This window comes from Ambystoma mexicanum, chromosome 2p (assembly GCF_040938575.1).
Source record: "Ambystoma mexicanum isolate Mex_15411 chromosome 2p, UKY_AmexF1_1, whole genome shotgun sequence".
In the NCBI taxonomy this organism is placed as follows: Eukaryota; Metazoa; Chordata; class Amphibia; order Caudata; family Ambystomatidae; genus Ambystoma; species Ambystoma mexicanum.
The window spans coordinates 972,047,328-972,119,416 of NC_090923.1; the positions used below are offsets into that span (position 1 = coordinate 972,047,328).

Genomic DNA, 72,089 nt, shown 5'->3' on the forward strand with positions numbered 1-72,089 from the left:
CTGAGAAAAACCCTCAGAAGATGTTGCGGCTGCGAGAGAAAACTGCAGACTGAAGAGGCACTGTGATGAAAGAATATTCTTCAACAAAATGACTCCGGTGAAGGAAAACTTGTGCCATGTAAGTCTTATCTGTGGTCTATAGATATTCTGTGATCTATTTGAAGAATTATTTTTTCTTTTCTTTTTTCAGGTTCTGTGAGCAGAAGCGCTGGTAGCGTTACACTGCTGTCAGCGGAGCAAATGCAAAGCGCTCGTTCCAGCAGAGGCGGAACTTAAGTAGCTCTCTGTGACAAATGACTTGTTCAATGCTGCTGCTTGTCTATTGACCCTTTAGGCGGCCATCTTATGAGTATTGAACCGCTATTATAACCCATGGAAGCCTATAGGATGTGAATGGTGTAAATGCCATATGTGCCAAGCTAACACCCACCTTTGACCCGCTGATCTATGTAATGTATCCCGCCTGGCCTGAATGCCTGAATCAAGACTATGTACCCTGGCTGTGATCATGACAGCTAGTGATATCTAAAACACTTCGTCCCTTGGAATATCAGGGTGTGCTATCAACGTTGCATTATTGGATGTGAAGGGGGCAGAACATTTTCCAAGGATACTTGGTTTGCTTTTCGATAGATAATATTCCCAGTTCCGTTACAATGCCATCTGTCTGTTGTTCCTTTTCTGCGTCAGTTTCTCCATACCTTTGGGAGCTATTCCGACTTCACAGCGCTAACCTTTCATGCACATCGTAGTCTGAAATAGTCCCCCACGTTGTCTGTGTGTGTTCATTGTGTGTGGTTTGTGTTCGTTATTTGGTTTCATCCGTTGCAGAATTAGAGGATGAATTTGAATAAAGAACGGATACTAAAATATATTTTTATTCTGTTATCTACACAGATATATTGTACCGTTCTGCGAATGCCATAGTTTTCAGCTGCCGTGAGATGGCTTCTAAATGTCTCGATCTGCGTTACCCTCATGTGGGACATTAGACTGGGTCCGATATGCCCTTTGGCAGTACCAGCGACAAGGAGCAACCTGTCGTTGTTTACGGTGTAGCAAGAAGCTGATGCATCGAATACACATCTTCTGCCGAAAGGAACACCATGTGTGTCGAGCCGAAGGACACACAACTATTGTTGGTTCATCGCAATCACTGGATCATTATAATGTGGTTTTTGGCGCGCTCTTTTCTAAATAAAAGCACTTGCAAAATTGCAGATTACTGATATTTTCTTTAAAATAATTGTTTTCAAATCCGATTTGGGACGCGCTGTGAAAGGATGTGTGTGTTGATCTTCCGGGTTATACGTTAACTGACTTTAAGATATGGGTGATGTCTGGGCGCGTTTGGCTACACTGCCCACTAAAGTCATGAAAATAGGTGGAGCATATAGTTTGGATTAGTGATGTCAGCTTCAGGGGCGGGTGATATGATTTACTGCTGTGAGGGCACTCGAATTTAGGGTGATGCAGTAAGATTAGCACAAGGTGGCCGCGCCCAACCCGTTGTTTTCACATGTGTAAAAGTGAGGAAAACTAAGGTAAGATGCATAGGACATTTTTTTACGATCGATCACAGTATGCAGAAAAACACATGCCCGAACAATCGGGCCAATAAAAAGTTTGAGCGCACTTTCCCTTTAAGCAGGAGGTGCCGAGAGTAGTTGGTCCCACTACTCTAAAGGGTCGAATCGCTCTGGCAGGCCTTCTGTGATCGATGATAAACAGGGGTTCCGACATGACGACAGCGGTTCAGGGTGCCAAACCTTCCAGCGGGTCACCAGCAGTTCCACGGATCTGTTCCTTCGGTTCAGGATACTTCGCTCCTTTACTAAGTTTGGTGAGAACTCAGAAGATCAACCTGGAATGGGTGTATCTTCTCTTATCCAAAGTTTGCTTCACGCCAAAACGAAGGGTATCCAATGGGATATCTGCTCACATTCAACCATCCAGACATGGACCAATCACGGACCACAGTGGTCCCAGTCATTTCAGCACACCAGACATCCTGGCACCGAGGATGTGTATTGGAACTAGACAGTCCAGCCCACATCCTGGGCACACACACACAAGGCATGCAGAAGCTTGCGAAAGCTAGGGTTTGCGCGGGACTCTGCATGACCAAATAAGGAATTGCCTGGGTCTGCTTGACCTGGGGAAGGCAAAGGGACAGAATGGTAAAAGAACAGAACAAAGGACTTCGTGGCAGTGTCATTTTAGGCACTGGCCACTGTCCTGGGCTAAACACAGTAAACGCGGTTTGGACCATTGAAAAGAGTCAAAAATGCTTTAAAAGTAACAGCTGTCACCAGCTCAGTTCTGGACACACTTGTACATTCACCATAATTCCTATGAGGGTGTCTAGGGCCTTAAAAATAAAAAAGAGACCCCAATGCACTGTACTGGAAGGTAAATGGTGCACTGATAAAAGCTTACCAAGAAATGGTAACAAAGTGAAGGACTAAGGGAAACAAAGTCTCACAGTACTGACAGTATGAAGGGCATGTTAGTTTCCCCTTAACAAAATTAGCAGAACTCAGTTGAGTACAGCAGAAGGCTGGGCTCCACTGGTAAAAGTCAGGCTAGGGTGGTCAGACAAAAACAAAAAGTTGGGGGGTTCACAACTGGAGGGAAAATTACACATACATGGAAATCTTTCCTAACACTCGCCCTTCCCAGACCAAGGACATGGGGGAATAATCCACCTCTGGATAGGCCTCTTGTTCAGGTTGACTAAACATTCTGGACAACCCATCAGCATTGCTATGATGGACACCTGGCCTATGCTCAATGGTGAAGTCAAACCCTTGCAGGCTTATGGACCACCGGAGCAACTTTGGATTTTCTCCCTTCATGTTCATGAGCCACTTTAAGGGCTTATGGCCAGTTTGCGTAGTAAAGAGGGTCCCATAGAGGTGGGGCCTCAGCTTCCTTAGGGCCCACACAACAGAGAAACATTCTTTCTCTACTGTGGACCACCTGAGTTCTCTGTCCTTAAGCTGGTGACTGATGAATACAATTGGGTGTTCCTTGCCTTTCTCATCTATCTGTGATAGTACATAACCTATCCCAGTTTCAGAGGCACCTGTCTGCACAAAAATAGGTCTTTTATAGTCAGGGGCCTAGCACAATGAGTCTTTTAAGCCATTGAAGGCCTTCTGACAATCCTCAGACCAAGAGACTTTCTTGGGTTTCTTTAGAGTTGTGAGAGCAGTCAGAGGGGCAGCTATGGTGCCATAGTCTGCCATAACGTTTCTGTAAAACCCAGTGAGGCCTAAAAAGGCTCTCACTTGAGCTTGAGTAGTCGGGGTAGGCCAGTTTTGTACAGCATGTACCTTACTGGGTAGAGGCTGAATCCTCCCTCCACCAACTTCATGCCCACGGTAGACCACTGATCCTTGACCAATCTGGCACTTGCTGGCCTTCATGGTCAAGTGGTTTTCTGAAGAGCTTGCAACACAGTTCTGAGGTGCTTCACATGATCCTCCCAAGTGGCACTGAAAATTGCTATATCATCCAGACAAGCAAGGCAGTATTCATTCAACAGAATGTATTCTCCCGTCCCTTCCCAGTCCCTCTGCACGGCCCTGGCCTCTCATTTTATCTTTAAAACCCAGGACATCCTGTCCACCCTCTCGCCCTCTCCTCCTCTTACCTCTTCTCTCTCCTCTACCTACTGCCCCCCTGCAGCCGCCTCTCCTCCCTCATTCTCTTCCTTTCCTCTGTTCTCCCCTGACGATATTTCCAGACAAGTCCAATCTATGAAAGTCTTGTCAAAACAGGTTCTTCCCTGTTCATCCAAAACCATCAAGGACCATATTGACACCCTTGCTCCGGCCCTGGCCGACTTCTGCAACCACTCCATCGCCTGTGGAGCTTTCCCCTCCCCTCTGAAGCACTCTCTTGTGTACCCCCTTCTCATGAAACCCATAGCCGACCCCTCCTGCCCGGCTAACTATCGCCCAATCTCTATCACTCCTTTCCTGGGCAAGCTCCTGGAAAAGCTTGCCATCTCCCATCTTAAGCTTCACACTGATTCTGCTGGTTTTCTCCATGACCATCAGCCTGGCCTCAGAGCAGCCACAAGCACAGAAGCTGCTCTCCTGAACATCCATGAAGACCTGCTCTCCAACCTTGATTCTAATCTCCCCTCTGTCCTCATCCTACTCGATCGTTCTTCTGCCTTTGACACAGTCAACCATGCCATCCTGTCAACCGCCTCCATGATAACCTGGGTATCACTTATCAGACCCTGGCCTGGCTGATCTCCTTCCTCTCCAACCAACCCTCCCAGGTCCAACTTGGGTCCTTCCTTTCCATCTCACTCTCCACTTATGGTGTTCCCCAGGGGTCTAACCTCCCTCCCTGGCTTTTCAACCAATACCCGACACCCCTCGTCCACCGCATTGTTGCTCTCTGCTCCAATTTTCAGCTCGTTTTTAGGCTCCCCTCTGCCACCTCTTCTTCCTCTTTCATCTCTGACTGTCTATCTGCAATCCAGGAGTGGTGTGCCGCCAACGTCCTCTGCCTTTATGCCAGTAAGACAGAGATCCTGCTCATCGGCACTCCTGCACCTTCTTTTCCTGTTATTCTCTGGCAAGCCTCCCTTGGCCCTCTCCCTGCTTCCACCTGTGAGGCTAAGAACCTCAGGGTCATCTTCGACTCCACGCTTTCCTTTTCTCCACACATCTCTGACGTCTCTAAGAAGTCAAACTACCAACTGCACCTCTTCAGAGGTATTCCTCCTTTCCCCTCCTTCCCCCAGAAGCTCACTGTCTCTAGAGCTCTGGTTCTCTCTAGTCTGGACTACTGCAACAGCCTCTTTATAAATCTGCCTGCTACTACTCTCCGCCCTCTGCAACTCATCCAGAAAAGGACTGCAAGATTTGTCCTTGGCCTCAAGCAAAGGGATCATATCTCTCCAGCCCTGAAATCTCTTCATTGGTTCTCAGTGGCTGCAAGGATTAAGTTCAAGACCTTTTGCATTGTCCACAGGGCCTTCTGGGGCCTGGATCTTCAACACCTTCAACTTTGCCCTTGGAAATACCTTCCTAATCGAGCTCTTTGCTCCTCCACCTCCAACTCCCTCAAGGTCAGTCGCTTCTCCAAGCAACGAGTTGGGCAAGATCTATTTCTTCGGTGGGGGCCTCCCTCCAGAACAGCCTCCCTGCCTCTCTGAAACTTGAGAAGAACCATTTTCAGTTCCGGAAGCACCTCAGGATCTTCCTCTTTGCTTCTGCCTTCTCTCTTCCTCTCCACTGCTGATCTATGTCTGTTTCGGCACTGGGAACCTGGCTACCCTCTGATTTTGGGGCCAGATCCCTGTCCACCCGGCTGCATAATCGCACTGCCTCCGGACAACCCTTGCACTTGGGTCTGTATCTGTGTTACGCTCACCTGGTATCCACAGGGACGCCACCCAGCTGTGGGGACTCTGGTGCCCTTCTCAGCTGCTCCCAGGTATAATCAGCGGAGACGTTCTGCCTGGAAAACAGGTGGGCAATGTTCAAGACTGGCCAACTGGGGTAAGAGCCTCCCAACACCCCGTATGCCCGCAGCCCCTACCCGGACCTTTCCTCACCTTGTTATGGGTTTTGGCATGCTCTCCGTCCTGCCTTCTTGGCAGGGGCGCGTTGTCCTTTGTGGACGAGTGCGATCTAGTTACTTCACTGATGCAGGCCCTTTACAGTCTTTCAGGTAGGTCTTATTACTGTTATATTGTATGCCTTTCTTGGATTTAAATAATGTCTTTTCATTCTCCTTAGGTGCGCGGAGGTTCGCTGTGGAACGTTGGCTGAATTGGGACTTGCCGGCAGGGGATGGTGCTTCGAGAGCACCTTGATGCGGTAAGTAGGCGCTATGCACAGCGCTATGATGCCTTGCCTTTGCTAACCTGTTGTCTTTTGTTCCCGTAGGTTGCCGTGCTCACCCAGAGCAAGAAGTCCCAAGGCGATGCTGGTCGATGGGCGACTTGTGAGGTAAGCTGCCGGCACAATTGTAAAATGTCTAATGTCCTTTTTCTCTCCTTTTTGCAGATCTGACGGTCCGGGAGGCTCGGTGTTCCTTGGATGCTGGTTGTATGAGCGGAGGGCAGCTTGCGGTTGGAGTCACACGTAAGCTGCTGCTATTAACGATGTCCTTTTGTTTTTCAGATGCTGTTCTTCCGAGGTTTGCAGATGCAGCTGAACATGATGAGCGTCACGTTGCAGGATTGCAAAGTAACGCAAAGCGTGTTATCCAAGTCGGGTGTGGTTTAAATAGCATCAAGAAAGTAGTCCAGGTAAAATAGTCCCTAGGCTACCACACCCAAAACACTATACCGCATAGCTTGGTTCCAAGGAGCCAAGCTAAGTGGATACCTCCATGTTGACTGGCACTGAAAAAAAATAGTCCCCAAGCACAAGTCTTCATTAAGTATGAGCCTGGCACCATGGGCGCCAGGACTGGCCCCAAGAGGGCCTAGACAAAGGATGCCTAAGCTTGTTGGGGGCCCGAGCCGAGACCCCTCCTGGCCCATGAACCTGCCAGGGGGGATTTTAGGAAGTGGATCGTGACAGCACTCCCCCCCAAGGCACCTCTCAAGGTGTTCCTTTTGTCCGGCCCTGGTTTAGTTGGAAAGTTGTGATGATATGTCCTGATCAGACGTGGTGCATGAATGTTTTCACAGGGTTCCCAGGATCTGTCTTGGGGTCCAAATCCTTTCCAATCAACTAGGTAGTATAGCCTTCCCCTCGAATACTTGGAATCCAAGATGCTTCTGACTTCGAATTCTGGTTCTCCGTCAATAAGTATGGGTTTTGGTGGTATCCCAATCCGTGTACCGGGCTGCATTGGTTTTAATAGGGACACATGAAATACTGGGTGAATCTGTAGGTTAGGTGGTAAATCTAGTTTGACGGCCACTGGATTGATAATTGCCTTGATGGTGTAAGATCCTAAGTACCTGGGTTGAAAAGTCCGGGTTCCCTTGATGGGTACAAACTTGGCAGCCAGCCAAACCTTGTCTCCTACTTGATAGTCTGGGGCCTTTTTCTGGTGTTGGTCGGCAAATTGCTTTTGTTTTTATTTGGTGAAAATAAGATGTTCTTTGGCCTTTTTGAAAGCCTGAATGATGTTGGTGTGAAGATTTTTTACTGCTGGCATTTCCAAACTTGTTGGAATATCTAGTTCTGAGGGACGTGGGTGTTTACCATAAAGGGTATAAAAGGGTGTTTGTCCGGTACTGGAGTGCAAGGAGTTGTTATATGCGTACTCGGCTATCCATAACAAATCTGTCCAGTCTCTTAGTTCATAGTGTAACATGCACCGTAGGTATTGTTCGAGGGTCTGGTTGGTCCTCTCGGTCTGACCGTCCGTTTGGGGGTGATGGCTACTGGATAGCCGGATGTCAATTTGTGCCATGGCACAACATTTTTTCCAGAAGTTGGAGATGAACTGGCTTCCTCAATCGGAGATCAGGACTGATGGGAAGCCATGTAGTTTTACAATACCATCCAGGAACACTTTGGCTAGAGTGAGTGGGTCAGGGAGGCCTTTGAGTGGAATAAAGTGCGCCATCTTTGAGAATAAGTCCACGACTACCAGGATGGTGTTAAACCCTTAACTGGGAGGTAGGTCACTGATGAAGTTGAGGGAAAGAGTGTGCTAGGGAGCGGAAGGAATGTCCAAAGGTTGCAGAAGACCGGATTGTTTTTGTTTTTGAGACTTGTTTTGTGCACAGACTCCGCAGGACTGAACATATTGGATGACATCCTTACGCCAGGCAGGCCACCAGAAATTCTGTTTTACCTTGGCTAGGGTCTTGGTGATTCCAGGGTGCCCTTCGATCAGGGAATCATGATAACCTGAAATAATTTGTTGTTGTAAGTCTTTGGTGGGTAGATACAACCAATCCTTAAAAAAGGGTAAGTGATCTTTGATGGAATATTGTTCTCCTTGCGCTTGCCATGCGAGGAAGGCATCTGGGTTCATGGTTCGTTGAATCTTATCGCTCAGTTCAACTTGGGTTAAGGCTGTAGTGAGGCCCAAGAGCTTGTCTTCCGGTATGATGGGGACTGGATCTGGGGGCGTATATACCAAGTCATCAGTGCATGTACGAAAGAGTGCGTCAGCTTTACCATTCTTGACCCCTGGTCGAAAAGTGATGACACAGTCGTATTCGGTGAAGAAAAGGGCCCACCGCAATTGGCGTGAAGACTGGGCCTTAGCTGTTTTAAGGTATTGCAGGTTTTCTGTGGTCCGTGATAACTGTAATGGTGTGTCTAGCCCCCAGAAGGTAGTGCCGCCAGGCCTTAAAGGCGGATTTGATCACCAAGAGTTCTTTGTCCGTGATGGCATAATTCATCTCCGGGGGAGAGAATTTCTTCGACCAAAAGGCCACTGGATGTAGTTGGCCTGTTAATGGGTCTCTTTGTGAGAGGACAGCTCCCATCGCTATGCTGGAAGCGTCTCTTGCCACGATATAAGGAAGATCTGGGCGAGGATGTCGCAGGATTGGCGCGGAGGTGAACCTTTTCTTGAGTTCCTGAAAAGCTTTCTCTGCTTCTTCAGTCCAGGCAAATTTTTTGTTATTTTTTCTTAGCAATATGGTGATCGGGTGTACGACCTGTGAGAAATCTGGTATGAACCGGCGATAAAAGTTCGCAAAGCCCAACATGCTCTGTACCCCTTTTACTGATGTTGGTGATGGCCATTTCAAAACGGCGTCCACTTTATGCAGGTCCATTCTGATGCCTCCTGAAGTAAGAATAAAACCCAGAAACTCAACTTTGGTGACGTGAAAAAAGCACTTCTCCAGCTTTGCATATAGCAAGAAGTCCCAAGGCGATGCTGGTCGATGGCGACTCGTGAGGTAAGCTGCCGGCACAATTGTAAAATGTCTAATGTCCTTTTTCTCTCCTTTTTGCAGATCCGACGGTCCGGGAGGCTCGGTGTTCCTTGGATGCTGGTTGCAGGAGCGGAGGGCAGCTTGCGGTGGAATCGCAGGTAAGCTGCTGCTATTAACAATGTCCTTTTGTTTTTCAGATGCTGTTCTGCCGAGGTTCGCAGATGCAGCTGTCGGGTGTGGTTTAAATAGCATCAAGAAAGTAGTCCAGGTAAAATAGTCCCTAGGCTACCACACCCAAAACACTATACCGCATAGCTTGGTTCCAAAGGATGCCTAAGCTTGTTGGGTGCCCAAGCCGAGACCCCTCCTGGCCCATGGACCTGCCGGGGGGGGGGGGTTTAGGAAGTGGATAGTGACAATCTGCAACCCTACAGTCCCCTTCCTGCACTTATTAGAGAACCGTTGTCTGCGCCTTATTCTTGCACTTGCCACCTGATGGCTGCAGTACCTGTTGTTTTTTATCACGTTGTCAGCACTTTCCACTCCTTCCTTGCCCCTTGCACTTTCCCCTTTCCCTCTCCCCTGCACTTGCATGTTCTCAATGTCACTGTGCCTAGTAAGATTGTTGTTTTGTCCTCCCTTGTACCCCTCTCTTGCCTCGTCGCACCCTGAAACACTTGTGTATGGGCGTGATATAAATAAAATATCATATCATACCCATTAAGGACATTGTTCACAAGCCTCTGAAAAGTAGCAGGTGCATTCTTCAATCCAAATGGCATTAACCTGAACTGGTAAAGGCCTTCTGGAGTTGAGAATGCTGTCTTCTCCTTGGCATGTTCTGCTAGGGCTAGTTGCCAATATCCTGCAGTGAGGTCAAATGTACTGAGGTACTTGGAGGCACCTGAGGTGTCCACCAGATCATCAGTTCTAGGCAAGGGGATAGCATCTTTCTTGGTGACAGCATTCAGGGCCCTGTAGTCCACACAGAACCTCAGCTCAGAGGTACCTGCCTTTGGTACCAGAACCACAGGACTAGACCAAGGACTACTGGAGGGCTCAATCACCCCAAGATCCAGCATCTTGTTGACCTCTGTCTTGATGTAGTATCTAACCTTATCTGATATTCTGTACCCCCTACTTTTGGTAGGTACACTATCTCCTGTTAGAAAATAACAGCCTTTTAAACAGTGATAGCGCCCTCCAATGAAACTTTAAAAAAGGTTTTTGTTGTGTGGAGAGACAGAAAATGCTGCAACCTTGGCTTGCTCGGAGGCTGGCCTGGGCTTTAACAACATGCAGAAAAAATAATCCTCTTGTTGCGCTTTTTCTTTAGTAAGTACAATACAATTCTTAAAGAATTCAATGTTTGAATTAAGTGTATTTTCTTAGACAATATAGTTTAGATTCATTAATTGTCAAAGGTTCTGTTTCATCGTTGCAAATCAAATCAGATCTCAAGAAAAAAAGAATGATTTTTTTTTTAAGTATGAAGTTCAATTGGTTTCTTAGGTGGCTGAAAGAATAATTCCACTTCAGTCCTAAACTGAAAGAATAATACCACTCTGGACCTCAACACGTGTTTCCCCGCTCTGTGTGATGAGCGGCTCTTCAGGAGGTGTATTGGTCAGTAGAATTCCTCATAAGATTTGTGATTACCTACCTATTGGTAGTAGTTTCAATCCTTTCCAAGATTTCCCTATGTTTGTGCCTTATTGATAGGCTAAATGGTTTTCAATCCTCAATCTCAATAATTTTCAAATCCTTCACCATTCAAAAATACATTTTTTCAATGTTCATTCATTATTTACAACGGCTCCTTCTGAGTCACAAATGTGCCTTTTTGAAAAGGTTTAATGGTCCTCAAATGATTTATGTGCTTTGAAAACAGTGGTTAGGGAGTTTTAATTCAAAGTTCCAATTGTTTTCTTCTTGAACAGATAAGTTTTGGAGGCTCAAAATATCCTAGTAAAGAAGGAACGGTCCGCCCGAAATGTTGTTCGATGGTACAATTGCCACCTGGCACAACCGGAGAACTATTTTTTCTGCACACTATCTCCTGTGTGAATGTCATGTTTGCTGCAAGGTGTCAAACCAGGAGCTAGGGAAAACAAGGGGGAGAGCTGCCTCAGCAAATTTCTCACCACATCTTGTTGAACAGAAGTCATTTGAGGGGCCACTCTGACACCCTCAATGGAGCTGTCTGAAGGACTGCCTTGGAACAGGTCAGGAAGAGGTTCTGATTCCTCCTCTTCTATATCTGATGCTAAGAGCGGTGCAGCAATTTCAACCGTAGGGATGAAAGGCGTCACTCCATTCACATGGAACACATTTGGAGCCTGTCCAGCTCTACCAAGGTCCACCAATTAGTTTACCTCACCCAGTGGCTCCACTATTGAGTAAGGGCCTGGCCATTTATCCTGTAAAGCTCTAGGCCTTATAGGCTTCATTATCAGGATGTGTCGGCCTGGGGTAAAGTTGATAAGTGAAGCTTTCTGGTCATACCAATGTTTTACCAGAGCTTGTCCAGCCTTCAACTTATCACTGGCGTGAGCCAGCTGGAGGACCATTCTCTTCCTTAGTCCTAGCACATAGTACACTACATTGGTAGTGATAGGGGGAGTGGGCATCTGCCAGCCCTCTGAGACTATAGCCAGGGGTCCCCTAACAGAGTGACCAAAAAGAAGCTGAAAGGGGCTGAAGCCAACCCCTTCTTGAGGTACCTCTCTGTAGGCAAAAAGTAAGCATGGCAGAAGGAGATCCCATTTTCTCCTATGGGGTTCTTCCAGATCCCCAATCATGCTTTTGAGGGTTCTATTTAACCTCTCAACTAAGCCATTGGTTTGTGGATGATAAGCTGAGGAAAAAGTATAAGTGACCCCACACTCCTTCCACATGGCTTGCATGTACTTGGACATAAAGTTGCTGCCCCTATCAGACACAACTTCTTTAGGGTAGGCAACCCTAGTGAATATGCCAAGCAAAGCCAAGATAAACCTATAGCCTGAGGATGTCTGAGGGTCAAGGGGACCAACAATGTCAATCCATACCCTCTCAAATGGTACCCCCACGTGCTAGGAGTGGTACCAATGGAGTCTGGATTGTTGTGCCACTCTTCCCAGATAACTGGCATGTGACACAACTCCTTCAGTGGCTTTCTACCTGGACCCCCATCTTGGGCCAGTAGAAGTGCATGGCTAACCTTTGCTTGGTTCTCTTGATGCCAAGGGGACCAGCAAGGGGGACTTCATTCACAAGCTGCAAGAGGAAGGTTCTTACATAAAGGGGAACCACCAACCTCCTATGGTCTCCTTCTGTAGACTCTGTGGGCTCACTGTACAGGAGCCCACCTTCCCAATAGATCCTATGCTTCCCAGGAGGTTCACCCTAATGCTGGGAGCAGGCCTGTCTCCTTATGCCTTCCAAAGATGGGCAGTCATGTTGGCCCTTACTAAACTCAGCCATGTCAGGACCACCTTCAACAAACTAACTTTGGCACTCAGGATGGTCATGTGGGTTGAGAATGTCCGGCAACACCTCTTCCTCGTCAGGTTCAGGTGTTTGGCCAACTACCTCCACGTCAGTGGTAGGCGAGTTAGAGGGAATGTTTTCTTTCCCCCTCTTGTCTTTCTTAACTCCTTTAGCCTTGGGGTTCCCCTTTAGCTTGGGCCATGCCTTGGTCTTGGCTAAGCCAGCCCTGGTTTGTGACCTTGTGCATGGTCTCTTTGCTGTGTCACCCACAAGACCTAAGTCTCTGAGATCATTCCCCAGCAGTACCTTTCCTGGGACTTGCCTCTGTATGCTCACAGGAATCATGACCATTGTATCATTGATTGTTAGATTTACAGGCATTACTGAGAACTTGAGAGGGGGGCCATCAGCTAGCTTGGTGGGCCTCAGGGGAGTTCTGGCAAGCTCCTCCTGGTTTACCAAAGTGGAATCGACCACAGTTTTGCTGGCCCTACTATCCATATGGGCAGGAGTATCTACTCCATTGATTAGCATGCTGTCCTTAAAGTAGTGCTTGGTGTTATCTGGAATGCTAGCATAAGCCTCTGAGACTTTAGGCTCCCAGGAACCCAGGGAAACTAGGACTACCTCAGATTCTATCCCACGGGGAAAGAGTCTGAGGAAAAGGATGCTCCTGTGATCTCTTCCTCCTCATAGGAGGGGAAGGCCAGACTCACAGAGTGGACCCCCAAGGTTTTGACCTTATGTCTGGAGTCCCCCTTCACATGGTCACTAACTCCACAAGCCACACAAAATGCACTGGGTCTTGGGACATAGGGAGGCTTACTGTAACGTGAATTCTGTCTGGGAGGATGACTCCCACTACCCTGAACATTCTCTTGGGATTTACCCTTGTTATTCTTTTTGTGGCTCTTTAGGGAGAAGGTTTTATCAGGACCCCCACCCTCTTTATCTTTGTGCTTTTTCCCCTCCTTCTGCTTACCAAGAGTAGTCTTGTCCTTATGGGACACTCTGTGTGACACCCACACATTTGCTGCACTTGATAGCTTCTTAGGATCTATCTCCTTAGAATCAGCCAAGTGCTGCTTAAGCTCAGGGGAACAAGATGCAAAAATATGTTCAAGCATGACCAAACATATCATACCCTCAAAGGTGGTGACCTTATAGCCTTCAACCCAGCGAGTCAAGCTTTTCAAAGAATCAGTAACATAGGACACCCAAGTGTGGCCTTCTTTCTTTTTGCACTCTCTAAATCATTTCAAGTATTGAGCAGGAGTCTCCCCAAACTTTAAGATAAGAGTTTGTTTCAATCTTACAAAGTCTTTTCTGTCAGCCTTTGACATTTCCATAATGGCACTGAAGCCAGAATGGGGGAGTCGACTGAACAACCATGCAATCTTGTCAGCAGCCACAACTTCTTGTACTTCACATGCATACTCAAATGCAGTTAACCAGTCCATGATGTCATTCTTTTCATCATAAAAAAAAAATGGACTGTTAGGTCGAGGGTGGCAAGAAAATGATAATTGTTTTTACAAAGCAATTTAAATTTATTCCAGACATAAAACAATCATTTTGGGATACATACATTTCAAAAACTCACGTCAATCACATAATAAATTACAGCTCCTATACAATAAATTTGACTTCATGAAAAATGCACACCCGATGTTCGCTACCATCTACTTCTTACCTAAGATACACAAAAAATATGCAATGTTACCACCCAGAAGACCAATAATAAATGGTATTGGATATATAACTGTCACGACCCTCAGCCCTGATCCCCACTGGCAAGCCCATTGGCCAGGTGGAATCAGGACTCGGATCGCTTATAAGGCCTGGCATCCACTTCTCAGGCCCTCTTGGGGCCAGTCCTGGTGCCTTTGGCACCAGGCTCATACACAAAGATAGACATCTGCTTGTGGAACTACTTTTTAGAGCTTTCAGCCAACATGGAGGCATCCACATAGCTTGATTCCTAGAACCAAGCTATGCGGTCTAGTGTTTTGGGTATGGTGGCCTAGGGACTACTTTACCTGGACTACTTTGCAGTGGCTATTTAAACCACACCCGAACAAGACAACACGCTTTGCGTTACTTTGCTACTAGCAACGTGACGCTCACCGTGTCCTGCTTTCTCACGAGCCTGACGAATTCCGGACCTGCAGAAAACAAAGACATCGTTAGCAGCAGAATCTTACCTGTAATCTCCATCCTTCACTGCTCGCAGCTCCTGGGCAGCTCTGTTTGAAGAGTTTACCGCCCGGATCGAAGGACCTGATAAAAGGGAGAAAGACATTATTAAAGGAGGTAAAAGAGACATTACAACCACAAAGCGCTTAGAGACTTACCTGGCTGGCTGATTTTTGACCGGCATAGCTCTGGAACTCCATCTGCGCTGGGAGCACACCGCGACCTACGAAAAAGAGAAAAGCACAGGTCAGTGAGGACAAGACATTGTTGCGCTGCGCAAAGCCCCTCCTTACCGCATCATATCGCTATTGTGCGCCATCATCTACCAGTGAGAACCAGCCTACCCAGTTCTCCATGCTGATACTCCGCGCACCTAAGGGAGATAAAAAGAGACATTTTAGAACAGAGAAAAGGCATGCAAGAATAACAACACCATCAATCGCAATAAGACCTACCTGAAAGACACTACAAGGGCCGCAGTGAAGTAACTGGACCGTCCGCGCCCACAAGAGACCACGCGCCCCTGCCTAGAGAGCAGGATGGAGAGCTCACCAATTCTGACAGCCAGGCGAGAATAGAACCCGGAGGGGCTGAAAACACAAAGGAGGTGGGGGAAAACTTACCTTGGTCGTCCAGTCCTAATATAGTCTTCATCTCCAGGCGGAATCCCATTGACATCGAGGACCACACCAGGGAGTCGTAGAGAAGGGCACCAACGACCAACTGGCTGGGTGGCGTCCCCGTGGATACCAGGTGAGCGTAACAATAACTGAACCAATATCAGCATATATTGATCAATATTTGCAACCATTGGCAGCAGGTCTAGCTTCCTTTATACAGGATACCAAGCGTGTCACACAGCAGCTGGAACTTATTGATTGGGAACAGGACTATAGACTGGTAGCTTTTGACGTAACATCGCTTTATACGCGTATATTGCAGACAAAAGGAATAGAAACAGTCAATTATTTCTTGAAAACGAGATCTATCTCATTTTTGGATCAAAACAACATGATCCTAGAAATGCTAAATTTTATCTTGACAAACAATGTTTTTCTATTTAACAACTAAATATATAGGCAAAAGCAAGGAACCGTGATGGGTGCTAAATATGCCCCGTCTATGCAAACCTCTAAATGGGGAACTTTAAATTAGAACATGCCTGGCAGCACCCTGCATTTACAAAGGAAAATAATATCATCTATTGGGGAAGATTCTTGTCTTCTGGAAAGAAAGCAAAGAATCATTACAAGAATACCACACATATCTAAATATCAATGATTATAACTTGAGACTAACCATGGAAAATTCATTTTTTTGATTTGGAATTATATATTGAAAATAACCAAATCCAATCAACACTCTACATTAAACCGACAACTGGGAACAGTATTGTGCACGCTAAGAGTAATCATCCTCAACAAATTACCAAAAACATACCATATGGAGAATTTCCCAGAATAAAGCGAAACTGCACACAAGAAAAAGAATTGGAAAAGCATGTCAACACAGCAACAGCTAAATTCATAAAAAGAGGATACAAAAACAAACAACTAATTGCAGCCTACAGTAAAAGTAAACATCGCACAAGAACAGAGCTACTACAAAACAAATCACAGGTACAGCGCAATACCTCAAAACGTAAACTAAGATTCATTACAACTTACAGTTCAGACAATATGAACCTACGGAAAATACTCAACAAACATTGGCCTTTGTTACTATTAGATCCAGAACTAGCAGCACATTTGGAAGAAACACCGTGCATTACATTTCGAAGAGCCAAAAACCTCAAACAAATACTGTGCCCCTCCCATTTCATGGCAAGTAAGAAAAATAAAGGTAAAAGGAAATTATGGCTATCAAACAACCTAACAGGAAACTGTAACGCTCACCTGTATCCACGGGGACGCCACTCACCCGGTCCGGACTTCCGACCACTTCGAACCCTTCCCTGGACTTGCTCAACCAAGCACTGGGCCTGAAACACAGTATTATCAGAGGTCAATTCCCTATTGGTCTTGCTTGTCTGGCCCCCCCTTTTCTTCCCTGGGTCCCAACCTTCCCCCGGACCTCTCCTCACCTTGTTTTTTGATGTGGGGCGCTCTCTGTCCTGCCTTCGATGCAGGGGTGCATTGGGTGATGCGAGCTGGAGGGTGCCTAGTTGCTTCACTAGTACGGGCCCGCCGGATGGGGCTTGCTGCGGCTTTAGCCCGACCGGTAATTGGAATGAGTCTTACAAAAGTTCTGATGGCTCTAGTCCCTTTAATACTGTGTCTTTCTTTCCTTAGGTGATGAAGGTCTTGAGGATGGTGATGCGCTGGTGAAGTAAGTAGGATTGCGGAGCGTGATGCTTATTGGCTTCCTTAGCACTAACCAATGTTCGTCTTTTCCATGTCCTTTTAGGAGCCGCAGTAACCCAGCATGGAAGCGAGCTGAGGAGATGAGCTGCGGTGAGAAAGCGCGATGTGCGGCACCTCTTAAATGTTTTGCGCTAACCTGATGTGTCTTTTCCCCTTTTTCAGATCGGCGGGATGCTCCGGAGCAGAAGTTGTCCGATCGACGGGAGTTCAGGTAAGGATTAAACTCCATTTGCAAATTCGAGAGAGCTAAGTATTGCAGAATGCTTACTAACGTTGTTTCCTCTATTCTTCACCCCTTTGGTAGGGCGCAGCGTGCCGAGATGGAGATGACTCTGCCGTAGGAATCCGCAAGACTGGGAAGAGCTGGACAGAAGTTGGATGCTCTTCGAGTTGGCAACGAAGTTCTTATTCTTGCAGGTGCGCTGGCGCTGAAGAAAGAAGTGGGCCTCTTCAGGAGATCCGAGCACGGTGAGTGTCACACTGCAGGTGCCGATAAACGCAAAGCATGTTTCTCAGGCCGGGTGTAGTTTAAATAGTCTGTAGGTATCCCGGGTATCCCTGGGCTGAGCCACACCCGAAAGACTAGACCGCTCATCCAGTTGAAGGAACTGAATTACATGGGGGTTTCCATTGCCCCATAATACATTGCAAGTCCAATACTAGGTGGATCTCAGGACTGTGTGTGAGCTTGGTGCCAAAGGCGCCAAGTCTGAGTCCAAGTACGTGTCTGGGGAGATGGAGAGGCCCTTAGGGGCCGACTAGGTGGCCGTGACCTGGCTCCAGCCTGATATGCTGGGGGGCTGAGGGAAGGAATTGTGACAGCACTCCCCCCCAAGGCCCCTCTCAAGGTGGCTTTCCCCTCAGGTCCCGGCTTGTTTGGGTGGTTTTGGTGGAACCTCCTAAGCAGACGAGGTGCGTGGATGTATTCACAGGGTTCCCATATTCTGTCCTGGGGACCGTACCCTTTCCAGTCCACTAGATAGTATAGTTTGGATCTGACATACTTGGAATCCAAGATGTCCTTGACCTCGAATTCTGGCTCTCCTGCGATCTCTATTGGCTTCGGTGCTGGTGTCACACGGGTCCCAGGTTGAACAGGCTTTAAGAGAGACACATGGAACACAGGATGAATTAGCATATTAGCTGCTAAGGCTAGTTTGACAGCTACTGGATTTATCACGCAAGTGATAGTATATGGGCCTAGGTATCTTGGACGGAAGGTTCGGGTCCCTTTAATGGGTACATGCTTGGATGCCAGCCATACTTTGTCTCCCACTTGGTAGTTAGGGGCTTTGATTCGGTGTTGGTCTGCAAATTTCTTCTGACGATCCTTAGCTCGGAGTAGGTGTTCTGCTGCTCTTTTGAAGGTTTGTGAAATGGTTGTATGTAAGGTTTTAATTGCTGGCATTTCTAAGGTCGTAGGAGTGTCCAACTCAGAAGTGCGTGGGTGTCGACCATATATGGTATAGAAGGGTGTTTGCCCAGTACTGGTGTGTAGGGAGTTGTTATAGGCATATTCAGCAATCCATAATATATCTGACCAGCTCTCCTCAGCTTGATGGAGCATACAGCGTAGATACTGTTCGAGGGTCTGATTCGTTCGCTCAGTTTGACCATCCGTTTGGGGATGGTGACTGGTGGATAGTCGGATGTCAATGTCAGCCAAAGAGCAGCACTTCCTCCAGAAATTGGACACGAACTGAGTCCCACGATCCGAAACCAGTACCGAGGGGAAACCATGGAGCCGTACGATGCATTCCAGAAATACTTTTGCTAGAGTGGAAGCGTTTGGGAGCCCCTTTAGAGGGATGAAGTGTGCCATTTTTGAAAACAGGTCCACAAATACTCGAATGGTGTTGAATCCCTGACTGGATGGTAGGTCAGTAATAAAGTCGAGGGATAACGTGTGCCAGGGTACTGGTGGGATATCCAACGGTTGCAAGAGTCCTGCCGGTTTCTGTTTGGATGATTTGATTTGAGCGCATACTCCACAAGATCGGATAAATTGAACAATGTCTTTACGCCACGTGGGCCACCAATAATTCCGTTTTACTTTGGCTAAAGTTTTTGCGATCCCCTGGTGGCCTTCGATTAAGGAATCATGATAGCTGGACATGACTTGTTCTCGTAGTTCCTGATTTGGTAGGAACAAGTGGTTTCTGAAGTAGGGCAACTGGTCCCTTATCGTGTATTGTTCCCCTTGTGTGCAGTTTATCACATGGGATAATATTTATCGGGTCCGGTGGTGTGTAGTCCTGTTCTTCAATACCCATACGGGAAAGGGCATCAGCCTTCCCGTTTTTTACTCCAGGTCGACATGTAATCACATAGTCATATTCAGCGAAGAATACGGCCCAACATAACTGTCGTGAAGATTGCGCTTTAGCAATTTTTAGATACTGGAGATTTCGGTGATCTGTTATGACAGTGATGGTGTGTCTTGCACCCAGAAGGTAATGGCGCCAGGCCTTAAAGGCAGACTTGATGGCTAGGAGCTCTTTATCTGTGATGGCGTAATTGAGCTTGGGGGGTGTAAATTTACGTGACCAGAAGGCAACCGGGTGTAACTGACCCATTTCAGGATCCTTTTGTGAGAGGACGGCTCCCATGGACATGTTTGATGCGTCCATTTCCACCACATATGGGAGTTCTGGGCGAGGATGGTGTAGAATTGGGGCCGAAGTGAATCGAGCCTTAAGTTCCTGGAAAGCTCTTTCTGCTTTCTCTGTACATTGAAATTTTGTATTGCTCTTTTTTACTAACGATGTGATGGGATGGACTATCTGTGAGAATTCCGGGATGAACCGGCGGTAGATGTTTGCGAAACCTAACATGCTCTGTACTCCCTTGAAAGAGTTTGGTGATGACCAGTTTAGGATCGCATCTACCTTGTGTACATCCATACGGATACCCTTCGGACTAAGAATGAAACTCCACCTCGGAAACATGGAATGAACACTTTTCAAGCTTGGCATAGAGCTGATGCTGGCAGAGTTTTGCCAGTACGGATCGAACATGTTTGACGTGGTCTTGTTTTGATGCGGAGTACACTAGGATGTCGTCAATGTATACTAAAGCACAGACATCAATGAATTCCCTTAAAACATTGTTCATGAAATATTGAAATGCAGCTGGTGCGTTGCAAAGACCAAAGGGCATTACTTGATATTCGTACAGGCCATACTTGGTACGAAAGGCGGTTTTATCATTCATCGCGTTCTTTAACTCGGACAAGGTGATATGCTCCTCTTAGATCTAGTTTTGTGTAGATTTGGGCATCTTTGACTTGGTCAAGCAGTTCAGGAATCAATGGCAGGGGGTAACGGTTTTTGACGGTAATCTGGTTCAATGCGTGATAGTCGATGCACGTTCTTAGGTCCCCTCCCTTTTTCGGTACGAAGAACAGAGGACTGGCCGCCGGGGACTTCGATGGGACAGATGAATCCGTTTGCCAGTTATTGGTCGAGATAGGACTTCAGGTGCTGGTTTTCTGGTTCTGTGAGTGCGTAGATTCGTCCACAAGGGATCTGGGCACCGGGTATCAGGTCAATCTGGCAATCGTATGGTCTATGTGGAGGTAGGGTATTAGCTTGTTCCTTCTGAAACAATTCTTGAAAATCCTGGTACTCTCTTCTTAGGGTCCCGGCCGCCACTGTTCCCAGTGTAGAGGTTCTGGCGTCGATTGATTGTTTCTCTTGTCGATAACACGTTTGAGCACAGGTCTCGGAGCTCCTTTGCTCGCCAATCTATTCGAGGATTATGAGCTACCAACCAGGGCATCCCTAAGATCAGTCGAAACTGAGGTGCCTTGATGAGATCGAAAGCGATAGATTCTTCATGCCCATCCTGGCACAGAAGGGTTAATGTTGCAGTGCATTGGGATACTGGACCGGAGGCTATTTCCGTGCCATTGACTGTGGTTACAGTGTCTGTGGTTAACTTTGGACATAAAGGAAGTCCCATCTTTGCTGCGAGATCTTGGTCTATGTAATTCCCAACAGCTCCACTGTCTATGTACGCTCTTGCTACGTGCATCCGCGATGGTTGTTGGTGATCGATCAGGATAACAGGTAGTGCAAAATGGGAGGTCTGTAGTTCACTTTCTTCGCTCGACAAGTGGACCCCTACACTTGCCAGGCTGGCCAGTTTTCCAACTCTTTGGTGGGGTTTTCCTTGTCCGTAGCTCCTACTATCCTTCTCGGTGTCTTCACCTGGCACTCCTTTAGAAAGTGACCCGATTTTCCACAGTACAAACATAATTGCTGTTGCCTCCTCCTATCTCTTTCCGCCTTAGTCAAAGGTGACCTGACGCCTCCAATCTGCATTGGTTCCCCTGAGCCTTCTGTTGACCGAGAAACATTGCCCCTTGAACGCACATAAATAGGGCGAGAGTCGGGTCTGATCCAATCTGCTCTTCGGTCTTGCAATCTTTGATCTAGCTGAACCACCAGGTTAATAAATTCTGCACAGTCTTGAGGGGGGCCCACTACTTGTGCGAGGACATCCTTTAGCTCTCCCCGCAGACCCCTATGAAATAACTTGGTTCTCTTCTCTGCAGGCCATTCAGCTTCAACCACAAGTCTATTGAACGTGGCGATATATGTCAATAGGTCTTGGTTCTCTTGATGAAGGGATAGAAGTTTGTTGTCTAGAGCCTGTCCATGAGTACGACGGGCGAAATGTTTTTCCATTTCCTGTTGAAAACCCCTGAAATCGCGTAACAGAGGATCGTCTTAAGTCACAAATGGTACTGACCAGTCTGCAGCACTTCCGCTCAAATAAGATAACACAAATGCGACCCGTGATTGGTCATTTGGAAAGGCCCTGGGCCTGCAAAGGAAGTGCAGACGGCACTGGTTCATAAAAGTGGCATATTTCTTAGGATCCCCAGTGAATCGCTCCGCTGGCGCCAAGGGAACTGCCCCAGGAAGGGTTATCTGAACAGGGCTGGCTGATGGTACTGGCATTGTAGGCACGTTTCGCGGCAATGGAGCATGTCCCGCTTGCGACTGGAGAAGTTGTCAGCTTAGGTCATCTGTTCGTTCCTTAGCAACTATCAACTCCCTCCTCAGGGTGTTGGTCTCCTGCCGGGCTGCGTGTACTTCGGAGGGTAACTGTCGTAACATTTGGGCTAACTGGTCGGTTTCTGATGTTTCCATGATGCCCAGGTGGATTTTTGGTGCGAGGTTTTGCGTTCTGTAATACTCACCTGATATCCACGTGGACGCCTCTCGGCCGTCTGGACTTCCGACCACTTCGACACTTCCCTGGACTTGCTCAACCAAGCACAGGGCCTGAAACACAGTATTATCAGAGGTCAATTCCCAAGTGGTCTTGCTTGTCTGGCCCCCCTTTTCTTCCCTGGGTCCCAACCTTCCCCCGGACCTCTCCTCACCTTGTTTTTTGATGTGGGGCGCTCTCCGTCCTGCCTTCGATGCAGGGGTGCGTTGAGTGTTGCGGGCTGGAGGGTGCCTAGTTGCTTCACTGGCACGGGCCCGGCGGACGGGGCTTGCTGCGGCTTTAGCCCGACCGGTAATTGGAATGAGTCTTACAAAAGTTCTGATGGCTCTAGTCCCTTTAATACTGTGTCTTTCTTTCCTTAGATGATGAAGGTCTTGAGGATGGTGATGCGATGGTGAAGTAAGTAGGAATGCGGAGCGTGATGCTTATTGGCTTCCTTAGCACTAACCAATGTTCGTCTTTTCCGTGTCCTTTTAGGTGCCGCAGTAACCCAGCATGGAAGCGAGCTGAGGAGATGAGCTGCGGTGAGAAAGCGCGATGTGCGGTGCCTCTTAAATGTTTTGCGCTAACCTGATGTGTCTTTTCCCCTTTTTCAGATCAGCGGGATGCTCCGGAGCAGAAGTTGTCCGATCGACGGGAGTTCAGGTAAGGATTAAACTCTATTTGCAAATTCGAGAGAGATAAGTATTGCAGAATGCTTACTAACGTCTTTTCTGCTGTTCTTCACGCCTTTGGTAGGGCGCGGCATGCCGAGATGAAAATGACTCTGCCTTAGGAATCCGCAAGATTGGGAAGAGCTGGACAGAAGTTGGATGCCCTTCGAGTTGGCAACTAAGTTCTTATTCTTGCAGGTGCGCTGGCGCTGAACAAAGAAGTGGACCTCTTCAGGAGATCCGAGCACGATGAGTGTCACGCTGCAGGTGCAGAGAAACGCAAAGCATGTTTCTCAGGCCGGGTGTGGTTTAAATAGGCTGTAGGTATCCCAGGTATCCCTGGGCTGAGCCACACCCGAAAGACTAGACCGCTCATCCAGTTCAAGTTACATGGGGGCATCCATTGCCCCATAATACATTGTAAGTCCAATACTAAGTGGATCTCAGGACTGTGTGTGAGCTTGGTGCCAAAGGTGCCAAGTCTGAGTCCAAGTAGGTGTCTGGGGAGATGGAGAGGCCCTTAGGGGCCAACTAGGTGGCCATGACATGGCTCCAGCCTAATATGCCAGGGGCCTGGGGGCAGGAATCATGACAGAAACTTCTAATGCAGCAAATGTACTTTCTGTACATATTCTGATAATGGCATAACAGAAATTATGTTACCGAATGGATCAAAACATCAAATCAAAGATTTCATGAATTGCAATACGAATTTCGCTGTCTATGCAATAAAATGTCTATGTTTGAAACTTTACATAGGAAGTACAACGTAACCGTTGAAGGTGAGGTTCTCAGAGCATTTAAGGACAATCAAAAATAGGGATTAAAGATAACCATTGGGACAGCATTTTGCATCAGAATACCCACAGGATAAAGCCGACGAATACAATTCTTCGGACTGGAACATGTTAATATGCCAGCAAGAGGTGGCAATAGAGAAAGTCTTCTACGAAAACGTGAAGCCAGTTGGATTTGTAATTTGGATGTTTGTATAACTGGTTTAAATTTTGACTCAGAGATGGGGCATTTCTTATGAGTAATATTAAGTACAAATATTGGAGACAAAACAATGTCATAACATATTTTTCTTGAGATATATGCATGTTAAATTCAGCCGCAGCAATTGAGGTTTATATAAAAATTATTATTTTTTTCTTTTCTGCAACATCGTTATACATCATAGAACCCGGAAAGGTTGAGTCCAATAATTATCTCCAAAGGCCCTTCATGTTGAATTGTCAAAAAAACATACAGCGATTCCAGCACAACAGATATAGTCTATAAGGATAGTATTCAAAAGATTAGCAATACTGAAACTTAACGTGAGTGTTTTAGTTTATAACAAATTATCCCTTTAAAATCCTTTTTCTTGCCCATCAGCACAAATTTATTCATCATTATGAAGCATCGACAATTCATCCCATCTAATATGAGTTTTCGACATAAACACTAGTGATAAAAGAATGGATAATTCCTATTCGAGATGACGTCTGGAACGTAATGACGTCATTACGCACGTAAAGCGCAAGCGTCAGCACGTCGAAAAATAAAAGCGGCCATCTTTAGACCAGTCATTGGATTATCATGTCAATTTGACCCGCGGAACCAGCGAGGAGGTTAGGAAAACTTCCAGAGGTAAGAAGACATAGCGGCAAAATACTTAATTTTCATTGAATAATGAGTATCTCAAACAGAATCAAATGAGAATCATTTTGTATTTGTAGATATAAGAAGAGTGAAACTGATACATTACAAATTGGAGGCACATCTGAAAACCCCAATTACAAATCATAGAACATTAAGCATTGAAAAAAACCGGTTGTGACACAGGAATAAGGATGTAAGTGTCTACCTTAATTATCTTACATAAATTGTATACCGCAATGCTGCATCAAGATTATGTATGCCAATGATACATGCAAGTATAACCTTTTCGATCACATAATCCACAACACATTTTCTCTTCTTCCCACACATACCTTTTAGAAATCATCAACAGATAACTAACGGATATTTATAAAATATCATTGAAAATCAAATACTGAAAAAGAGCGACTCTAACATAGGAATAAGGATAAATCCACAACAGACAATTTTCCCTCCTGGGGAACCCTTTTACATGATGGGGAAACATGTGTAGAGGGATTGAAATGAATTGAGCACAAACGAGGGATTGAAACAAACAAATAATTGATAAAAAAACGATTGGTGACAACAAAGTAATTTTGTTTTCAGGAAACAGTCAATCGTATTGTGAAAACTTTGCAATTGTACATTTAAGGAACAGTGTATGGCACTGTGAAAACTTTTGAGTAAATTGCATCATAGACAAAATCACCAATTAGGATTTGTGAAAATAATAAACACAAAAAAATCTCTTTGGAACGCACAACCAAGAGTACTTGTATTCTTTCTTTAATAAGAGGTCGCCTAGGCTTGGAGACGAGATGAGGGGCTGAGCACGGGAGGTGGCTAAGTGGTGTTGTCCAGGCGGCACAGGAAGATTTTTTCATCTCCCATCTTGCAGACACAGTGTATGTGGGAGTTCCAGGCCATGTGGTGCAGTGTGGCCCAGTCTCTTTGCCGGGGACCAGGCGGCACTGGTAGGAGGAGGAGGCTACAGTCGGAGAATGGTGGCCCAGTGGAGAGGTCTCTGTGCCGGTGGCCGGGTGGCACTGGTAGGAGGCTGCAGATGGAGAATGGTGGCGAGTTGCTCCTGTTGGTGGCGCCTCAGAGCTCTGCTCACTGCTGCAGACAGCAGACTAATGGTGATGTTGCTCAACGAGTGCGTGGACGCGTCACCAGGCAACTCACGCAGCTGCGGGTCACAGCGACGGAGTGTGGCCAGGAGACCAAGGTTGTATCCGCGCCATGCAATTAGGAGCGCGCCAAGAGTTCAGGGGCAATATGGTTACCGTGAGTTGTTCGGGAACTTGCGCAGTGGCTAATGGGTGTCCTGGTGTCAGGTCCCTGAGTAAATAGACAGGGAATAAACATTGGGAATAAACATCATTAATCATTTTTAGTCCCATAATTGTATTTAATTTAATTGAGGTGTCATATTTAATTATTTGTTATTCTTATTCCTAAATTGGTTTGGGCCTTAACTTCTGTTCTCAGAAAGCAGGCGGGAACACAAGCCAAGATGGAGGGCAGAAACTGGAGTCTTGATTGGTTTTCAGGAAAACAATGATCTGCTACCAACATTCTAAACTGCCTTTCATTTTAGAAATCTTCTGAGCAAGTCATGTTTTTGTTTCTCTCTAAAATATTTGGCCTAGTTTCTCTTTTAAAGACTTTTAAAACTAGAGGAATTTCACCTTCATCTATATTCATCCTTCCTGATGAAAACTTCAGAAAATATATGAAGATTGATTCAAGTCAAGTTTCATGAGCTAAGTAACATTTTGGAATTTAGTAAAGTCCTTGTGCTGCACAGTTATAAATGAACAATCAGCTTCGATACAAACAGTTTTTTCCCTTTTTACTTTCTTTGCGTAGTTAGGGGTTAACTTTTCAGGATCTCGTTTTGTTTATAGTTTTACAAGAGAGTTTGCGCATGTCCGTTCTTGTGTTTTGAATGGACAGGAAGAGCCAGTGTGAACCTGAGAGTCAGTTTAATTTAATTAATCTTGTTTACCTCATAGAGTTTATCGCGTCGTGTGCTAATAGTATCTGATGGCTGTGTGGAGGGGCGTTCGGCACGTTTTTCCTTTTTAAGAAGAAATCCAGTCTTCAGGGAACCGCGGGCGCGATTCGGAGCAGAAGGTGAGATCAGATACTTCCTTGTTTTCGGATGAGGCCTGAAATGAGGTAAGCTCGCGCACGTCTGTTTTTTCATTGCGGCGCGCTGAATCTTCTGTGTTTAAGGCACGGAATTTAAATGAACATTGTTTGTTTGCCAGTTACATTTTATGCGAGAGTTGCAGTGACAGAAGGTAGAAATAGTACAAGTTATCGAACTTCATTTTTTATTCAACATTCAAAATTTACATAGATATATATATATATTTAATTCTGAAAAAAGGCGCAGACTCAGTACAAAAATACATATTTAATAAAGTCTGAAAAAAGGGCAGAGACTCAGCACAAGAAAATAAAATTGAAAAGAAGAACTGCATCTTTATCATCATTGAGTTGTTTTCAAGTTATGACATTTGGCATTCTTTTTGACGCTTCCTAAAACCCAGCAGGGAGAGTTATCTTTAAGAATTCTTGAACATTCATAAAGGAGGCAAAGAAAGATTTTTTGTGAGATTTAGCCCTGTGAACTCATTTCTGTATGCTGCATCTCAGAATCACAATGAAACTTAAGGAGTCAAAGAATTTACATTTATGAGATGGTGCAATTCCTTTTTTGAACTCAAGTGTTTTCATCAAAATTGATTTCTAGTTTCCTTGCTTTGTTTACAATACATTGTTTTCTCAAATCTGGACAAAATCTTAACATCCAAAATCCATTCCTCCACCATCGGCTTCTTCCGTGTCTTCCAGACCCTTAACACCTGTTTAGCCGCCACCAACAACACTTTGATTACCCCACACAACATCACCCAACTCACATTCCATCCACCCCTGTACAATAATAAGATGACCGCTAAGGGATTGCGTGGATAAACAATATACCAAATTTAATCAACTCTGTCAATAACCTCTTTCCAAAAACTCACCACTCGTTCACAATACCACAACATATGTATCAAAGTACCTTGTTCTTTCCCACAACCACAACACCGATCATCACCAACTAACCCCAATTTACACATACATACTGGGGTCCGATATACTCTGCCCAAAATCCTTTGATGTATGTAGCGCAATTACAAATCTACTTTGGCAGTCGATGGCACTCTCCAAATCTTTTCCCATTCTCTCGGCGTAAGTTCTCTGCCCAACTCCTCTGTCCACGACAACCTCAGCTTGTCCCACGAATCCAACCATTGCCCCTCTGGTTGCATAAACTTTATGAGGAGATGTGGGGGTTGACCTTTATGGGTGATGCTAGTTTGGTTTTTGGAGTGGAGTGCATTGGTTTATTAACATTAATGTGTGTGGGGGGGGTTGTGTAGTCTGTGTGGCTGTTTTGTGTGTTGTCATTTGTTTGATGCATCTGGTTTTGTTTAAGGTCAGTCTAAAGTTTTATCTGTGGAATACAGATTTATGGTTTGGACTTTTATATTTTGTTTTCCACTGTTATGTATTTTGCAATTCAATGGCCTAGGATGTTCATTCTGTTGTTTATTGTAACTTGTTGAAAATGTGAAATAAAGAGTTTTAAAATAAAATTGATTTCTAGTGTTCATTTCAGCATACTGAGTAGGATTAATTTCTAAGTGCCATAAAACCTCAATTACTATCATAGAACTAATTTTCCTCTGAGCATTTTGCAGAGGAATTTCAGGTAAAGAGTATAATGTTTTCTTAAATATTATAATATTGTTTAAAGAAAGTTAAGAAGTACATTGAATGTTGTATAACTTCTCATCCATGCAGAGACCGGATGAAGATTGAGGATCCAGTGTCTGAGTTTGTTATTTTATCCACTTTCCCCACAGGGTGTCTCGAACTTAACTGTTTAGTCCAGTTGAGAGCGCAACATCTTATTGGGAATGTGGGGCTCAGCAGCTCCTGCATTGGATTGAAGATTGGTCATGACACCTGGCCACTCCTTTCCTGATGGCAAGTGTGAGCGGAGGTGGAGGAAGCATAGGAGGCAGCGGCAACGGTCGGCTGTCTTTGTGCTTTTGTTCGCTGAGTGCGGCCTGGGGTGTAAAATGAAGAAGGGATGTGTCTCCGGCTGATCCGTGGATATGGGAGACTATTTTATTGACACAGTGGGTGAACTGTCGAGTGAGGAGTTTTGCGGAAGGCGCTCCAGAGTTGTTGCTAATCCTAGGGAATTGGATCCCGACCTATGGGTTGTCTACGTGCAGCTGAGAAGGCTCACTATTTCTGATGTGTAACAAGGTTCAGTTGTGTAAGGGGGAGGCCAGCATTTTTGCTGTTTGAGGTTTATGTTGTGGCCTCTGGGTTAGTGATGTTTTATTCTGGGGTTGATCACGGGTAAATGTTTGTTCTAGGGCATGCTGGACAAAGTTGTGAATGTTTGTGTTGTGGCTCCTGTGTAGCCCGTTAGTAAACATTCTTGGGCCTACTATATTGTGATCAACTATTTTTCTTTTCAGGTTGGCAGCATGGACATGTGGGAGGGGGTTGTTCCTTGCTTTTGATATTTTATTGTCATTTTCCTGCTGTGGGTGTTTTGTTTTATGGGGTTTGGACATTTCGTGGACACGTAGGTGCAGGGAGCAGGTTATGTTTAACTGTAATTACTTGATGTATGCTTTAAACATGTTTCTTTCAGATGTTTGCGCTTTGTTTGTTTTTGCTCCACATTTTTGTGTGTTTTTTGTCCACGTGTTGTGTGTGTGTATGGAAATCGGTGACTTACAGAATGCTGGGCGGGTTCTGCAGGTTGGCGTTGGTTGTTGGTTACAGCCGTGTGTAGCAGTTTTGGCTATTACGGAACGCTGGGCGAGTTCCATGGGTTATGGTGTTTACTGTTGGTTACAGTGTTTGGCATAGTACGGAATGCCAGGTGGGTTTCATGGGTTGTGAGGTTCAGTTTGAGTTTTCACTGTTGGTTACGGTGTGTGGTGTATTACAAAATTCTGGGCGGGTTCCGTGGGTGGTGGTGTTCACTGTTGGTTACAGTGTTTGGCGTGTTAGGGAACGACCGGTGGGTTGTGTGGGTGGTGGTGTTCACTGTCGGTTACAGTGTTTGACTTAGTACAGAATGCTGTGCGGGTTCTGTGGATTGTGGTGTTTGTTGAGTTTTCACTGTTGGTTACAGTGTTTGGCGTATTACGGAACGCCTGACGAGTTCCGTGGATTGTGGTGTTCAGTTTGAGTTTGTACTGTTGGGTACAGTGTTGTGTGACCTATTTTATGGTCAAGTCCATTTTCTGGTACCCGCGTTCCTTTGTGTGGTGCTTCAACTAGGTGTTGTTATGTGAGGAGGGAGTGGAGTTGTTGTTTTAGTCCCAATTGGTGTTGGAATTGTTTGGGGATGTATTTCCAGTTGGGAATTGGAGTTTGGGTTTTCATTTGGTGTGGAAGTGGGTGCCCGTTGTAGTTTACGTGCCAGTTCCAGTTTACGGTTTGCTGGGGCTTGTGCGTGTGGTGACATGTTTGCATTTTTCAACAGGTAATCTTATGGTTTTTCTTCTTTGCTGGAGCATGTTCGCGTTAGGTGTTTAGACCGTGCTTTCTCTGAATGTTTGCCGCTGTGACCATTTGGTGGTATTGGGGTTATTGCTTTGTGGCCAGTGTCTATCGCCATGGGGTTTTTCACAGTTCCTGTTGTTTCCGCACGTGTGGAGTACATTGGTATAACTCTACTGTTTGGTGTTGGGCACGCATGTGTTGGAAGTTTCGCGACGGTCTTTGTTGGTCTGCGTGCTGGCCAAATGTAGGTTATGCGAGAGTTGTTGTGTGAGATGTGGAACCTTCCCTTTGTGATTGTTAGGGAGGGAGAAGTGTTGTAATAGGCTTTGGTGTGTGAGGCGGATTGGTGTGATGTCATGTGGACTGCTGGAGTGTGGTGGGTGACCAGGTTCTATAGTTCTGAGAGTGACAGTTATAGGAGACTAGCTGGCATGGATGGATGCTCCAGTACTCTATCCATTGGTCTTACCTGTTGGTAAGTATGATTACCCCAGGCCGCCCATCCACACACACACCTGCACAAGAGATACACGGACACATCCATGCGTTTCAGGGTCCCCGCAGCGAATAGCGCCTTCGGGTGCCTCTTTATTAAACCTGCATGCGCAAGCCGGAACGAGGCTCGCGCATGCGGACAAACAGTCATACGCTCTGTAACATTCCTCCTTTTCTTTGAACGAAAAATAGAACAACAACCCGATATATTGCAACAACCCAACCTGGGTCAATTATTAACGCCCCTGTTGCTCAGGAATCGGTGTCCATTACATAGTCCTGGAATCAGGCTGGACACCTCCTCGCCTACCTGCTCGGGTACCTCCGGCTCGTGTCCTAGGCCAGTCGTGGCGTGTTGTGATGCTGGAAATGCAACGGAGGGACAGGGCCTCTGTATCCTTGTCCTTTACTGCCTTTTATCGTGTGTTCTGTTGTGTTTTCCGCGCAGGAGTTCATGTGGGATTCCTGGCGGTGCAGCTCTCTCTTTTGGTTTTGGTGAACAGACCCATGGGATACCCTTATGGCACCCATGGGTGGGGATACAACCCTGCGCCCCTAGTGTATGTTTTTGGGCACCTGTGTGTGGCCCACAGAGCAGGGTATGGGCTGGTGGCAGCTCTATGCTGAATTTGACAGGTACCCTGAGTATCCTCCATTTTGGGATACCAAGGCCCTGCCATTGGAATCAGTTGATTCCTGATAGGAAACAAGATGGCCCCTGTGGCCTCTTGCTTTCTATTGCCTGTTACCTTGTTTTCCCAAAGTCCTGGGAAGCCCTGACTCTGTCCCTTCCCCCTGACCGGTGGAAGTTCCGTATATGGTGTTGTTGTGAAGTCCAGGCCAGACTGGCTGGAGCCTTCCCAGTGACTGTATGTTGTGGGTACACCCTGAGGGTAGGAGCTGGGTGAATGGAGTGTGTGACGAATACGCATTCTGTGTTGTGGGTGTCTAGTATCTGGTGTTTGACACAATGACTGAGACAGCCCTGCCCGAAACTGGTATGAATGCAGCGTGGAGTGTTGAATGGCTGGGTACTTGTCCCAATACACATAACTTGTTATGAGTGTCTGGAGAGAAGTGAATGGCCTGAATGCACTATGCACCTGATTGGCTTCCTGCCTGCATGAATGCCCTTCTGACCGATTGGTTGCCTGAGTGTGACCCAGCAGAATGAATGGGAGATGAACTAGTATATCTGGGGGCCTCTCACTGCTAGAATTCGTGTTCAGAAGCTGATGTCCACTACGACGAGTAACTGAAGTAACTGAAGCTTGACCTTGAAGCCCTGCTGGACGAGAAGAATTGCTGTTGCTCTCCTTCACAATCTGAAAGCTGCTGTGCCTCCAAGGACTGACCCAGAGAGGACCTGGTAAGGTGCCCTCTTCCCGAGCTACGAGGCACAATCGTGCACCAGCAGATTTTTGCCAAAGCTCCCTGGTAGACAGACCTTCGACAGGCTGCCGACCCGAGACGGGGACCGCCGTGGAATCACAAAGAGAAGCGCCCGGACTGTTGTCCGCCACTGTCGACGAACGCCGTCGCCGACTGGTGCCGCCGTGCTCCGGTTTGCCTAAGAACTTTCGAATCCAAGGACGCTCTTGTCCGCATCGTCGCCGATGTATCCTGCTGGAGAAGGCCTGACCGTCGACACACCAAGGAGCATCCGCTGGTGGGTTCCCCGGCACCTAAAGACCACAGAGACGCCGACGACTCAACGCCCTTGCTGGGCCACAGTTCTTCAACATCTCTTTGCGGTCCAGAACTACCATCACCGAGGTGCCCCGCACGCCTCTTCCTTGCAGGACGCCAATGCTCTGTCGTCGACGAGCACCGCTAGGAAAGAAGCTGCCACTTCACCGCTGTAGTTCACCCTGTTCTCCGTCGGACGTTCGACGACCCGTGACTCCTGCCTTAAAGGGAGGACACTCAAGAAGGGCCATCGATTCCCCGACAACGAACGCTACAATTCCAGGTACATTGGGGCTGCAGAACTATTGTAGAGGGAAATAAGACTCGTAGAACAATATATGGACTGGGCTTGTGATACATCTTTGCTTTACAGGTTGCCCAGGTGGGGGGATCGCCACACAGAATTGTGCCTAGTTGGTAAAGGCCAGTATTCTGCCAATTGTTCAACCATCTTGCTTTCCTTCCCCTCTCTACTACTGGTTTCATCTTGACAGTATCGTTGATGCACTTTAATGAGATCTGATAATAATTGTGGTACCACTTTAGAACTGTATATATTTACCATTATTGATTTTCTGAGCACAAAGTGAGTTATTGTGATAGTGTACATAACGTTGAATATTAATTATATAAAGACTGTGTTTTAACCAATACAGTGTGTGGACATTCCGTTGTGCATGGCGACTACACTGTACTTAAGAACCAGCCTGCATCACCTCCTGTGAAGCTAGGCCTTGATTGGTCGACCACGCACCAATAATAGAGAATCTTGGCTGGGGTCCTCTGTGCCTCTCCTCTACCATATAGAGAGCAGAAGTACAGACCCCCCTCCAGTCTTTACACGAGTCCACTGGTGAAGTGTCCCCTCCACCGTCGTCATCTTCGTTTGTCGGGGCGATGTTTGGTTCCCCTGGCTCGTTGCCCCCGTGGCCTCCCTCGGACGGACGGCCCTCAATCTTTTTGAAATATGACACGTTCCGTGTCACAGTTCCACGTCGATCCGCCGCGGTTATCATGGATCCCTTGACATGGGTAACATCCATGGGCTGGGGTTCGTATGTAAGGGACATCTTCCCCTGTGGGTGGCGGTTGCGCACCAGCACTGTGTCTCCCACCGAAATGGCAGTGTTTTGTAGATTTCTCTGGCTGCTCTCCTTCTCGTTCAGCGCCTGTCGCTCCTCTCGGACTCGGTCATTGTCAATTGTTCCTGGTTATCTTCCCTACACCTCAGGTATGAGACCTCTGGGGCAATGCTTAAACAGTGCTTCTGCAGGCGCTACTCCAGTGGACTGATGTGGAGTTGCCCTATACTCCCTTAGGAATTCGAACAAGTTCTTACGTAGCTCACCTCCACCATTCAGCGATATTCGGAACACTTTGTTAAACGTACGCATGAACCTTTCCGCTTCCCCATTGGCCCTTGGCCAGAGGGGAGTCACTTTTCGATGCCGTATGCCCCGGTACTCCATATACTTGGCAGTATGTTGGCCTTGAAATCGCGGGTCATTGTACGAGCATAGTTCATATGGAAAACCATTGGTGGCAAAAATCTTCTCTAGGGCCAGTATCGTATGATCGCAGGCTGTTGATTCAACCAGCTGAATTTCTGGGTATCGGGACCACTGGTCAATCACCACCAGGAAGTACGTGCCCCGACTTGTGGACCCAAAGTCCGCGTGTACGGTGCCCCATGGCTGTTCGCTCCTTTGCATAGATTGTATTAGGGGTCCCCTCTCTGCCGGACTGGCAGCCCGACATGGAATGCACAGATGCACATATTTGCTGCACATGTAAGCGCGCCTTTGTTTTGCTGTGCCCTGGTGTCCCTTGTGGGCTAGGGCCAACACTTTTGCCACCAGTGTGCGAGGAATGACAATCTGCCGTCCTCTCAGCATCAGTCCGTCTTCAAACATCGAGAGATCATTCCGGGCCCGCCACAGTGCTTGCATGTCTTGCTGGGCACCCCTCTCTTTCCTGGTGTTGTTGGCCAATACCCCTTTCCAGTCAACGCTGTCCATGGCCGCCTGAATGCCTTGAAACATCTTGTCCATTCTAGACGCTTCCACCAGCTCCTGGACTGTTAATGCCACAGGCATTATGTCCGGCCTGATCCAGGGTGTCGAGACAAATAATCTGCAGGATTGTTGGTTCCTGGCCTATACTGTAGTTTCAACCCATATTCGATCAGGACAGCATCTATCACTCTATCCGCGTGGGCGGTTTAGAGGACACGCCAGCCATGATGGGGATCGGCGGCTTGTGGTCTGTGATGACCACACGGGCTTTCCCAGAATGTACAGGTGAAAGTGCTTACATCCCCATAGGATGGCAAGTACCTCTCTTTCAATCTGCGAATACCGCTTTTCTGTGTCGGTTAAAGCCTTGCTGGCGTATGCAATTGGATGCATCTGTCCCTGTGTGTCTGCCTGCAGCAGCACCGCACCCAATCCTACCGGGTTGGCGTCCACCACTATTTCTGACTCTCTCTCTGGGTTAAAGTAGGCCATCGTTTTGCTGCCCTTCAGCGCTGCCTTGATGTCTTCAAACGCTTTTTGCTCTCTGGTAGTCCATTCCCAGACGACATCATTTCGAGTGAGTGCTCTCAACGGCTCCGACAGAGATTCCAGATCCCGGATGAACCGCCCACACTAGTTCACCATCCCCAGGAAATTCCTGACCTCCGAGGATGTTTCAGGGGGCGCTGCTTCTTGTATGTCCCGCACTTTCTCTGGGTCAGGGGATATGACCCCGGCATGGAAAACAAATCTAAAGAATTCGATTCGGTCCTTGAAGAATTCACATTTTCCTTTGTGCAACGTGAGGCCTAGGTTCTTGATCCTGTCCAATGTTCTTTCCAGTCTTTTTATATGCTCCACCTTGGAGGAAGTGAAAACCAAAATATCGTCACTTACATTTTTCACGCCATTTAGCCCAGCGAGGGCACCCCAGATGACGTTTTGGAAGACCTCGGCAGCTGACGAGATGCCGAAGCTTGGTCTTTTGAACTGATACAGGCCCTCATGCGTTGGGAAAGTCGTTATATAGCGGGACTCAGGGTGCAGCTCCAGCTGATGGTACCCAGAGCGGAGGTCCAGTTTAGAGAATACCCTGGAACTCACCCACTATATCATCCAATGTCGGTGTTAAATGACACTTTCGTCGGATCGCCATGTTGGGCAGCCTCATGTCTACACATATGCACACGGCCCCCGGCTGCTTGGGCTTCGCCGCTACCACGATTGGGTAGACCCATGGAGTGGGACCTTCAACCCTTTCAATAATGTCCATGTCCACAAGAGCTTGTAACTCATGCGCGACTTGCATCCTCAGGTGGAACGGGATCCTCCTGTGCTTCAGTGCCGTTGGCCTCAATGACTCGTCGATATGGAGGCGTATGGGTTCCCCCTTGAGCTTGCCTATGCCTCTGAAAATGTCTACATATTGTTCCATGATGTGTTCGATGTCCGTCATATACACTGACATAGCGAAGTGTACAATGTTAAGCGCCTCCGAGGCCGCAAAGCTGAATAGTGAATGGGTGCTTACCTCCATGACATAAAATCTGGCTTTTATGGATTTTTGTTTGTGAGTGACTGGCGCCACAAATGCCCCTTTTTGGTGGTAGAGGCGTGTCTCCTCCAACGGTGTGTATTCCCGCTTTGGTGTTCTCCAGCGCCGATGGGCCTGGTAGAGCTTCATAATGTTCTGCCGCTAAGACACACACTGATGCTCCCATGTCTATCAGTATTGGCGTTGGCGTTGCTCCGATGTTGAACATACATGTGGGCTGTCGTTGCTTCCTTATGCCAGATGCTATATTGGAGATGAAGAACACCTCTTCTTCTTCCTCCTGTTCCTCTGCGATGTCCAGTTCCTGTAGACCTTGTTCTATCGCAGCCACATTCTTAGATTTTCTCGGGTTGCCTACTCTTTCTGGGCCCCTGGTTGCAGCCACCGGTACCGCTGCCCTGCATACCCTTGCGTAATGTCCTGACACCCAACATCGACCACATACTCTCGCCTTTGCTGGACACCCGCCCGCATGTGGGAGATCGTAACCACAATATTGACAGTGAAGCGTGTGGTCGGGTTTCTGAAACCCTTCAGACTTTTTCTGAGTCCAATGCTGTTTTTGGGTAGCTGCGTGTCCTGCGGCAAAAGCTTCCTCACACTTCCCGGGGTGGACTGCTGCGTCCATACGGGCCCCCTCTGCTCTCCGCCAGTTCATATGCTCGCCCCATGTCCAAAATTTGCACCAGGGTGAGGCCGGGCTCATGGAGTACCTGCCTTCTCAGCTTCCCTAAACTGCATCCTTGAATAAGTTAGTTGCATACCATGCCTTCTTCATTCTCCCACCTACATGTGCCAATTGTCTTAATCTACCACAGAACTGGTCCAATGTCTCTTCGCCAGACTGTTTCTCCGCACACATGAGAAACCTGTCATAATCCATATTTGCTAGAGCTAGAAAGTGATTCTGTAGGGCATTCTTGACAGCTGTATATGTTGTCGCCTGCGTGATCAACGACTCAAAGATACGATGCACCTCCGATCCTGCCGGGTATAGCATGGTCGCCACCTTGGCATCACCCTATGTCTCGCCAGTGGCCCTAAAAAACATTTCCAGCTTCTTCACCCATAATAACCATGTGGGGCCCAGCTTGGACGGGGGCCCCGATAAATGAAATTCAGGCATGGGTGCTAAAGTACCTTGTTGTCTGCGTGGTAATGGCGCTGGGGGGACAGCGGCATCTTCCTGTTCGCCCATGATGTCAGCGCACGAGCACCCCACTTCAGTGCGTGAGGCCGCAGGTCTGTATCTTCCTCGAGAAGATGTTCACCCTATGGCTGGATTCCCTCAATCTGCGAGGCGTGGACAGCACTAGTGACCTGGATCCCCTTGCAGCTGGGCTGTGGCACGTGTGACAGCAGCAGAGTACTTTATTTCCATTGAGTCATAGCCATCTGATGACAGACAGCTGTGGGTTTTCAAAAAATTAAATACAAATGGTCACGTTCGGGCAGCAACCGTTGTGTCAAATATGCAAAATGGCGACCGGCCAGCCGCGTAGGAATCGGCACTTCGTGAGCATGTCAGATCACCTCTTCCTCATTCAAAATTGTCTTTCTGAGGATTCCACCCACCCCACTTAGCGTCTTCCTCGTTGCCAATGTTGGTAAGTATGATTGCCCAGGCCGCCCATCCACACACGCACCTGCACAAGAGATACACGGACACGTCTATGCGTTTCAGCGTCCCGGCAGCGACTGGCGCCTTCGGGTTCCTCTTTATTAAACCTGCATGCGCGAGCCGGAACGAGGCTCGCGTATGCGTACAGTCATACGCTCCTCAACATTACCTATGTGCAGAGTCAGGAAATAAAGTCAACAGTAGACTTACCTCCTGACTCCAGTCTGGTGTGTGAGCAGGTGAACCCTGTTACTTCACCATACCAATGGGATACAGGCTTTACAAGTGACAAACTACTACTACTAATGCTATGTATGTTTACTATTGTGTTATGTTTCTTACATTTGAGACCTATAAGTGCACTATTTTTTTCAGTTTACTTGAATGTGAGTGAGCTACTTTTGGGCTTGTTTTGACCAAAGACGAAGTCCAGAGCGGGAAAACAGACACAAAAGGGCGCGCTAAGTGAGAGTGCACGTTTTACGGAAGTAACGTGCACATCTGTGGCTCGAGTTCGTGCAAACTCCCTACTGTAAGTCGTTTTATAGGAGACACACATTTTTTTTGTTTTTATTTTGATAAACAGAATACCATGTGGATCCAATATTTCGAGGATAAATGGTAATATTGTTATTGGCAAACATTTAATGTATTTACAAATAATTAAATAATTTATTTTTGTGAGGTAAAAGATAGTTAACTTTGAGCTTAAACTTTTGTAACGCACGCAAAAAGCGGAATTGAGAAATACTACTAAACCGAAAGCAAATACCGGGTGGGGTGTGTGGGCGATGTCACACACACCCGGTCTCTTTTTTTTAATACAAAAAATAAGGCAATTAGTCGGTTAACCATAACAGACGTAGATTCCAGCCAAAGAACGTTTGGTCAACACTCGTCTGTATTTGATTGGTCTAAGTTGTTTTCCCGTCCTACGCCTATCGGTCTCATCTGTTCAGTCCTCTCCGCCTACTTGTCTGATTGACGTGACTTTCTGTCTGTTGGAGAGCTGAATTAATGGCCCGCCCAAGACAATAAGACCAATAGAGTACCGCCGACCGCCCATATATGGGCGTGGATGCCGTTTCCTACACTTTACGTCGGCCGCCATTTTCGCTCTTTCTGTTCCGGCCTCTTGAGAAGAAGGACGTTCCTTGTACTGCTCAGGTGAGGCCGTGAAACCCCTTTCTCTTGTTGGTTGTGAGACGGGAATAGAACCGTGCTTTGTTGGCTGTGAGAAGGGGATAGGTTTATGGAGCTTCGGTATCTCTTTGTGTGCGAAACGTGTGGCGGTTACCACGGGTAGGGTTCGTTTTCTGCGCGATGGCTGCGTCACGCGCGCCATTTTTAAACCGATTTTAGCGTTAGTTTACGGAGGTCGGCCTCTTTGTTGTGTGTCCTTCAGGAAAGACGTTGTAACTACTGCATGGTAGTAACTGGGTTGTAGCGGATCGAAGGGACTGGGTATAGGCATTCCATTTTTTTTCTTTCTCCCCCACCCCCAGGGAGTGTTTGAGGTAGACATTTGTATGTGGAAAGGGTGGGGCGCGCGCAGCGTTTTCTAGGCCCTAGTCTCCCGTTTGTGTAGCTGGTTTGTTTCCATGGTGCCGTATGTCCTTGTTGTCTGTAGGCCATTCTTTGTATGTGCACAGGCCGCGCATCCGCAGTACCTCGCCCCGGGTCGCATGTTGACAGGGCAACTTCGGTGTACGTATAATTCTTCCCTTGCGGGTGGACGGACAGTTAATCGGTAGATGTGAGATACGTTCACTAACCTAAGTTCCTGTGAACTGCACGGTGTCACACATGCCGTACACTTATCGCACCAATGCCGATATTAATGGTTGTAGTGCAGGCACCTCGGGCTGCCCTCCTCCCCGCAGAGCGCGTTTTTGCGCTTAGTTTTTTTTCTTGTGACTTCTAGCAGCATGTTTATTCCATGTACTGAATGGTGGCTCGAACTGCGTTGGGCCATTTAGTTCGTTTTACTGCATTTAACCAGGCTTAAAACTGATGGGTCCATAAATCTTGTATACTTTCAATGTGCTAAGCAAAACCTTTTAGAGATATTAAGGACCACATATGGCACGCTCAGATTTATGCATTTTATTCACATGTCTGAGGAGCTCGCAATTCTTCTAGGCATCAGTTTGCTCTTAAAAGAATGCATGGGGTTCAGGTGCCAAATATGACTCCTTCGGGTCAATAAAGGTATGTTTGAATGACTACCCATATACATTTGGGTTCCTAATGTTTGCGTTGGTACTCGTGCAACTGCATACATTTTCAACTTGTTTAACCTGAGCCAGTGAGAGATTCCCTGCATATCTCCTGTCAGAGATGGCACTGGCTACCCTAATAACCACAGGTCCCTGTCCCGCCTCTTGGCATCCCTTCACGTGGGGCTGTATCTTACACCCTACCTGCGCTAACACCTGCTGCCTGCCCTTAACCCCTGCACTGCTGCCACCACTTGTTTCCTTATGTCTCGCACTTGCTCCAGCCCTTTTCCCTTTCATATCCCCCTGCACTGTGATTTGGTTCGTGCCTGAGAAGTTTTATCATTGATATATACATTGGGAATCGCTCTACGTCACCATAAACTTGCACCGATTCAACGGGATTTGGCATGAGCCAAACAATATTTCTACAGCGTGTTTAATCGCTGGTGATATGCCAGAATAAATAACTGGCCCTCCAATTTCCTATGTCTCGCAGTTTGATGCGGATATATCGCCCTATACATACCTAATCGTATTTTGATCTGGACAAGTTGCAATTGTCAGACCAAGTGCCACGTTAATTTAAAATGAATAAATTACCCTGTATCGACTGGTTAATGGTCTAATGGGATTTAGAGTGCGTTGCACCTACTTTTACAATCTCCTTTCCTGATGTCACTCCTAATACCTTAACTCCAGGGACGTACGTGGAGTCTGGGTTTTCCGACCTTACGCACCAACGTAATCATCACACGGTAATGTAGTGACACTTAAAAAGGTAAAACACTCCCTGCCGTTGACTAGATGCATCACGGCTTGTTGTACGAGTGCCCACTTAATCCTACGTGACCACGCGTGTGGGCGTGGTCATGTGCATTTGTGGGTGGGCAATGCAGGAACGCTCAGCCGTAGGAAGGTGCCCACCCCTCTGGTTGTAAAACTCTGGCGATCCTGAAACTAGGTTTTGCCCTCAAAACAGCTAGGTTAGCAGGGTAACGTGAGCAAGGAAGAGAAGACGGTGGTCTTGAGGAGTTTCTTGAATTTAAGAATATCAGACTAGACAAATGGTGGCAGGGCAGGGCTGCTGAGTAAAGTCCTCACCCTCCAAATATCAGCTTGGAGAGCCGGCTTGCTCGCAGTTTAGAGGTAGATTAGCAGAGGGCTTGAGGGGGGAACAGAGTTCAGGAAGGGAATGTAGGCCCCAGGAAGCCTTATTGATAATGCAGAGGGTCTTGAATTTGATCCTTACAGCCACAGGGATCCAGTGAAAGTATTTCAGTGCCGGTAGAGGTGCAGTTTCTGGGTTTGAGGCCAAGGATAAGTATTGCTGTTATGTTCTGGATGAGTTGCGGTAGGTCGCAGGGAGGATAAGTAAGAATCTGCTGCAGAAGTCAGTCTAGATGGAACCGGAGCTCTAGAGACAGTGAGTCGCTGGGGGAAAGTTAGAATGTAGAGTGCATCTGAGGATGTGTAGTTTAACTTTTTTGAGATGTCAGAAATGTGAGGGGTGGGTGCCGGGCCAAGGGAGGCCAGCCAGTGTGGGGTGGGGGTAGCTGGAGCAGATGTCTCAATGCAAACAGTTTTGCTGCCATTGAGAGGTCCTTTGCAGCACACCATAACTGAAGGAATGAGCGAGGAGGGTAGCCTGAAGGATAGTTGCGTGTCATCTGGCGATCACACATGCCAGAGTAGCCATGTTGACGAAGAAACGGGAGATACGCTAGAACCCTGGGGATGCCGCAGGTTGAGGGGGAGAGAAAGGCACCAAGTTTGACCTGGGATGGCCGATCGGAGAAGGGGCTTAACTGAGCCTGACCTGTGATTCCCAGAATGTCGCAAACTGTCAGATCGGGTTGTTGTGGTTAACTGTCAAATGGCAGAGGGGAGTGTTGGTGTCGGAGATGTTTTGGCTTTGGGTGCATGCGTCCTTAAAGACTGACCAGTATCTGATAAATGAGGCGAGGTTGGAGGCAAATGCCTGCATAAAAAAATGCTGATACAAGGTATGGCAAGAATTTGGGGCACTCTGCTGTCACAGTCCAACTCATGGGTAGCGTCTTTCTCCTATACCTCCCCTCCATGTGGACTATCTGGCTTTGTGAATTTTGTTTATATTGCGCTCGTACACAAGTGTTCCAGAGCACGACCAGGCAAAAGGGGAAGGACGAGGGAGGACAAAGGCTGCGAGCTTACTAGGCCCAGTGAGAGTGCATGGAAAGGGGGGGGAAGGTGCAGGGCAGAGGGTAGAAAACAGAATAAATATGAAATCAAATAAAGGTGCAGCCAGCAAGTAGATAAGGTATATCTGATGTGTAGAAGAAAAAGTGGGACTGTATGGGTACAGAACCTGTGACCAAATGATAAGAGGGTGGCCAGGTGCACAATGCCAAGGGGAGAAATAGATTAACGGGAGAAGGTCTTGAGATGCTTTCGTAACCGGAGATGGTTCCTCTAGTTTCAAGGGAGCCGGGAGGCTGTTCCAAATGGAGGCACCAGCTGAGGACAGATCTGCCCCCGACTCGCTGACTAACCCTGGGGGAGTTGGAAGTATAGGAGCGAAGGGCCCCAAATGGTTGCAGCGCTAGGAATCTTTAACTGTTTCTGGCCTGACCAAAGGGACATGGTCAGTAACTAGCTTGAGCTTACTTCTTGTACAATAGTATCGAAGACTGTACACAGCAAGTTTGCTTGCCAGGGCTTTCAGCTCCACTTGTTACTCAAGGGTGAACTTTACAGCGAGCATTTCTTCAACATGTTATAAAATGCCTCCCCGCAGGTGGTTGAGGTTGCGGTGTGAATTCTTTAATGAAATTCGGTATGGGGACAGGGCTCTTGCATAGATAGAGCTTCCATGAAGATGGTCTAAAGCAGTCTAGGGTTGTTTATATTTAAGTTTTAACTAGGGCCTTGTGATCTTGTATGTAAGAGCAGATATTTAGCCAGACCTATGAAAGCCCATATGTCCGTCTTTGGAACTTTGTACCAGGCTACCACATTACCTATTTATGGGAGGGCTTTTAGTTCCACCAGGGAGCCCAAATACTCAATGGTGGAATAGAGCACAAGGAGCTACGAGGCAAGGGAGTGGGAACAGAGGGAAGATTTAAGACAACGATCTTACTAGGCCAGGTGACATTGGGATCGTGGAAGTGCCAGTGGAGGGGACAGTGCCATGCATGGTATCAAAAGTAACTCAAAAAATGAGTGAAAAGTGCGCCGCTTGTGTAAAGTGCAGACGTCGAGGGCTGGTAGGGGACTGTAGGTATACAGAAACAAGTGCCGTGGCTGCCCGGAAGGCAGTGCAGGTGTACACCTGGCGGGGGAGGGTACCCCTGGGCCGAGATCAGAAGGTAGACTGGTGTGCAGATGGTGTTGATGTGTTCCCAGCTTCACTGAGGGACCACTGTCCTGGGTGTTAAGGAAGCAGCTTGGGGTTGTTGTCACTGCTGTCTGGTGGGGGGCGGCAGTGGATTGACAAATGCATCTTGTATGGTATTTTCTCCCAGAGCCCCTAATCGAATTCTGAATTTTCCCGGCCAGTTTCATCTGGGTCTCAATTAGAGAAATTGGTATTCTTCTATGGCAGACTGTCTGGCCAACCTTCGCCCAAGGCGGGGGTATATATATTTAGCTTTTTTTTTTTTTTTTTGCTTGAGTGAAGGGGGTAGTTCGGGTTAGATAGCTGCAGTTCTCCTTTTAGTAAAGATCGAAATTGGGCCACCTATCTTTCAAAATGTACTTAAAATCTTTCTTTTGCTATTACACCCAGTTGGGGAGAAAGAGGTTGATTTCTCGTCACTGCCCTAGTTTGAGCCACAATGATCATGTAAGGGACCTTAAAGGGATGGAGAAGGTGACATTTTGGTAAAATCCATCCTTGGCCTGTCGTTACTGAGCCTGCCATATTTGGTGCCAAAGAGCTTGCCTATTTGGCCCAGTGAAATTATACGGGTTTTTGGGTAGCGGGCATGAAGAGCAATAACGATAAGCACGCCAAATGAAATGGGAGTTACACTCCATGGAAATGGCCATATTTGGTGTGGCTGCTTGGCTCTGACTTTATTTATACAGGATGTTTGTTGATGGATGGCTTTCCAATATTTGCATATCAACTTAAGTTGGTGGTTTTTTTTAAGGGAGGCGCAAGGACTGGATACTGGTAGATGGTGGTTGTCTTAGGCTAAATACAATTACACTTGGACTCGTAGAGGGACGTCTTGTTGTGAGTTGAGATGAGCCAACATGATTTTCCACAAACTTGCTGCTTTCTCATTTGATTTCTCTGTAGAATTGCTTTCAGTGAGTGCCATATTTGTTGCCGAGTGCTTGGCTCTGAATTTTGCAGGATTTAGGTAGAGGGCCTCCCAGAATATGCATATTACGTGGATATCTGGGCCAAGGGGGTGTTTAAATTGTACTCGTTAATTAATCAGATTGATTAACGTTTCTCATCTTCCACTTGTGAAATTGCGTTTGGCTCAGGCTAAATGCAACTTTAGAGGGCTGCCTTGTAAGCTGCAATGATGCATTAATTTGGGAGCAATAGCGTTTGCCGAATCGGTTTTCTTACTCCTTAAAATTGCATTGAACTTCAAGTCTCCCAGATTTGGTGCCATATAGCTTTTCGCCTTAGCAAAACGTTGCTTTCGGCACATGTGAAATAATATTTTTGCGGGGTTCTGGTGTGGTTGTATAAAAAGTGAGCAAAGTAAAAACGCGCGTTGTTTGCTAGCTTACTGCCATGATTTTTCGTTGACAGTACATAGTATGAAGTCTGTTTAACTTGTAATAGTTACTAAAATGCATATCCTTTTTGCTTTCAGAAATGGTGAAGGTTTTTGTTGGCAATCTGCCCCGTGAGGCGAAGGAGTCGGAAGTAAGGGCCCTCTTTGAGCAGTACGGGAAAGTAGTAGAATTTGACATAATAAAAAACTATGGGTTCGTGCATTTTGACAAGAAAATGCTGCGGATGAGGCCGTCCGGAAGCTCCATCACCACCGGCTCCATGGTGTCACAATCAACGTGGAACTGAGCAAAAGTAAAGCTAAGGCATCCACCAAGCTCCATGTGAGCCATCTCGGTTCCGACTGCACCAACGAAGAACTGATGGCGAAGTTCGAAGAATATGGCGCTGTGCTAGAGTGTGATATTGTAAAGGATTATGCTTTTGTCCATATGGAGCGTGCTGAAGATGCTATTGAGGCTATCAAGGGTCTAGACAACACAGAGTTCAAAGGTGAAATTAAACGGGACAAGTACCCAACCCACACTAGGATTATCTAGGCCCAAAAGTGGGGGTGTGCCACTATCGTTTTGTGCTCTCGGTTTTCGTCCCATTGCTTACAGGCGGGGTCTGGGTGCTACCTGACAGAATCGCAGAAATGTTTGGAGGCCCCTTGTGGCTTTAACCTGGGTTCGCACAGATGCCTGTCTTGGTTGCAGCGGGGGTGTGGTTTGGTCTAGCGGCTTCTAAAGCACATGGTCATGGCATAATGTGGCAAACCTGCGCATGTTTACCCTCCCACGCGGGCCACTGGGGTGGGTGCATTGGCTGTCTGTATCAATCCATATGTATGCCCAAAGAGGGATCATACAATATAGTAGAGATGCCTCTTAATCTCGCTCAGTGAGATGTGTGAGCAAGGTACCATCTTGCACCACTAAGCGGTTTGCCATCTTGCTGGCTACCCATGGGGAAAAGGCGGTGCTCTTTATCTGATGGGAATACGGCATTTTAAGATGAGGGACAGTAAAGGTAAGATGTAGAATGTTAGCTTTGTTTTACACCTACAACTAATTTGTTTTAACGGGTAGTGGTCTTGATCTGGAATTATTTACTGTGGTTGATAAACTGTACGTCTGATTTGCACGTTCACATTGTTATAGCAACTATTCTTGCGTCTACTCTTTTCAAGGCAAACGAATGCATGTGCAGTTGTCCACGAGTCGACTTCGGAGTACACCCGGCATGGGAGAGACGAGCGGCTGCTACCGGTGCGGGCGAGAAGGTCATTGGTCCAAAGAGTGTCCGATCGATCGTTCAGGACGTGGGCCTGAATTTCAAGACAACTTCGCAGAGCAGTATGCGCCGTTGCGGGCCCCTGAGCCTTACCCACAGGTGCGAGCCCCTGCGTATGCCTCAGCGTATACTGATCGCATGCCTTACGAGGATCGGGATCGGTATGGAGTTGTCGACTACTACCAAAGATATCGTGCGGGGGCTTACGGTGCGGCTGCTGCGGCTTACGACTTGTATACAGATCGTCGGTTGCCCCCACTTCCTCCAATTTCATCTACATCTTTGAGAGAGACCCTCTCCAGTTCTCTAGATCCATATGAGAGGCGCCTGCTCTCAGTCCCGTCAACCTATTCAGCATCCTCGGCCTCCTACTTCGGGCGAGACAGGAGTCCCCTGCGGCGCTCTTCAACGGTGTCTGCCAGTCTCGGAAATGGATATGCATACGAGCGTACTCGGCTGTCTCCAGTTTCGTCGTCGGTCTCTAGGAGTGCTCTCTACGACCTTCCTCGGTATGGGCGGGAAACATATACGGAGAGGTCGCGGTATGCTGCGTATTAAACTTCGAGGTAAGTTTATGGTCTTAGTATAAGTGGGGTGCGGTTGTGCTGCGTGTACTCATTGCTCTACTGCTTGTGGGGTTGTAGGTGGGAGAGCTCAAATTGCCTCATACTTCATGATGGTGGCCGTGCCTAATTTGGCACTCTGTTCTGGGAAAGTGTTATTGAAGAACGAACTCTATTTATGGTGATTGCCCTGTCCCATGGGAGAATAATTAGCGCACCTAGCAAAGGGAGGTTAGAGATGTCACTCGTAGTGCCACATTGATTTAGCCTGCTACCTTGAATGGCTTTTGTACCTACTTCCGGTCCTTGAGGCGGGTAGCCTGCTATTCATTGTTTTTGCTGTCGGGCATTGTTAGTTCTGGGACAACCATGCTATTGGGGTTTTATTGTTCTTGCAGTACCCGAGCTACATTGAGGAACTGATACTCGGGCGTGGACATGGAAAGCACGTAGGATAGTGGGCTCCCGACTCACGTACAATAGTGATTAACAGCTGGGTGTTGGGTTGGGTTATTAGTTATGAGAGCGGCTACTTATAACCAGGTGTAGGTTTACCCAGTGTGGACCTGTCTCGGTTTAGCATATTTACGTTAGTATTCAACACTTATTCTGGTCAGCATTCCGGCCTAGGAGTGCCTGCAAGTAGCGTTCGTGTTTTAAAACCAGTTTATCTTCTGGTGTTTGGGTGTACTTAGCTACCCATCTCCCCTTGAATTGGTATTCTTCCAGGAGCGTGTAAATTGGGTTTTGGGCCGCGCCCGAATGCATCATGTATTTGCTTCTATACACCGATTTTTCACTGCGGAAATCAATTCGTCAAAGTACGTTTGCAACATTTCTGTTTTTTATTTCCAGGCCGGATAAATGCAGGCTGATTCTCGGGTTCCAGTTACGTACGAGAGTGAGTTTACGCCCTCAGTCATAAATTGTGCCGTCGGCCGGGGTGCAGCGGAAGACGGTCTGCATTTTTAATGGACTTTTTACAAACACCGAAAAAGAAACCCTTTTTGTTCCTTTTCTTTCCACTCTGCTTTCGTCGACTATTTCCCATTCCAAGAAGCCAGATTTGTATGTTTAAAGTCTCTAAATCACATAGTTGGCATGTTATGACTTGTATAGTTTAGGTTTTGGCAGTTGCTATAACGTTCGTTTTGGGTGCAAGTTAAAAAGCAATGTGTGTTTGTGTCCAATAAGATGCAGATTACACGATCATTGATAGTTTTAAACTGGGAACAGAGCGTTACTGAGATCCGGGGGGGTCAGGGGTTACGCCCTCTACAATCCTGTTTATGTGGTTATTATGCAACAATGTTTGTTGACTGCTGTTTATCAAGAAAATAAAACCCTTTTTTGGTTATGCACATGGTCCTTGGTATGATTACTTTGTATTAATGTTTATATAGCGCTTTACTCCAAAACGCTGTGTAGTAAGTTCATTGGGCCTGCACATGCGCCATTGTCCGCTCAACGGAACGAGCATACCCGGGTGGATGGTCTCAAGTCCGAGTGAAATGGAGGTGAACCCACACGCCACGCTGTCCCCTAAGATTCACTTGAGGGTGTGTGATCTCCTGCTTCATAGATAAGAATGCTGGTCGGTTCGGTTTGTATCATTCGAGGCTTGCTGTGCCTCACCTACATACATCCTCTTTGGCTTCCACGTGATGGCAAACAATCTTCCCATTATCGAAATACTCCGTTTGAGTAAAATATAGGGTTTCAAAGCAATTGACTGTTTTAAGGGCGTGGTTTGTAGTGCATTGGCTCGTAAAACCTTCCTTTGCAAAACCTTCCTTTGCAATGTCGGATTACTACATTTCGACATTGTGGGAGGAAAGCTTTGACTAGCAACCAAGAGTCCCTTCGTATGTGGGTTTTTGCAGTGCAGATGAGCAGGGGGATTGGTTGTGATATTGGGTCATGTCTGTCCCTGCTACTTGATGTGTCGGGACTGACGAGTCATAGTGTACATATAGTATAACCGCTCCTACCACGGTAGCTTGGTGATATCGTCACTTGTGTTCAAGCCATCACGGTTTACCCCCCCACCCCAAAAATGCAAATGCTCGCGCACCTGTCATGTGCACAGCTCCTATCCTTAAATTCAGCATTTATACACCACCTGTACTTGATAACCTCGGATTTCTATCACCACCCTCTCGCCCCTTCATAATCCCCTCAATTGTCCCGCGCGCGTCCTCCTTCACAAGAAGTGGCGTGCAGTCCTACAGGTGTAGCACTGCTCTACGACTACACCCTTCATCTAGCTCGATTTCAATGCACCGCGTTGACTAAACTTGTAATATTGCCTTTTGTCCTTCAAACCACGCATGGGGTAAGTAATAGGGATACAGAAGTGAATGGATCGAGGGCAAAGGAAGAACTTTCAGCCGTTTGAATGTGAACATAATCTGTTGCTCTTATGTGTTCAGCTTCCCGTATCTGTCTAACTTTGGGAGCTTAAAACGCGAATTCAATGGGTTATCAACTCTTAAACCCGAACATGTTCCTTATTGGGACCCTACAAGCCACCAGAACAACAAACTTGATTGTGCTATCGCTGAGCTTTAGTATAGAAGACAAACGTTATGGTTATGTCCAATGACAAATGGTTCTGTGTTGCAGCAAGCAATTTCACGGAGGCAATTATTAACTAAACCAACAGGAAGACATTTTTTTTCTGTTTAAGCCCACCCGTTATATCACTTTATCCCCACCCATAGTTAACAAAAAACATTGTTTAGCTTCGTGGGGCGGTCAATCGGATTCCAGCAGTAGCACGTGTCCCTCCATGCTTCAGTTTAACAATTGCTACCACCTCATGTGGTCTGACTTGTATGCAAAATTTGGCGTTTGAAAATGGCTGTGGTGGATGGAGCCCATTATTTGCTTTTTAAATAGTGTTTTTATGCTTTCACTGGGGTGTTGTGGGCATAATTTAATCATCCTTATCTATTCTGTGACCTTATGACATTGATATGGCACCAGTGATTTTGGTTTCTCTTTCATCAGTTTCAGCTTTCTCGGGACAACATGGGATAGTTGGAAATGAACAGGAAATTGGTACCAATGTTATAAAAGGAACTTGGGTGTAATGGAGTGCAAGAACCTATGTATCTAAATATTTATCCTGCTTCACCACCGATTTGATCTTGGATGGATCACACTTTTCCTGTGATACCGCACCAGCTGCACACATACCCGGTGCGCGCACGCGCTGACTACCTACTCTACTGACCTGAACTTTGGTTCCCAAGGGCGTTCAACCTACCAGCGCCTTCAATCCATACCAATGGTATATAAGGCGCTATAAATAACATCTGTCAAATGTTTTCCCTGCATATGACCATTACCACTTTGCAGGTATACAGGCCTGCTGAGTCCACGATTGTATAATTAACGTGCTTAATAGCAGCTAGTGGCTTCAAGCGTGGGATGGAATCTGTTGCGGTGTCTTGCTGCCAAGACTAGCACATTACCCGAGATCCTTCGTCATGAACACCTATGTTTAAAATTTAACGCCAAATGTTCTACCCCCTGCTCGTTTGAAAAATGATTCTACCTGCGGGAGAAGAGGTGCACTGAGTGCTGCCTGGTTCACGCACACGAGGAGCACTCAGAGTGTCCGAGCGGCTTGCCGCAATTACCTCAACTGATGCCTCACCCAGCTCCTTGTATGGCTACTTCTGTGGGAAACTCTAAAAGGGGAAATACCTGGACAGACATCCTGATTCAGGGTTCCTGCTAAATGGGCTTCCAGTACTCCTGGATTGACAAAGGTGCCCCTGGTAATGCCATTACTCCTGGCAAGACTGGTTTCAGCTTTCTGCTAAAAACTTTATTTTCTGATGGTTGAAGAAAAAGCAATATTTTTCCCCCCAAGCTTACTGATTGAGGACATTCTTTGCAGTTCAGGTTCAGTGGGAGAACATTCCAAGCCAAGGCAGCTTGTGAAGGTAGTACCTCCCGCTCTTTAGGTTGTGGCAAGATTAAGCATTGGCAATTGGCTGAACTCAATGGTCTAGATTAGTTTTTAGGGACAATTTTGTTGATCTTTATCCTTGATAGAAAGCAATTTTTCACTTGTTTCAGATTCGGTCTTTTCGTGGTATGCTCAAGGCAGTTCTTAGTGCATTATTTTGCAAAGTTTGGAGGTTGCAGGAGGTTGGAGGTTGCAAGATTAATGCTCGTGCCAGGATCATACAGCTATTAGTAGAACGTTTTTACATGCAGGCCTAAGCTTGCAAGTATAGGCAGTAGCTGTTGCAGTGGCGCTAGCTTGTTGAGGTTCAGGGCAGAATCAAGGTGGAAGCCTAGGGTTTTGGTTTCCCTCGCCGTAGTAATACAGTGATGTATTTTTTTTTTTTAGGCAAATAGGGGCACCTAATATAAGAATTTTCAGTCTTCATCAGACACGCTATGGGTGGACATCCATGACTGGATGAAGAGGTGCATTTTTATTTAGTCAGTTGTTCAATGTCGTAGTTGCCAGAAAGTGGGATCAGTATCTGGGTGTTGTCTGCATAGTTGGTGTAGATGACACCCAGGCGATCCAGGACGTCAAATACGGGTTTGGTGAACAGTGTAGGAGACGGGAGCCTTGTGGCACCCTGCAGGTGATGGGGGTCAGCTGCGTCTGGAGAGAATACCCCTTATTCTGTCATGTGAGAAGGATTTAATCCAGGTTGTGGCCTTTGGGGAGAAGTTTGCTGCCGATGATAGGTATGTTGTGGTTGTAGCAGTAGTTGCATGGTCTGTCTCTTTGCGTCTTCAAATCTAGAAGTGCTGTTTCGGTCCCATGAAGGGGTCTAAAGTTGGATTGTCTATAACCTTTGTTGGGATGGTCATGTGACCCTTTTTTTGAGCAAAGGTAGTACCCAGTGCTTCTTTGTCAGGTAGGAACCTGACATGATTTGAAAGGGGCATTTATTAACCTAGTGATAAGGGGATGAGAGCATTTGCTGTATCTTATATTTTGAGCAGGGCAAATGTCACCTTGGCATCGTGAAGGTTTCAGAGATTTAATGATTTTTTGCGACCTGTTGTGACTTGAGCAAATTTGAATGCTGGTAGTATTCTTGGAGATGTTATGCCATATTAAATCTGTTGGGGTGCTTTCTTTTGGGGAGTTAGCCAGGCGTTTTGGATGCCAGTGCACCAAGCTTTGTCTTTTGGGTGGGAGGCCTGTATGAGATGGGCAGTAAGGGTACTAAGTGGGAGGCTGTTATTTTGACTGAGCAGGTCACGTGATTCAGGTGAGGGGGCAGTTGCAGGTCTGAGTGCAAAGTTGGTGCGAGCTATGAAGGCAATCCCTCCGCCCATGGCATTTTCTGTCTGCTCGTGCGATAGTCTGGAATAGCTTGCATGAGAGCGGGTCCTGCCGCTGCATGCTGCCAGGTCTCTGATGCTGCTAGGAATTCAAGATTGTTCTCTTTAGCTCAGCTATGTTGTTGCATGTTCAGCTACTGATCTTGTGGTAAGAAGTGCATTGTTGATGCAGACATGCTTTGTCTGAGCTGGTGGGTGAAGTAGTTGGGTTGGGATAGGTCAGTCGTCTTGCTTTAGTTTCGGTTTTTAGATCGGGCGCCACAGGTAGTAGGGCAAGGTGAGCTCTGTAGAGCTGTGGGGAATGTTAGGTGGTTCTCCCGAAATTTCTGGTGGTGTCGAAATGGCGAACCTAGAGGCGAGGCTTTCATTTCTATAGATGCCACGGCAAGGTTGATTCAGAATCTGCTTGGTTTTGAACTGCTCAATGGAGTGAGTGGAAAGGCTGTTTGGTTTTGTTTGGCTGTTTTCCCAAGTTGGAATTAGTTTAGGTAGGAATGGGGTGGGTTTAATGGAGTCTGATGGCAAGGTTATTTGTAAGGGATTGGAAGGGTGTCGGTTTGGCCTTTAGTAGGACATTTTCTTGGTGGCTGGGGGGTGGCACTGCTATGGCATTCTGGTGCACACGGAATGGAAGGCTGAGTCAGATCTCTCGGGCACACTGAGATGGCATGTTAGGGTTGCCAGTAGGCTGCTTCGAAATTTCATCATCAGCACATCAAAATTACAGATATGCTGTCTCCAAATCACACATGCACATTCAATTTGCAAATAGGCTATTTTTGAGTGACACAGGCCCGATACTAGATTAGGTGATCAAAATTACAGATTATCACATGGCTAAAGTGCAGAGCTGCGCACAGGCTATAAAGGCTTATGTAATATGCAGACAGACAAGATTGTGGAAAACCGTTGGGTTACTCGTACGGCAGGCAGCAAGAGCACATGCTCGATGTAGATGGAATCGGACTTTCTAGAGAGCCGGATGTGAGGCGGGTAGGAGACACAGTACAATTCTATGGGTGAAAGTTAAATGGAACGGCTTGCACCGCGCTCGGTCACCTTGTTCTCAGCCTTATCCTGCATCGGTGGTGCATGATTGGGTAAGCGGCAGTGGGCAGGCAGGGGTTTGCCAATCAGGAGCTGTAAGCCCTTTGCGAAGTCTGATGTGCTGACTATAGTGGGGCGGCTATCTTTGAGATGGTAAAACCTTGTGGGGTGTATGGAACAAAATCCCGGTTTGCCTTCTAAGTGGCTAAAAGCGGAATATAGCGTCTTGGAGGCAGATTCGTTTGCAGTAAAGTTTCATTGTAAGGTGTTGCAAAATCCCAGACCAACTTCCTTATGAAACCATGGCCTCTTGTGCAGGACAGCCACTGGTGTCCCTCTACTGGGCCAAAAATGGTTATCCTGGAGTCGTTCACTTACTAAACAGCAGGAATCCTCATGTCGTCCAGTTTGGGGGGAGGGGTCTTTAAAGGTTCTGAACCCAATGGAACAGGCTTTCTGGGTATACCTGGGTAAACTTGACTGATGGAGGGGTTAGAGGTTGGACTTTTCATTGATCTGGCAGCTGTCTAGTATACTTCACCCTGCTCAGTGGAGGTCCATTCAAGAGGAAGTCCATGCACCTGGTGTTTGACATTCAGAAATGCAATCCGAGGTATCGGGAATGCCTGTGCTGGGATTATTCTGCTGGTACAGGACAATACTTTCTAGATCTCCAGGATGGTGGGGTTTTTTTTGTATCCCGATTTGGGCCCCCAAGGTTTCTGAGGCTTGCTGTGAATGGAGGTCACTTATAATTCAGGGTGCCCTCATTCTGATTGACATCTGCCCTGATGTGTTCTCCAAGGTCTTTACTTCTAGAGTGGTGGTGGCGCCCCTACTCCTACAAGGAGTCCTGGTGTTCTGAACTTGGACAACTGGTTCCTCAAGACTCCCTCCTGGGATCTGCTTGTGAGACATGGAGATGACTTGCTTGCTGCTTATGGACATGAGCTTTCGCATAGCAGGGGGCAATACCTGGACCATGTGCTTGCCATGGCCTAATGGAAGCTGATATCGGGAGCATTCCTGGGGTCCCTCAGTTCTGAATTGGTTTCCCTTGACCCTCAACGCCAAGGTGGCCAAATTTGGCCCTTGATTCCCATCTCAAGGAGCATGGGGTCCTTTATGCCTTCCTCATCCAATTGATGCTAGAGATCCTACTCAAGTTCAGTTAATCTTGATGTCCCCTCCACCCCCAGCTTGTCCCTCAAGAGAAGAGGGTTTCCTATACCAGTGATGCCAGGCAAAGAGGAAGACCGTACTTTTAATCACGCTCTTGGGTGACATTTGGGATGAGGGCATGTCCCCTGTGAAGAACCCTTACTCTAAGAAGAGGGACTGTTATGAGAAGAAATACAGGGTGTCAGACTGCATCTGCAAGAAGTCTTTGCTCGGCATGATGTTATGCATCTACCTCATCCGGCTAGGCAGGCTGTGGGTGTGTCCACTACAGGAGTTCTTTGGCTGTTGGATTCAAGTGTCGGGAAGCTTCCAAGTCAAGGTCGAGCTCGACAATGGCTTCTGTCGAGCAATACAGTGGTGGGGAGTCTGCTCACATCTGTCCAGAGGCATAGATTTCCAGAGCCCACCATACCAGGGGACTGTCACGAAGGTTGGGGTGCTCACACCGGAAGTCTTCACGCAAGAGGCCTGTGGCTACTGGAGATGTTGCACATCAACGTGCTGGAGCTGTGAGCAGTGGTTTGGGCCCTAAAGTCCTTCCTGCTGTCCCTCAAGGGCAAGGTGGTGTGGGTCTTCATGGACAATACTACCACAATGTTTTACATCAGGAAGCAGGGGGAGCACCAGATCCCCAGCAGGATCTATGGCACTGGGCTGTAGCCATGGGGATGTTGCTCATCCCGAAACATCTGGCAGGAGTGAAGAACACAGTTGCTGACTCAGAAGGGAGCTGTGCTCTTGCCACGAGTGGGAGCTTTGGCAGGACCAAGTGGATCACCTGTTCCGCAGATGGTGCAATCCTCAGATCGATAGTTTTCCAACGGTGACACGGACACGAAGGATCGCCAGCAGGTTTCCCCAGCCAGGGAGCATGGGGGACGCATTCTGTTTCCCCTGGGACGGCCTGTTTCTGTATGCGTTCCCTCCGTTGCTTCGTCAGTAAACTCAGACGGTCCTGGTGCAGGATGATCCTTGTTGCGCTGGCGTGGCTGAGACTGTCAAGCTTCTGCCGGTTGCAGGTCTCGCCAGGGAAGGAGGTGCGATTCTGCACCATGAACCAGGATTGCTCAACCTGAAGGTGTTCCTGCAGCACTAGAGTTTGGGGGCTACGATCTCCTAGTGGATTGCAAGGAGGTGCTTGCTGAGGCCAGAGCTTCATCTACTCTCAAATGCTAGGGACACAAGTGGAAGAGGTCTGTTGCTTGGTACCTTACTCAGAAGATCGACCCTCTACGAGTCACGGCACTACAGGTGCTTCCGTATTTGCTGTCACTGGCCCATGCTTCCATCAAAGTTATCTGGCGGCTATTTCCTGCTACACCAGATCTCTAGGATGATCATCCTTATGGTTGCATTGATTGGTCAAGGAGTTCTGTCAAAGGACTATTTTGCACGTTCCCGCCGGTGAAGGCTGTGGCCCCGGCGTGGGAGTTCAATGTGGTGCTTACTAGGCTCATGGGTCCTCCGTTCGAGCCTATGCATTTGCTGCCACTGAAATTTGTTGTGAACAGCTTTTCTTGTGGCAATCTCCTCCGCACGACGAGTAGGAGAGATCCAGGCCCTCTTCTAAACCACATTAGACATTCCACGAGCCCTTGGTGTTACCTGTGTTCTTCCCGATGCCTTTGTTGCCGGCTGAGAGGACCTTGCACTTGCTGGATGTGGCTAGAGTGCTTAAGTTCTATGTGGACTGCATGAAGGGTTTTCGGAAGACGTTGCAACTTTTTGTGAACTTTGGCCCTGTGAACCATGGGAAGGCCCTCTCCAAGGTTTCAATTTCCAGGTGGCTCTCTGGCTGCATCACCCATTGTCACTGGTTAACAAACAGACCGTTGCCCGGTTGTCTGAGAGCACATTTGACCAGATTGATTGCTGCAGCTACGGCATTCCTGTCTGGTGTGCCCCTGCTTGACATCTGCAGGGCTGCTATGTGGAGGTCTGACGCGCACCTTCACCAAGTTCTTCTGTGTTGACAGGGATTCTAGGAAGGAGTCTAGAGTCTGTCAAGCAGTGCTGCGCAACCTGTTCGCTTGAAGGTGAGCCTGATGAGGAGGTAAGGGATGCTTAATATTGAGCCTTGCCATCTCCCATGGTTGTGCATGTGTGTACTGCTATGTATTCTTTATTCATGAGCATGTGAATCCATGCCAGACCCCATGCTGGAAAAAGAACAAGTTACTTACCTGTTCTCCAGCAAGGTTCTGGCATGGATTCACATGCAAACCCTCCTGCCTACCCCTTTATGGTTCTTCTCTTGGTCCTGCCACTTGATGTGCTACCAAATCTGAAGATAGCTGCCAGAGGAGGGGCTTAGGTTGAGGGTAGTCATTGGCTGGGGGCAGTATGACCCAGAAATCAGTGATTGGTTGTGACAGTTCAGAAGTGAAACTGATTTAAAAAAAAAAATTTTTTTTTTTTCTTTACCGAAGATTCCCAGCCTGACACGGAATATTCATGAGCATGGAAGCCATGCCGGAGAGTAAGTTACTCACTGTAGTGACTACCTTACTCCTAGCCCCCATTCCGCCATACTTTTGGGACATTGCGTCCTGTGGGATGGGACCGAAGCATTTTTTTGTAATAAAAAGCATCAAATTGAAAAATGTGTCCTTTATGTGGGGTACTGCACGTGGCCGTAACCCAGCCCTCCATAACACGCATCACCCTTCAGTCCTTTTCCATTGCTAGGTCTGAGACCATTTAAGCAATAAATATTAGAGGGGACGGCGGGCGTATGGAGGAAAGGGGACTAGGAGTAAGGTAGTCACTACAATGAGTAACTTTGTTATACTCCTGCGTTCTGTCCCCTTTGTTCCATACTTTTGGGAAATAACGGGTGCTTGCAACTCTTTACTGAAAGAGGTTTTTAAGAACCACCTGCCTGAACTGCGCATCGGCTCTGGAGCTTAGGTCTAAGGAGTAATGCTTACAAAAAGCTGATGGGGAAGCCCACGTAGCTGCTCTGGCAATGGTTTCCCAGGTGTGATGCTGGAAATGCATCGGAGGGACCGGGCCTCCGTATTGTCCTTTACTACTTTTCATTGTGTGTTCTGTTGTGTTTTCCGCGCTGGAGTTCATGTGGGACTCCTGGTGGTGCTTTGGTGAACGGACCTGTGGGATACCCTTATGGCACCCATGGGTGGGGGTACAACAACCCTGTGCCCCTAATGTATGTTTTTGGGCACCTGTGGGTGGCCCACAGAGCAGGGTATGGGCTGGTGGCAGCTCCATGCTGAATTTGACAGGTGCGCGGAGTATCCTCCATTTTGTGATACCCTGGCCCTGCCATTGGGATCAGTTGATTACTGATGGAAAACAAGATGGCCCCGGTGGCCTCTTGCTTTCTATTACCCATTACCTTGTTTTCCCAAAGTCCTGGGAAGCCCTGACTCTGTCCCTTCCCCCTGACTGGCTGTTGGATGGAAGTGCCATATATGGTGTTGTTGTGAAGGCCCAGTCAGACTAGCTGGAGCCTTCCCGGTGATGTATGTTGTGGGTACCTCCTGTGGGTGGGACCTGGGTGAATAGAGTGTGTGACGAATATGCATTCTGTGTTGTGGGTGACACAATGACTGAGACAACCCTGCCTGAAACCGGTATGAATGCAGCTGGGAGTGTTGAATGGCTCGGTACTTGTCCCAATACACATAACGTGTTGAGAGTGTCTGGAGAGAAGTGAATGGCCTGCATACATCGTGTGCCTGATTGGCTGCCTGCCTGCATGAATGCCCGTAGTCGTGATTGGATGCTTGAGTGTGACCCAGCGGAATGAATGGGAGATCAACGGTATATCTGGGGTCTTCTCACTGCTAGGAATCATGTTCAGAAGCTGAAGTCCACTACGACGAGTAACTGGATTAACTGATGCTTGACCTTGAAGCCCTGCTGGACGAGAAGAATTGCTGCTGCTCTCCTTCACTATCTGAAAGCTGCTCTGCCTCCAAGGACTGACCCAGAGAGGACCTGGTAAGGCGCCCTCTTCCAGAGCTTTGAGGGACCATCGTGCACAGCTGATCTTTGCCAACGCTCCCTGGTAGACAGACCTTCGACAGGCTGCCGACCTGATACGGGGACTGCTGCAGAACTCAAAGGAGAAGCACTCAGACTGTTGTCTGCCACTGTCGCCGACCGGAGCCGCCGTGCTCCCGTTTGCCTAAGAACTTCCATTGATCATCGGATGCTCTCGTCTGCATCGTCACCCGCTTGTTTCCCGCTGGATAAGGCCTGAACGTCGGCGTGCCGAGGAGCATCCACCGGTGGGTTTCCCGCCACCTACATACCGCAGAGACGCCGACGACTCGACGCCCTTGCTGGGCCACAGTTCTTCGTCTCTTTGTGGTCCAGAACTATCGTCACTGAGGTGCCCCGAGCGCCTCTTCCTTGCAGGAGGCCAACGCTCTGTTGTCGACGAGCACCGCTGGGAACGAAGCTGCCACTTCCTTGCCGTAGTTCACCCTGTTCACCGTCGGACGTTCGACAACCCGTGACTCCCGCCTTAAAGGGAGGGCACTCGAGAAGGGCCGTCGATTCCCCGACACCTCTCGACGATCCATGGCTCCCGCCTATGCCTCTCCTCTACCATATAGAGAGCGGAAGTAGACACCCCCTTCCGGCCTTTACACCAGGGAACATATTTCTGGAAGGCAATGGCAGCTGCCTTGCCCCGCACAAGATGGGCATGAATTCCCTTTGGAGACTGAAGGCCCTGAACGGTATATGCCTCTGATATACAGGAAGCAATCCATCGGGAGATGTCTCTTTCGAGGCTGGCTTTGCTTTCGGATCTCTGAAGGTCACAAAAAGCTGGGACGAGCTCAAGTTTAAATGTTCTGTCCAAATGCAACTTTAGAGCTCGTCTGACATCCAAATTATGCAATACCCTCTCTGCATCTGAGGCTGGGTCTGGAAAGAAAACGGGTAAGGATGTAGACTGGCTCAGATGAAAATCGGGTACCACTTTAGAAGGAAAGGAGGATTAGTCTGGGGGACAACCATATCCTTATGAAAGGTGAGGAATGGATGTTCTACAGACAAGACCTGGGGCTGCATTATGTCAGACTGACTTGAGCCTTCCCAGGGCGTGTGTCTGTGTGTCTCTGTCTGTCAGTCAATGCCTGGACCAGCCCTGACTGAAACTGAAGTAAATGCAGTGTAGTATTCTGAAAGACTGGGTGCTTACTCCAATCCACATTCTCTGTTCTGGCTGTCTGGGTGGAGTGAATGGCCTGAATGTCTGTGAGCCTGATTGCCTGCCTGCATGAATGCACTTGTGAAAGAATGGCTGCCTGAGCCCAGCTTGTCCTGAGTGAATGGGGAACAAATGTGTAGAACTAGGGACCTCTCACTCACCAATTTGCTCTGTAGCTGAAGCCGAAGCAAGAAGAAGCTGTTCCCTAGAAGCCCAGCTGGAGGAAGAAGTCTGCTGCTGCATTTTCTTCACGAGATCCGAAAGCTGCAGTGTTCTTCCAAGGACTGATCCAAGAGAGGACCTGGATAGGAGACCTCTTCCTGAGCTACAAGGGACTATAGTGCACCTGCTACTCTTCATTAGAAGTACCCTGGAAGGCAGTACTGTGTGCCTGCCGTCTGGAGAAGGGGTCTTCGTGAACCCAGAAGAGGAGTGCTTAACATCTTGTCAAAAGTCCAGTTGTGTCACCCAGGGTCTGGAAGAGCGTTTGTGACCGCTGGAAGCCAGATTGCTGTCTACTGCCCAGAAGAGGGGGTACCCTGGCATAGTGCCGCTTGACACCCAGAGCTGCGAGTTCCACCTGATCAAAGAATCCTTCAAGGGACATCCCCCTCACACGACATCTGACCACTTTTCCCCCCGAAGGAGATTCCAGTTTGCTGCGTGCAGAGGAAGGTCTGCTGGTGTGTTTCCTGCCACCAAAATCCAAAGAAGATGTCCCAAGGGTCAAGCCTTGGTGAGGGTCTGTGGTCCAGTCCAGTGGTTGAGTCCAGGTTGGCAGTAGCCATCCAGACATCTGTGCTGCAGCACTGAAGATCCAAGAAACAGTGAACTGCAAAATCCTGAAACCTACTTCATGCACTGCACCCGTCACCGCCGAAAGGCATCCACAGTCCCCAGGAGTCTTATCTTCATCAACCAGGGCTGAGGGTCTACAGTCGCCCCAGCTGTGGGTGTGTTGCCCTGTGGCCTGTGGTGATGGTCTATGGATGCACCATGGCTATGCCCTTCCCAACTCTTGTTGGGCCTGTGGATTGCATACACACAAGGTGCCTTTTTTGGGTGGCACTGTCCCACTCACAGGACTCGCTGGCAGTGTGTGCTTCCTGACGCTGGTTGGTGCTGGTGTCCTGGAGGGTCCGGCAACATCATCCTGTTCCTGGGTGTCTTGAGTTCCTGTTGGGGTATAATTCAGATGTCCATGAACAAATTGTTGCTGAGGTGTAGGACTGTCCGACATTAGTTTTCACTTGTACAATTTCATCGCAGTGCATTGTTCCTCTGGGAGGCATGCATCATGTGTCTGCCACTGTGTTGTGACCATGTATTGTGCAGGGGCAACCCGGTGACAGGTGTGGGGTGCACTGCTTACTATGTATGTGCAACCCTGGCCTGGGTTGACTTACAGGGTGTCCTGTCCAGATGTGTGTCAGGACTGTTGAGGCTTTGACTGTGGTACAGCAGTGAGGTGATTGAACTGCATTGATTTGTGTGTCAGGTGGACCTGATGAGCGCCTCTATTGCACATGGCTGCTGATGGACTGTGTCTGACATTCATGCACATGCTATTGTCATATAGTTGCATGATGTATGTGTTGCATGTGCATGGGTGGTCCCCATGTGCTGTGGGTGTGCATTGGGCCTTCAGGCTTGCATGCCAATGGTGATTGTTGGATATCATCCCCTCCACTTCTTCCCCGGCTTCCTTGTATGTGGGTCATTGGTCTGCTGACTGGTATCACAGTAGACTTTTACCTGACCTGGATTGTGTATTCTGGCTGGGGCTCATGTCACTTTGCTGGATTTATATTCTTGGCAGCATGCATGCAGGATTGTCCATGTATGGATGCACATTTAACACAGGTACTCGCCATATTCTGACTGGCCTCTGGCTCCAAACTCTGCAGTGCCCAAACGCTCGATGCCAACCATGTGGATAATGCCGGTGACCATGTCCCATGGTGTGAGCACGAGTGGTTCTACAGTGCTGCCTCCCTGCGTTGTATGGCAATCGGGCTCCGTAACCTGGACTTGAGGTAGTTCCAATGCTTTTTCATGTCCCTCTCATCACGTTTGAGATTTCCTACGCCCACCACCTTGTCCCGGATGTCTGCCATATTGCATTACTGCATTTCTGGGGGGTCTGCTGGTGTTGAACCCCATACAGCTCCTCCAAGTGAGCCCAGCAAATACGACTCGATTAATTTGGGTTTCTGCATTCTCAGATCTGGCACCCTTGATTTCCCATTTCCCCTTTCCACTTGACATGATTCCACTTGTCAGTACTCCTTTACGGCACACCGTTTTGTGGATATTTGATGGACTGTGATTTCTAAAATGGCAGCCACAATGCTTCCTATATAGTCCACAGGATACTTCCGCAAACGGAATTTCCATTGGCGGTAATTCAGATGACCGACATTCTGCAGAAGGACACGTCGGTAACGGTAACTCTGCTAATTATCTGCGGTGCTTCCGAGTTTGGGTCAGGTTTCTTCGGTAACTCTGCAAGGCGTAATTAATGTTACCGCCACTGACAAGTGCACGTGCCCGCCAGGTTGTAATTCAGCAGTAACTGCTGATCAACACAGAGGTAACGGTAATTCCGATTTTGCTGAGTTACCGCTGATTTACTGCCAAACTCATAATGAGGCCCAAGATAAGATACTCCCTAACTTTTCCATTACAGGTTGCCTAGGCGGGGGAGATCCTGACACAGTATTAGTATTTGAGTCTCATGAAAGTATACTACCTATGTTCTGAAATTAACCTGCTTTTCTTCCTTTATCTATGAAAGAACACCTTAAGAATTCACATGCCTGTTTAAAACTGTCCTCAGTTGGTGCATTTTTACTGAATTTAAGTCTAGTGTGGTACCACATTGTTTATATCACACTGCCATGTTTTAATAAAACTGCCCGAGTAGAAAGTGTAATTATCTATATGTATATATTTTACTGAACCTTTTTTTTTATATAAAGAAGCTGTGTTGTCACTTAACATAGTGTGTGGACATTCCTTTGTGGGGGCTTGGGGGAATCACTGTACTTAAGAACCAGCCTGTATCACCTCCTGAGAGCTCAAGCCTTGGTTGCTCGCCCAAGCTACCATATAGAGAACCTTGGCTGATGTGCTCTGTGCCTCTGTCCCAACCATAAAGATGGCAGAAGTACAGATTACCCCCCCCACCCCCCCAGAATTCACAACTGGATATTGTTAATCAGCTACAGTATGGCTGACTACTGTCTCCCAGAAACATAAAGTTGCCATTAACTTTATGTAGTCTCTTTAAACCACAGACCCAGTACACCCCATCTTACATGGAGTATTGGAAAGGGTTAATTCTTAGCCCTTTTTGTCTTTTTTCTCTTGCAGCACTGTTTCGCTCCCTTTTCAAGACTTGGCTGGTGGCCATGGTAACTACCCTATTTTTTGTCGCACTCCTGTTTGGGTGGCTGTCCTTTCCAGGACAGCCACCCTGCTGTGTGAATGGGGGGGAAAAACTGCATAAAAAGCAGGTCTCTGGGACTGGAAAGGCAGAGTCGCCACTGGAGCGAAATAACCGACGAGGAGCTGACAGAAGTGGACCCCTACAGCGACTTAACCACCCAGGGAAGCCCTGCTGCAGGTCTGAATCTTCAAACTCCAACGACCGAGGATCCTCCAGGAATCTTCTTCCCTTGAGTTGGTGGGACCAACCAGCTCGCCCAAATTTCAAGCCAGGACCCCTCCTCTGATCGAATTCGCTGTACAGAGCTACAGTGGGCCGGATAGCCAGGAAGGTCGGACCCTGCTTGGGTTTTAAGGAGAGCACCGTTTATTTGTTGCTTTGCTCTGCTGCTGGTTTCTTCCCTGGGTAGTGCAGGACCTCCAGTCTTCCTACTTCTTGTCAGTCCAACAGTCGCTTCAGGAACCGTGAGCCTCCAGGAACGTCCGCTTCAGCTACAGCTCCCTCTCCGTTTTAAGGTACTGTGCAAATCCGGTTGTTAGCTTCGTTCAGCCGTGGTGAAAGTGTTTGAAATCTTTCTCCAATCCGAGGGCTTGTCCTTCTCTTCTTTTAACACTAACTATTCTGCCGACAAACTTCATCCGGAACTCGTGGCACAAACTTTACCACGAACTACCCTGAACCGTGTGATCTTGAGCAAAAGACTTTTGTCCTATTGACTTTGGCCCTAAGCTCATTCTACCTGACTGTAGTTCCTCTTGCTCAATTGCCCTGAGTACTTACCTGTTGGTGTGGTTCAATTTCTACCAAGTCTTTCCCTCCTTTTTAAATTGCTGCAGTGCCATTTTGCTCCCACTTCATTTTGTGATCTTAACTTGTCTGGAACTTATTGGGAGTGGTGTGGTGTATTAAGAGTGATTTTTTTTTTTTTTTTTTTTTTTTTTTTTTAAACTGCTTTACTTTAGTGAAATGTTATACAACTGATGTGTAAATAAATGTATATTCTTTTACTCAGAAACCTTGACTCAGTGTTTGTTTGAATCATAGTAATTGCTGTCCTTTGTGTAACTATTTGATACTGCTCACTTACTCTTGAGAGTAAGCCATCGCTACCACTTTACTGTGTAGTACAGGCTGGTACCAAAGGTAAATGTGTACTGTCACTTGTAGTCTTAATTGTGTGTGGTGTTCCCAAATGGTACTCCATATAATTCTGCCTAACACTGGTGTACAGCGTTGAGGATCAAAGTATAGTAAGTACACTTAGAGTGCTGCTATTACCTTGGATCAACTAACCACAAGGCTAAGATCACTAAAAAGCAATATTAATCATGTCTGAAATGGAAAGCCACAGCCAGGAGACCCTCCTGAGTTACACTGCAGATTACCTAAGAAATTTGTGGAAAGAAAGGGAACTCTCTGCCAAAGGCAAAAAGTCTGAATTGATTAAAAAGTTGTTAAAGAACCAAAGTCTGGGGAGTGGGTCTGAAATACCTGACTCTCTAGCAAATGTGGAAAGTATTGAGGATGATAATATGTCTGTTAATGATGAGATGGAAGAGACAGATGCCTCCTAATGTAGGCCTCTCTGCTCCCTTGCCTACTCAGCAACCCCAACCCTTGTCCACTGGGACCCCCACAGGTCCTACACTCGGTCCTGAATTCATTGCTCTAGAGAAAATGAGGCTTGAACTGGAATTCAAACGTTTAAATGCTCAAACTGAACAAAAACACCAATAACTTAAGCTCAGAGAAATTGAGTGGAATCATGAACTAGAAATGAAAAGATTCTCTTGAAAATGCTCTTCTCCCAGAGTCTTCTAGGTCTTCCAGTCCTAAGAGACCCGTATGTCTAAAGACATTGTGGGTATGTATGAGGTTAAGCTTGATATTTTGGATTGGTTGGCAATGTTTGAATATAACCATGGTATTCAAGGTCTTACAGGGAATCAATTACTTCCCTGGCTCTTCTCTAGGCTACCTACTGTGGCATCTGATGTTGTGATGGAGTTGGGGGAGGTGGATAGGATGGATTATTAGTGTGTGAAGCTAGCTTTAGTTGCTAGATTTGGGAAGACCCCCTTCCCAGTAACTTAGATGGTTGGATTAAGGGTTACAGAGTAAACACTTAAGAAGGAATGAGAAATCTTGTTATGTTGGAGTCTATTTTTGATGTCTGCTCTCCTGAGCTCAGACAGCACTTGGCTGATTCTAAGGAGATAGATCCAAAGAAGTTAGCTAAGGCTGCTGTAATAATTGCGGATTCAGAACAAGTTGGGTAACTGACAGGTCATCTCAATGACTCACCGATACTCCTCTTCCTCTCCGGCTCGGATGTCTTCCAACAGGGGGATGAGTACGAAAGCCTCCCTAAACCCTTTTTCCTACCTCTAGCAGACTAGAGGAGAGGAAAGGTCTCAGGGAAACCCTCTGGGGAAGAAAACCCCGTGTCAGCGACTGCAGGATTGATGTCGTCTGTGCAGCTAAGATTCAGATGAAGATTGGTGGAAAGCGGTCTTTGACGGAGAAATAAGAGAGTTTGGTAAGTATATGAGGGTAAGTGAGTGATAGAAATTTGAGGTAAGTATTTCTCAAGTTACCCTTAAAAAGGATTAGAAGGTGTATCACGCTGGAAGAGGAGACTTCTGGTAACCACCTAATGAAGTACGGAAATTCGTTAGGAGAATACAGAGTATAGAGTGAGCAAGAAGTGTACAGTAAGGGGTCTTTACCTGGCAAGTTGTGGGAGAGGAGCTTGGGTGTATAACAGCAATAGCAGGTGTTGAATGAGCTGGTCTGAGGACCGAAATCAGAATCCCTAGATATTGGATAAGGGAAAGAAATGTGTCAACTAAAGGTTACTGTCTGAATCAGGGGTGTCTGTTTACATCTATCCTTCGTACCAATGAACCCTAACAGTCTGCTCGCCGGATTCCTAATTAGGTGGGAGTGAGAGGGAGCTGGAGTCTCTGTGGTCGGAGAGGAGGCGAGTAGAAATGCAGAGTCTGAAAGCCGGAAAGAACGAGGGACAGATTTAGGTGCTATAAAGTTTTGGATGCAAGAAAGACTTATTGGAAAGGTATCCCTAGATACAAACTTACGTAGTGTTGTCTGTGAAGAGTAGCAAGGCATCCGTGCGTTGTCAGCAGGGACAGATAAACTGAATCTCGAGTAGTATAGTGGAGCTTCCCTGGTGCTGGGTTGTGCATTGTCTAGACCCACATCGTCCGTTGCGGCGACTATCTTGGAAAGAAAAATGGCCGAAATTCGTCATCCATGGGACCAATGATGCCACAAAGGCCAAGAGGTCTCCGAAGAGGCGTGACAGCTGCTGACTTGTGGGTTGCCAACGGGGCTACTCACAAGGATTTTGGGGCTACTCAGAAGAAGGATGAGGGAAAGCAGCCAAAGAAAAATAACAAGGAGCATTCTAATACCTCCCATCCAAAAGAGGGCCACAAACAGCAACATAAGGGTAAACCACAAGGGAAACCAAATCAGGCTAGTACACCATCTGGACCCAAACCAGATGGAGGTCCGAACAAACCCCCATTCATCAAGACATTTGGGAAATGTTATGTTTGTGGGTCAACTGGCCATGTGAAAGGGGATCCAGATGTAAGGGTAAACCTTCAAGGGTCTACACTGTCTCTTTAGTCTTCTCCCCAAGGGAAGAAGTACCTATGGCAAGTGGAAACTTTCACCTACTGGCTGATGAACCCATGAGAGTCTCAACTAGTGTTTCTTTAGTGTCCCTGGGCATGTGGAGGCACCCAAACGCCTCGCCAAGTTAGCTGGAGGCCCCGTGCAAATGCTTCCCCAGTTACCAGCTCTCATCCAGTGTAAAGATATGACTGTCAAAATACCTGTTAATGTGCAGAGGGAAGTGCCTGGGAGAGTCCTGTTGGGTAATGATCTGAAAACTCTTGGAGTTGTGTCAAGCACCCCCAGGCCTCGCAGTAAGAGGAGACTGCAGCTCACTGGGCCTGCAAGGGAGAGAACCTTGAGAGGCTCTCCAGAGGAGTTGATAGAGGAAACTATCACTCCCACTCCACAGGAGTTGTTCACTGCTATTTCCAGGAAAACAGAGGCAAAGGGGAAACGCAAGACCTCTGGGAAAAAGTCAGACGGCAGCCCTGTGCTACCAACAAGGACATCCCCAAGACTGTCCAAAGTCACACCTGTGACTCCTCCACCTGCTGAGGAAGAGTGTCGGGTACAACTTTGTGTGGTTGAGCCAGTTTCTGAAGAATCAGATCTGTAAGAAGACACTGTCTTAGTTGGAGATCTTGACCTTGATGACCATCCTGAGCTGCAGTCTTTACTGACAGAAGGTGGACCCAACAGGGCAGACTTCAGCAAAGGACAGAGAGTGTCCTACTCTTGAAGGACTTTGACAACAGGCTGCTAACCAACTTGATGGACAAGAAGTTAGAAAGCACAGGTTAAGTTGGGAAGATGGCCTCTTCTTCAGTGAACCAACTGAGCCTATCCCTGGGGACTGCAAAAGAATTGTAGTGCCCCTTGCTAACAGACTGCAGTTCCTACAGTTAGCTCATGCGATACCTTTGGCTGGTCACTTGAGTTTCAAGACCAAGGAAATGCTCTCCCTTTACTGGCCTAAAATGGTTTCAGAAGTTGACAAATTCTGTAGGAGCTGTCAAACTTGCCAAACCTCTGGCAAGAGTGGAGCCAAGAATGTGGCACTCCTGGTGCCTCTCCCTGTGGTGGGAGTTCCTTTTGAGAGGGTGGGCATCGACATTGTCGGTCCCCTTGACCCTCCCACATCTTCAGGGAACATGTTTATCCTGGTTGTAGTGGACCATGCTACAAAATACCCAGAAGCCATACCTATGAGAACTGTTATGGCTCAGGCTGTGGCTGAGGCTCTACTTGGTATTTTTTACCAGAGTAGGGTTTCCTAAGGAAGTGATATCTGACAGGGGATCCATTTTTATGTCCCACTACATGCAAGCCATGTGGAACAACTGTGGTGTCACTTACAAGTTCTCTACAGCATACCATCCACAGACAAATGGACTGGTAGCGAGGTTTAATAGTACTATGAAGAGCATGATAGGTGCTTTAGAAGAACCCTCAAAAGAAAGTGGGACATTCTCCTGCCATGCCTTCTCTTTGCATATAGAGAAGTCCCTCAGGAGGGATTTGGTTACAGTCCCTTTGAACTTCTCTATGGCCATCCAGTCAGAGGTCCATTGGCCCTGATTAAGGAGGGGTTGGAGAGTGCTCCTTCCCCCAAGCCAGTCAGAGTGACTGACTATGTGATAGGTTTCCGGAGGAGAATGTCACACATGATGGCAGAAGCAAGTGATAACTTAAAAGCAGGTCAGTCTCTGGTCAAACATTGGCATGACCAGAAGGCCAGCATGGCTGAGTTTACTCAAGACCAGCTTTTATTAGTTATGGTGCCAACAAGACAGAGGGCCTTGCAGGACAAATGGATAGGACCCTTCAAGGTTGTGGGCAAACTTGGTGAGGTGAACTATTTGGTGGACTTAGGCAGGCCTAAGGAGGCTCCCAGAGTGGGGGGCGTTGCTAAGTGGCCACGGAGTAGGACGCAATCCCTATGAGCTCCTGCTGATCCTTCAATGATTCTTGGAAATAAACAAACTCCACTCTAAGTGCAGAATGCATTACTTCGCCCACCACAGCTTGAAGGTGTGAAGCGCAACCAGACCAATATTTTCGTGTAAATAATAGCATGAGATGCGCCCCGCGAGCAAAATAAGATTACCGAATTTCACTGCGAGATGGCGGCTGACTCCTGACAAAGGAACCGGACGCGAGACAAGATTTCCATATGAAGAGGCAGATCACTGGCCCAAAAGGAGAGGACCCCGGTTGGCGTGCTGTGAAAAGCAGACAACGACGAGTTAATGCCACAGCAGCATTGTGAGCAGGCCAAAGCAGCACTCTCTGTGGCAAATACGAGGGCTAAAAAGTATCGCAGCCTGGTCGTAAAACTTGGAAAAGAATAGCAACACGCCGCTGACCGAACATGGTGTGGAACAGCGGATGCAGCGATGTGGACGGGTACCGCGTTGTCAGTGGAACACCCAGCTGGGAAGCGAGCCGGGGTAGCCAAGTAAATGAACCCTGCACCGCAACCAACAGAATAAGCGCGGAAACAGGCTGGGAATGGTTCCGCACAGAGGCAGCTGGAAGGGGCGACCGAAGTCTCGTTGAGGTACGTGGCGCCTGAAAACAACACAACACGACACATAGTGGATGGCAACGACACTGTCGGCCGCGTGAGGCGTTACCGATGCAACCATAAAGACATTGCGAAAAGACATCCCCGTACGAGGTGATCACAAGCACAGAAGGTGGGTTCGTAATATACATGAACAAAGAGTGAACAGCATATAACGAGGAGGCCTTGTGGAATATTAGAGGCCAGGATAAGTGAAACAAAGCCTTCTCAAGACTACAAACCCCAAGGAGTGGAGGGGAGAGATGCAGCCCCATGATATAAACAGTACCTAAGGCACTGAAAGAGGGGCAGATAAGTGTTAATGTCAGACATTGAAGTGGAGCCAAAATGAGAATGTAATACCCAGCTGACCCAAAACAAGACAGTCCTGCCACTGACACTTTCAGGCGTATGGAGATGAAGGCATAACCGAATGTGACAGACTATCACCCAAAGCAGAAAGGCAACAAAGCTCCCCACATTGGTGGGCTCTAATTGCAGCTTGAATCACAGCTCATGCTTGCAACCGGAAAGTGAGGAAGATCAGCCCTGAACCATAGTTGACAACATTGAGATGGCGAATAAACAGCCGAAGACAAAAGGGAAACAACCAACGCTGGAGGAATATGCAAGAACACTGCAGCTGACAGAAGGAGAAAGGAGAAAACTCTTCCCGCAGACACCATCCCAGTGCACAAAGATCAACAAATCCTGGAAGCAATTGCAGACCTGAAACTAACATGGGAAACTAAACGGGAGTCAGCCATGGTTGAACTTAAGGTAGCACTGGAGCTCAGAGTTGGTGCAGTCCAGGAGGAAGTTAATCTACTTGGACAAGATGTCAGAGCATTAGCAGAACGCACAGGCGAATTGGAAAAAAAGAAGTGACTCCAAACACAGCTGCATGTGCGGCTCACACATCGGAGATCCACATCCTGAAACAACATGTGAGCAATCTGGAAAATAGAGCGGAGGAAGTAGAAAGACGGGGTCTGAGAAATTACATTTGTATCGTGGGTCTACCCGAAGGCGCAGAGGGATCAAACCCAACGGACTGTTGAGACGATGTTGCTGCAAGAAATAGGGTGAGGGGCGCTCACCCAAGGATTTGCAGTGGAAAGAGCGCACAGAGCCTTAACAAGAAGACCACCGCCAGGAGACCCCCCCACCCCCCGACCAATAATTGCCAACATCCTGAATTACCGAGATAGGGAGAAAATACTAGAACACTTTCAGAAAGGAGGCACGATGCAAAGGGTTTCTGCGAATATTACAGCGTACCCAGATTCCACACTCTTGGTGCAGAGACGAATGAACTATGGGTCAGTGAAGAAAAGACTGCAAGAGGTGGGCTACAAATATATGTTGATGTATCTGGCAAAACTGAAGGTTTATTACAAAAACAGAGCTCTGTTCTTTGACACCCCCTGAGGACACGACAGAGTGGCTGGATGCCCAGAACTGCCCATCGGAAACAGACAACCAGAAAGAAGATTGATCAGACAAGTAAGACAGCGCATGCAGTAATCGAGGTGCTGTAAAGCCAGACATTGGGACTTGAATATAGGCTAGAGCGATGCTAGCTGGGATAGACAAAAGGTGGGTTAAATAAAGAAATATGACCGGGCATGGCGCAAAAGCACAACATTGCAGGAATCTTGGTGGACTCGCTCTCAAATCCCCACAGATAGCTTAGTTAGGTTACCGATAGACCGGTAACCTCCTGCTGGGCTCCTAATATCAGCAATTCTGAGAAAGGACCAAATGCGGGATAGCCTGAGATCCAGGGATGGAGCTGGGCAACAGTTGGGAATGGGACTTGTGGGGGGAGGGAAGAGAGTTGGGAGGCGTGTAGTGCATTTAGTTGGGGGCTGGAGGGGAAGTCAGGGGTTTTATGTTGAAATTAGACAGGGAACAAGCTCATATCCACGCCAAGTTATTCGGAGGGAAGGACATGGAGGAAGGAAGAAGGGTATGGATGACAATGGGAGAACTTAGAATAGTAACCTAGAATGTCGGAGGTCTCAACAGCTATCTGAAGAAAAACAGGTGATGATGTACTTGAGAAGGTAAAAAGTAGACATAACCCTATTGCAAGGAACCCACCTCACTAAAGAGAAAATAGAGGTGGTAAAGAAAAAATGGAGAGGGACCACCATGGGAGCAACGTACTCGGCTAATCCTGGGGGCGGGGCTGGGGGGGGGGGTAGTAATCACCTGGGTGGCGAAACATGTGCCCTTCCAGTTGCTACAGGCCACGGAGGAACTGGACGGGAGGATGGTAGTGATTCGAGGGATGATAGAGAACTGTGCATTATAAATACTTATGCCCCTAAACAAGACACAGTGGCCTATTTTAAGACACTATAATAGTAAAATCAGCCCCCATATAGGAGGCGCAGTTATATGGGGTGGGGACTTCAATTGCATGCTGAACCCCTAAAATGGATAGGTCAGATACTAAAATAGGCCCACCTCTGCAGCGAAGATGCTACGAGCTTTGCTGAGAGACCTCGGGCTGGAAGATATATGGAGGCAGCTACACCCAAATGATAGGCATTACTCACACTATGCTGCCCCACACAACCTTTATACGAGACTGGATTATATGTTCACCGCTTCGGAGCTTGCTGGGGAAATGACGGGCTCAGAATATAAGGCGAGTATATGATCAGACTACTCCCCTTTAGTGAAGTGGCGACATCCGGCCCCTAGAGCCAGTATCCCAACATAGAGGCTTAGAGCCGAGGCACTGAAGGATACTGCATTCCGAGAAGACCTAAGGGAGGAGATAATCGGGTATTTTGAAAATAATACAGGAAGTGTGGTGTCTTTGGGAACCCTAAGGGAGGTCTTCAAGGTGGTAGTGAGAGGGGCGGTCATATCAAAATCTAGAGGGCTCCAAGGACGTATAGTGCGAGAGCTACAGGAGACAGAAAAGAAACTAGAAGAAATTATGAAGAGAGCGGGTATCTCACAGGAAGATGCCGAACAGGTGAGCCAACTGCAACAGGCGTGTAGTGGGCTTTGGGAGAGGCTATGCAACCTGAATTACAAAAAAGACATTGAAAGACAACACACAGGGGGACATAAACCGGGAAGGCTGCTCGCATGGCTATACAAGAACAGACACCAAGACCAGCGGTTAGGGAGATAACAGGCCAAGTCTGGAACACCCAATAGAGTGTGAATGAACGATTCCTTAGATTCTATAAACGCCTCTATGAAGATGCAGGGGAAACTGCAGAGCAAGAGATTCAAGAAACGCTAGAAGATATAGGACTACCTAAATTGAATGAGGAAGACAGAGCACCTGGATGCCCCAATCACAATAGAGGAATTACAGACAGTGGTGATACATCTGCCCACGAGCAAGGCCCCTGGGACAGATGTGCTCCCTAGTGAATTCTATAAAACGTTTAGACAAGAAGTGCTCCCCTCGCTACTGGCAATGTTAAAAGAGGCCTACGAGAAAGGGAGACTGCCGGAATACCTGAGGGAGGCGATGATTATTCCACTTCT

At 47.4% G+C, this 72,089-nt stretch overlaps 1 pseudogene across 1 annotated transcript; it reads left to right on the forward strand.

The window, feature by feature from the left end:
- Positions 1–38,427: 38,427 nt before the first annotated feature.
- LOC138566980 (RNA-binding protein 4-like) lies at positions 38,428–47,517 on the forward strand (annotated as a pseudogene). Its single transcript, XR_011302075.1, has 4 exons — positions 38,428–38,523; positions 44,402–44,814; positions 45,494–46,163; positions 47,016–47,517. The product of XR_011302075.1 is annotated as an RNA-binding protein 4-like (transcript).
- The last annotated feature ends 24,572 nt before the right edge of the window (positions 47,518–72,089 follow it).